Source organism: Petromyzon marinus, unplaced genomic scaffold, assembly GCF_048934315.1.
Source record: "Petromyzon marinus isolate PM22_M1 ecotype Great Lakes invasive population unplaced genomic scaffold, UKy_Petmar_22M1.pri1.0 PM_G_Scaffold_25, whole genome shotgun sequence".
Classification (NCBI taxonomy): Eukaryota; Metazoa; Chordata; class Hyperoartia; order Petromyzontiformes; family Petromyzontidae; genus Petromyzon; species Petromyzon marinus.
The window spans coordinates 1,686,248-1,758,336 of record NW_027422817.1 but is presented as its reverse complement, the minus strand read 5'-3'; the positions used below and the strand labels follow the sequence as shown (position 1 = coordinate 1,758,336).

The 72,089-nt window shown below is 45.8% G+C and overlaps 1 protein-coding gene across 4 annotated transcripts; it reads left to right on the top strand.

The window, feature by feature from the left end:
• The first annotated feature begins 42,890 nt into the window (after positions 1–42,890).
• LOC142913372 (heterogeneous nuclear ribonucleoprotein L-like) lies at positions 42,891–59,416 on the top strand. 4 transcript variants are annotated; one of them, XM_076060904.1, is made up of 13 exons: positions 42,891–43,270; positions 45,122–45,240; positions 47,500–47,737; positions 48,119–48,204; positions 48,336–48,432; positions 49,870–49,939; positions 53,174–53,260; positions 53,741–53,982; positions 54,338–54,459; positions 55,139–55,340; positions 55,912–55,969; positions 56,797–56,892; positions 57,351–59,416. In XM_076060904.1, exons 1-13 carry the CDS (start codon positions 43,016–43,018, stop codon positions 57,404–57,406), a joined length of 1,728 nt encoding a protein of 575 aa, XP_075917019.1. In that variant the 5' UTR covers positions 42,891–43,015; the 3' UTR covers positions 57,407–59,416. The 4 variants fall into 4 exon arrangements, with proteins under 4 accessions (XP_075917019.1, XP_075917021.1, XP_075917022.1 ...); XM_076060906.1 differs by having other exon boundaries at positions 42,892–43,240; XM_076060907.1 differs by lacking the exon at positions 45,122–45,240 and having other exon boundaries at positions 42,893–43,240; positions 47,522–47,737.
• The last annotated feature ends 12,673 nt before the right edge of the window (positions 59,417–72,089 follow it).

The window sequence follows — 72,089 nt, the reverse complement described above, 5'->3', positions numbered from 1 at the left end:
TTGTTCATTTTGGTGACCAGGCTGTTGGTGGGATCTCTTTTTATTTTTGTATAGCTGCCATCGTTGAGTAGTTCTTGAATTTTGTTGTTATATTCTGTTTTGTCCATGATGACAGTGGCATTGCCCTTGTCGGCTGAGAGGACGACAATATCATCCCTCTTTTTTAATTGAGATAATTCAAAACGTTCGTCTTTGCTGATGTTGCTGGGTGGCAACTTAGCGTTTTTGAGGGTTGCAGCGATTTCAGATCTTGCTACGTCTGCAGAGATGTGACTCAAGCCCTTGAGTGCAACGTCGACATGGGCAATAATATCATTAACCGGTAAGTGTCTCGGTGTGACAGCAAAGTTTAGACCTTTAGCTAAAACGGATTTCAGACCATCAGAAATGGAACTGTTACTGCGATTAATTACGACTTTGTTGACGTCTATCTTTTCGGTGTGTGGATCCGATTTTTTGCTGGAGATGTGATTGAATTTGGAAATCAAATTGTCCCTACATTTGGTCGACATAGTGGCAGCCGAAGAGGTAGTCATATTGTCTACATGTTCCCAATCCGATGTAGACATTGTTGCTGTCAATTTTAAGCGTGATTTGTAGAGTGTCTTGTCTAACTGATCGAGTTCGGTGCGTGTAAGTCTGATTTTTTCCGAGAAAAGAGCGAAGCTAGTTCTAGCTAGAATTTGTTTTGCATTGAGAGAAGTTGCAACAGCAGAGGTTAGTGTAAATGCGGTTGGTATTACCTTAGAGTCGCGGCATCTTTTCAGAAAGGTGAGAGACTCGATTAGTTGAGCCTTCTTATCCCGGAGTCTGTTGAATGATCTTAAGGATGTGTGGAATCCCTCCCCGTAGAGGCGGTTAAATTTCGATTTAAAGCTTTCGTGACTGCAATGATTCATCTTCTTTGGTTCTTTTGGTAAAGTCACGTAGAATGAGAATAAAATTATAAATTGATAAAATAAAATAACATAACAATAATATTCTCACGACGTTTCGGCCACAACACAAGCGGCCTTCATCAGGTGAAGGGACGAGACTGTCTGGTAGGACAGCGCTGGAGTGAAAGAGCCACGTTCAGATCACAACCTTTAAGCTGTGTGAGAGGAAACAAAGCGCCTTGACAAAGGAATCAGCATATATATTCTTAGTTTTTTCGGTGAAGTCTCTTCAACGTGACTTTACCGAAAAAACTAAGAATATGAATTACTGCAGTCACGAAAGCTTTAAATCAAAATTAAATTAGCATATAATTTAGCATTGAAATGGCTGAGTGATTAGCTTGTGACGTCACAGAAATAGCTATGTTAAAAGTTAAAGCATACACATCCGCAGAGGCACCCCTTGACAAAGGAATTAGCATAGAATTTAGCATTGAAATAGCTGAGTGATTAGCTTGTAACTGGTCACAGAAATAGCTACGTTGAAGTCAGAGCATACACATTCACCGAGGCACTTAGTACAAATATAACAGGAGAATTTAACATTGAAATAACTAGGCAAATTTAGCATTGAAATAACTGAGTGATTAGCTAGTGACTGGTCACAGAAACGACTATGTGGAAGTCAAGGCCTACACATCTGAGCTATTCACAGTACTATATAGTGAACCAATAAAAAACTAAAATATAAATTACCTTAATGTTATCAATAAACTCTATATTCTCCAATCGGCTAAGCTACCAACAATAAGTCGTTATATATCACAATGCTATATGGCGAAAAAATGGGTGGATTCTTACCCTCAACTTTAGCACCACGGATAGCTACGGGCCCCGTTCAGACGGACGAGTTCATCCATGGTCGGAACAGAGGAGGGGGAGAGAGACAGCTGCGAGGCGCTATTATACCCCATGTTGTAAACCATACGAAAGCTTTAAATCGAAATTTCTTTCGGTAAAGTCACGTAGATAGAAAATTAAATAAAAATAACAATAAAAATAATTTAAAACAATTGTAAATAAAGCAAAAAACCTCACGTCGTTTTGATCGCAACACAAGTGGTCTTTATTTAATTCAATTGTATTATCTGTTATTGTTATTTTCTATCTTCGTAACTTTACCAAATGAAACAAGAATACGTGTGTCAATGTCTATCGGTCAAAGACACTAAACGGAGAGACGCGCAAACTCCAAATATACAGCAGGCGTCAGGGTCGGGATCGAACCCACGACTTCCTGTACACCAGGTGAGGTAGTTAACATCTCACCACGGAGAGAGACACGCAAACTCCAGTTAGCCTCGGCTATGTTCGTTGATCCTCAATTAATTACTTGGTGGAGTGAGAAAGCAATCATGCCGAGCAGATGAAGGTGGCCAGGCGTGATTCTAGACACGCCACGGCCTGTTTATCCAGTGACAGTGTACAGTTTGTGTTTGCAGTAACGTCTATTAACTCTGTTGAACACGGAGGTTATAGCATAATAGTTTACTTTTGTTTTCCTCTGGAACTCTTTATAAGAATGGAAACAGGAAGTTAACACAGCACGCACATGCAGCTGAAATCGGAACTGTTCATCCCAGCATTTAAGGACATGTGAGCCTGCATTCATTGATTTAGTATTGTTTTCAACACCCTTTGCTATGTCAGCTGAATTTAGCTCTCATAAATATTCCTTTTGCAGCCAGACAGCTGCAATTGTGTGCTCGGAGTTTTTGGTGAACATTCATTTTGAAGATGCGAGGGCTTCCAGGCATGTTTATGACCATTTGCCCTCTAATTGTGTGCCATAACAGCCCTGTGATGAATTTGGGAAACGTTTTTACTACATCCTGAATATATGAATAAGTATAGACGTGTAAGTCACATGTGACTATATATTCATTCCTCTGTGCCTCGATACTGACGTGTAGATGGTGTGGATATAATTTTTTTCTGTCTGCAGCTGACGCTTCCTCTGACGCTTCCTCCGCAGAATTGGTCTCATGGAGCAAATGCGCTCAGCGCAGCTCGGTAGGACAAGGCTCCAATGCGACCGGTGTGCATACAGCACAGATCGTACTGGATATTTCACACAGCACGAGAGAACTCACACAGGAGAGAAACCCTTCAAGTGCAGTGTGTGTGGGAAGGCATTTGCACGTTCATTTGCTCTTGTAGAAGACCAGAGAACACACACGGGAGAGAAACCCTTCAAGTGCAGTGTGTGTGGGAAGACGTTTGCACATTCATCTACTCTTGTAATACACCAGAGAACACACACGGGAGAGAAACCCTTCAGGTCCAGTGTGTGTGTGAAGGCGTTTGCACGTTCATCTCTTCTTGTAGAACACCAGAGAACTCACACAGGAGAGAAACCCTTCAAGTGCAGTGTGTGTGGGAAGGGGTTTGCACAGTCATCTACTCTTGTAGCACACCAGAGAACACACACGGGAGAGAAACCCTTCAAGTGCAGTGTGTGTGGAAAGGTGTTTGCATATTCATCTGCTCTTGTGATACACCAGAAAACACACACGGGAGAGAAACCCTTCAAATGCAGTGTGTGCATGAAGGCGTTTGCACGTTCATCTCTTCTTGTAGAACACCAGAGAACTCACACAGGAGAGAAACCCTTCAAGTGCAGTGTGTGTGGGAAGGGGTTTGCACAGTCATCTACTCTTGTAGCACACCAGAGAACACACACGGGAGAGAAACCCTTCAAGTGCAGTGTGTGTGGAAAGGTGTTTGCATATTCATCTGCTCTTGTAATACACCAGAGAACACACACGGGAGAGAAACCCTTCAAGTGCAGTGTGTGCGTGAAGGCGTTTGCACGTTCATCTCTTCTTGTAGAACACCAGAGAACACACACGGGAGAGAAACCCTTCAAGTGCAGTGTTTGTGGAAAGGTGTTTGCATATTCATCTGCTCTTGTAATACACCAGAGAACACACACGGGAGAGAAACCCTTCAAGTGCAGTGTGTGCATGAAGGCGTTTGCACGTTCATCTCTTCTTGTAGAACACCAGAGAACTCACACAGGAGAGAAACCCTTCAAGTGCAGTGTGTGTGGGAAGGGGTTTGCACAGTCATCTACTCTTGTAGCACACAAGAGAACACACACGGGAGAGAAACCCTTCAAGTGCAGTGTGTGTGGAAAGGTGTTTGCACATTCATCTGCTCTTGTAATACACCAGAGAACACACACGGGAGAGAAACCCTTCAAGTGCAGTGTGTGCGTGAAGGCGTTTGCACGTTCATCTCTTCTTGTAGAACACCAGAGAACTCACACAGGAGAGAAACCCTTCAAGTGCAGTGTGTGTGGGAAGGCGTTTGCAGATTCATCACATCTTCAAGTACACCAGAGAACACACACGGGAGAGAAACCCTTCAGGTGCACTCCGTGCGGGATAGCGTTTGCACAGCAACAACATCTTCAAGTACACCAGAAAACACAAAAGCATCAGAAGATCCACAAGGAGTGGAGTCTGAAATCAGCTTGTGAAAGTCAAAGTGCCACAATAAGCCCATCCCTCATGAAGCACGAACCGGAAGAAAATAACAGCTTGGACACTTTTAAAGGTATCGAGGTGAAATATGAAGAGGTGATGGTGAAGAGGGAAGAAGTGAATTTGAAATGTGAAGAAGTGATGGTGAAGAGCGAAGAAGTGAAGGTGAAATGTGAAGATGAAGATTCAACTCCAAAATGGGACCTTCACATCGATGGAGGCAACGTGAAGCAGGAGGAGAATTCTGACTGCGAGGCAGAGTGAGGCAACTTCCAGCAGTTTGTGGAAGTGGAGGTGTGGTTGGACTTCCTAGTCAATCCAAAGTCAAGTGGAGAGCCGGTAGATGTGTAAGCCAGAGACGATGTCGCTCCAATAGATGCACCTTTGTCACAGGCCTTTAATGACAATAATGTGAAGTTGAACACTCAGTCCCTAGGTTAAACCTGCAGAGTAAGAGCGGCCAGTCTTTGTGGACCTGTGGGTTGGGTTGATCTCTAACCAGGAGCGAGAGCCATTAAGCTCCCAAGCATTCACTGTTTTATCAATTGCATTTATATGGTGCTTGCTTAATCGCCCCCACGTGACTTTACCGAAAGAACCAAGGAGTAATGATCCCTGCAGTAACAAACTTCAAATCAAGATTGCCTCAGCAACTCGGAATTTTGTATCCCGTTTCAAACACTCGAAGAGCATCCCCAAGTAGCAGCTGCCCCTGTGTGGCACAAGGTGGTGGCCCTGCACCGGCCTGCATGTGGACAAGAGTCTGTCAGTAGGGGGCGATGGTTGATGTGGCATCTTAGCTGTGTAGTTTGTTGGTCATTTTTCGATTTGAAGCTTTCGTGACTGCAGGGATTCATCTTCTTGGTTCTTTCGGTAAAGTCACGTAGAAGGGAAATAATAAGATAATGAAAATAAAACATAAAATAAAATTCTCACAACGTTTCGGCTGCTTGCGAACGTCGTGAGAATTTTATTTGATTATTTTATTATCTTATTATTTCCCTTCTACGTGACTTTGTAGGTAATGTTTAGAATGTTATCAATTTTGACCGAGACGCCAGCGTGCAAATGGCAATAGTACGTTGTACATACACTGTTAAGCAGACGGCGCATATTTTTTTTAAAACAGCTTCTTGTTAATGCGATGTAACCTGATGCAGTCTATTTCACTGCAGTAATTCAATTTTGTTAATATGCCCGTCAATGATTTAGAATTAATACTTGCGTGATTGTGCGTGTGCATGTAACATTTTGTCTGAGGGTCAAACATTGAATAAGTGATGTTAGGACAAAGTGTGTGTGTGTGTGTTTGGAAGTAACCTGTACAGAGAACTCAGGTGAGACCCGTTGTTCTTGTGATGCAGGTCAAAGGGTACTTTTGTGTTTCACGAAGCGTCTGCCTCTGGAGCAACACATTGTCTTTGAAATAGGTAGCACGCTCGGATCATTCATCAGTTACAAGGCATACCACTTAAAAGTTACACGTATAGGAGGAGGTACATTCTCTACAACACGAATTGTAGTTTTGTCTTACGTGTTGACGTAGATTTTGTCTAACTAGGGCTAGAAATGCCCTTTGCTGATTCATGTCTGGATGTTCGTTATCTATCGGTTGAAGCAAACCCCACTGCTGTTGTTGAGACGCTGTGCACCAATAAGGGTCCAAGCATTTTAGGGCCTTCGGCCAGGAAAGTCACAACATTTGCACACGAAGGACGCATTCACGCAAGCGCCCCGTGCTCCATTTTGAAGTTTTAAAATGAAACATCTTTGAATCGTGTTGTGTTTTGAATTAGATGATTGTTATTTCTTCATTAAAAACTTATTTCATATTACATCCGGAAGACTTCGTTGAGAAGGACATTTCGTGTGAATTTTCTCTCGTCGTTAAGTAGACGATGGCCTTGCCGGGGGTTCGGTTCGATGCGGACTTTCACCTGTTTGGGATTGCGGGATCGAGATAAGGCGACACGGAGCTGCTGGCCGTCTGCAGATCGATTCCAACGTAATCGAACTTCTGTCCCTGCGCCTCCGTCGTTGGTACAGGGGGTGCGTGTCTCCATTGTGGAGTTTCTGGATAGTGTCTGGAATTGCCACAATTTTGACCGTGACACCAACATGCAATGTGCGTTGTGAGTGACACAGTGGTTTGTTTGACATTCGCTGTTAAGCAGACTGCGCATATTTTGGTGAATGTTACTGGGGTAGCCAGATATGCCTGTCGGATTTAAACCTTGAACCTCGGCAACAAATATAGAATGCGCTACCATATTCCTGGTTCTTTCGGTAAAGTCAGGTAGATAGAAAAATAAAAGATACAAATAATAAATTAACATTTTAATAATAAAAATAGTAACAAATAAAAAATAAATTGAAAATAAATTGATGAAAAGATGCCATGTGTCGACTGAGATGACTGGCCAATGCACCACCTGTGCCCCCCACTACACACACAGTGTACACACACAGCGTACACACAGTGTACACAGACACATTGTACACACACAGTGTACACACACACAGTGTACACACACAGTGTACACACACATTGTGTACACACACAGTGTACACACACAGTGTACACACACACAGTATATACACACATTGTGTACACACACAGTGTACACACACACAGTGTACACACACAGTGTACACACACACACAGTGTACACACACAGTGTACACACACACACAGTGTACACACACACAGTATACACACAGTATACACACAGTGTACACACACACTGTACACACACACATTGTGTACACACATACACATTGTGTACACGCAGTGTACACACACATTGTGTACAGACAGTGTACAGTGTATACACACACATAGAGTGTACACACACACACACTGTACACACACATTGTGTACACACACAGTGTACACACAGTGTACACACCCACAGTATATACACACAGTGTACACACAGTGTACACACACAGAGTGTATACACACACAGTGTATACACACAGTGTATACACACAGTGTACACACACACACAGTATACACACACACAGTGTACACACACAGTGTATACACAATAATGTCCACGTTGTTGTTGTTGCTGAGCTCACGCACCCAAGGGAGGGAGCAATGGAAAATTAATCTAAATCAACTTCAACTCCAACCCCGCTCTGTGACGTCACCACTCAGTATTACTTCATCGGCGTGAAACTCCAGGGTGAGGTGTACCTCGCTAGGGACGTCATGTCACCAAGGTATTCACCCCTCACCCGTCCACCGGGCTCTTGAGCGTGACGTCACCTCCGCTTGGGTCACTGCCGATATAGTTCCAGTGGCAATCCTTATTTGGGCAAAGCTACGCCCAGTAACTGGTGGCTCATTAACATAATGTGTTCGTTAAAGCCGTCGCGAGTTTATTGCGACGGGTTCAGCGCCCACGCCCCCATACCTCGACATATGGCCCAGACTCATTAACATAATTTATTCAGTTACAGAGCCGCTCGTGGGAGGGAAGCGACGTCATACTATTTCCTGCTGTCGCCAGGCAACAGGAAGCTGCCATGTGCGCGCTTGCACTGAAATCCGAGGTGAGAAATTCTCATCGTTGTGGTGGTGGTGGTCGTTGTGGTGGTGGTTGTTGTTGTTGTTGTTTACCAAGGTAGAGCCTCGCTCTCGTAGGGATGTCAGTTGAGTAGCAGCGAGCACGGGAATCGATGTCCAGGTTGGAACTTTACAACGCGGGGCCTAGCCACGCGGGGCCTTGCCTCCTGCCCTCGCCTGATTGCGTTCACTTTAATTATCTCGCTTAAGTTTAATTTGTCTTCACCCGGCTCGCCACTTTGTAACTTTGTTTTATTGTAAATATTCACGCAGTTTTTATTTTCTTTTGTTAGCAGGCCAAGCCCGCTTGAGCTGCTATCCCGCTCTTGTTATCAGAAGCGACCTGCCCACAACAACACAAGGTGAGGCTTTGTCAACGTGTGTGAATGTTTTGACTTAAAACTTTGGTGACTGCAGGAATTAATATTCGTGGTTCTTTCGGTAAAGTCAAGTAGATAGAAAATTGAATAAAATAACAATGAAATAAATAAATAACTTCAAATAAAGAAAAACAACTCACGTCGTTTTGATCGCAACACAAGTGGTCTTTATTTAATGTAATTGTATTATCTGTTATTGTTATTTTCTATCTACGTAACTTTACCGAAATCAACAAGAATACGTGTGTCAATGTCAATCGGTCAAAGACGCTCAGCGGAGAGACGCGCAAACTCCAAATATACAGCAGGTGTCAGGGTCGGGATCGAACCCACGACTTCCTGTACACCAGGTGAGGCAGTTAACATCTCACCACGGAGAGAGACACGCAAACTCCAGTTAGCCTCGGCTGTGTTCGTTGATCCTCAATTACTTGGTGGAGTGAGGAAGCATTCATGCCAAGCAGATGAAGGTGGCCAGGCATGATTCTAGACACGCCACCGCCTGTTTACCCAGTGACAGTGTACAGTTTGTGTTTGCAGTAACGTCTATTAACTCTGTTGAACACGGACGTCATAGCACAACAATAGTTTACTTTTGTTTTCCTCTGGAACTCTTTATAAGAATGGAAACTGGAGGTGAACACAGCACACACATTCAGCTGAAGTCGGAACTGTTCATCCCAGCATTTAAGGACATCTGAGCCTGGATTCACACCTCTAAGTTGCGATTGAACATTAATTTATGCATAACACAAATGGTATTGTTTTCAACACCCTTTGCTATGTCAGCTGAATTTAGCTCCCATAAATATTCCTTTTGTAGCCAGACAGCCGAAATTGTGTGCTCGGAGTTTTGGGTGAACATTCATTTTGAAGATACGAGGGCTTCCAGGCACGTTTATGACCATTTGCCCTCTCATTGTGTGCCATAACAGCCCTGTGATGAATTTGGGAAACTTTTTCACTGCATCATGAATATATGAATAAGTATAGACGTGTAAGTCACATGTGACTATATATGCATTCATCTGTGCCTCGATACTGACGTGTAGATGGTGTGGATATTATTTTTTTCTGTCTGCAGCTGACGCTTCCTCTGACGCTTCCTCCGCAGAATTGGTCTGATGGAGCAAATGCACTCAGCGCAGCTCGGTATGACAAGTCAACAATGCGACCAGCGTGCATACAGCACGGATCGGACTGGAAATTTGACACGGCACCAGAGAACTCGCACAGGAGAGAAACCCTTCAAGTGCACTGTGTGTGGGAAGGCGTTTGCACAGTCTCCACATCTTCAAGTACACCAGAGAACACACACGGGAGAGAAACCCTTCAAGTGCACTGTGTGTGGGAAGGCATATGCAAGTGCATCTAATCTTGTAATACACCAGAGAACACACACAGGAGAGAAACCCTTCAGGTGCACTCTGCTGGACGGCGTTTGCACATTCATCAAATCTTCAAGTACACCAGAGAACGCACACGCATCAGAAGATCCACAAGGAGTGCAGTCTGATATCGGCTTGTGAAAGTCAAAGTGCCACCATGAGCCCATCCCTCATGAAACACGAACCGGAAAAAAATCCCAGCTTGGACACTTTTAAAGTTATTGAGGTGAAATATGAAGAGGTGATGGTGAAATGTGAAGAAGTGATGGTGAAGAGTGAAGAAGTGATGGTGAAGAGGGAAGAAGTGAAGGTGAAATGTGAAGATGAAGATTCAACTCCAAAATGGGACCTTCACATCAATGGAGGCAACGTGAAGCAGGAGGAGAATTCTGACTGTGAGGCCGAGCGAGGCAATTCCCAGCAATTCGTGGAAGTGGAGGTGTGGCTGGACTTGCTCCTAGACAATACAAAGTCAAGTGGAGACCCGGTAGATGTGTAAGCCAGAGACGATGTCGCTACAATAGATGCACCTTTGTCACAGGCCTTTAATGAAAAGAACGCGAAGTTGAAGACTCAGTTCTTAGGTTCAACCTGCAGAGTAAGAGCGGCCAGTCTTTGTGGACCTGTGGGTTGGGTTAATCTCTAACCAGGAGCGAGAGCCAATAAGCTCCCAAGCATTCACTATTTTATCAATTGCATTTATATGGTGCTTGCTTAATCGCCTCTACGTGGCTTTACCGAAAGAACCAAGGAGAATGGATCCCTGCAGTCATAAACTTCAAATCAAGATTGCCTCAGCAACTCAGAGTTTTGTATCTCGTTTCAGACACTCGAAGAGCATCCCCAAGTAGCAGCTGCCCCTGTGTGGCACAAGGTGGTGGCCCTGCACCGGCCTGCATGTGGACAAGAGCCTGTCAGTAGGGGGCGTTGGTTGATGTGGCGTCTTAGTTGTGGAGTTTGTTGGTAATGTTTCGATTTAAAGCTTTTGTGACTGCAGGGATTCATCTTCTTGGTTCTTTCGGTAAAGTCACGTAGAAGGGAAACGATAAGATAATAAAAATGAAACAATAAAATAAAATTCTCACGACGTTTCGGCTGCTTGCGAACGTCGTGAGAATTGTATTTGATTATTTTATTTTTATTATCTTATTATTTCCCTTCTACGTGAATTTGTAGGTAATGTTTAGAATGTTATCAAGTTTTGACCGAGATGCCAGCATGCAAATGCAATAGTACGTTGTACATACACTGTTAAGCAGATGGTGCATATTTTTTTTAAAAACAGCTTCTTGTTAATACGATGTAACCTGATGCAGTCTATTTCACTGCAGTAATTCAATTTTGTTAAAATGCCTGTCAATAATTTAGGATGAATACTTGTGTGATTGTGCGTGTGCATGTAACATTTTGTCTGAGGGTCAAACATTGAATAAGTGATGTTAGGACAAAGTGTGTGTGTGTTTGGAAGTAACCTGTACAAAGAACTCAGGTGAGAAACGTTCTTGTGATACAGGTCAAAGGGTACTTTTGTGTTTCACGAAGCGTCGGCCTCTGAAGCAACTCATTGTCTTTGAAATAGGGAGCACGCTCGGATCATTCATCAGTTACAAGGCATACCACTTAAAAGTTACACGTATAGGAGGAGGTACATTCTCTACAACACGAATTGTCTTACGTGTTGACGTAGATTTTGTCTAACTGGGACTAGAAATGCTCCTTGCTGATTGACGTCTGGATGTTCGTACCTATCGGTTGAAGCAAACCCCACTGCTGTTGTTGAGACGCTGTGCACCAATAAGGGTCCAAGCATTTTAGGGCCTTCGGCCAGGAAAGTCACAACGTTTATGGCACACGAAGGACGCATTCACGCAAGTACCCCATGCTCCGTTTTGAAGTTTTAAAATGAAACATCTTTGAATCGTGTTGTGTTTTGAATTAGATTATTGTTATTTCTTCATTAAAAGTTTATTTCATTTTACATCCGGAAGGCTTCATTGAGAAGGACATTTCGAGTGAATGTTCTCTCGTCGTTAAGTAGACGGCCTTGCCGGGGGTTCGGTTCGATGCGGACTTTCGCCTGTTTGGGATTGCGGGATCGAGATAAAGCGACACGGAGCTGCTGGCCGTCTGCAGATCGATTCCAACGTAATCGAACGTCTGTCCCTGCGCCTCCGCCGTTGGTACAGGGGGTGCTGGATAATGTTTGGAATTACCCCAATTTTGACCGTGACACCAACATGCGTTGTGAATGACGCAACGTTATGTTTTACATCCGCCGTTTAGCAGACTGCGCATATTGTGGTGAATGTTACTGGGGTAGCCAGGTGTGCCCGTCCGTCGTTCGCATGCAGGGGGTGCGTGTAGGTTTACAGCGCCCCCTGCGTGAAAACGACGGAAAGGGCAGCGTTCATCACGGATAAAGTTGTGCGCTTTTATTTTAAATGTTATTCTTTTATAAGGTGATGTTGATATCGAAAACTGACACATAACCGGCATGCCATAAATAGGAAATTAACTCTGCTTATTCGAATCAATGTATTCATATATGTCGATAAACTGATTTCAAGCAGATTGTCTCTAACGGCGACTACAGGGACCACGTGATTGTTTAAAAATGTCTTTGATTGTAACTATAATTGCCTACAATTCGTCATGTGAAGCTTATTTAGACTATAATTTATTCACTACCCAAAATGTATTTACTTGAAAACATAGAGCTGATATTTATTCTTGGTTCTTTCGGTAAAGTCACGTAGAAGGGAAACAAAATAACAATTAAATTCTCACGACGTTTCGACTGCAACACAAGCAATCATCATCAGGTGTCACACACTGGCACACACACAGAGACAGGCACACAAAGATACAGGCACACACAGTGTGTACACACACACATAGTGTACACACACAGTGTACACACATAGTGTACACACACACAGTGTAGACAGTGTATACACAGTGTACACACAGTGTATACACATAGTGTGTACACACAGAAACAGTGTGTACACACAGTAATGTCCACGTTGTAGTTCCTGAGCTCACGCACCCAAGGGGTCTCTGTTCAAGAGATGGAGCAATGGAAAATGAATCTAAATCAACTTAAACTCCATTCCCGCTCTGTGACGTCACCACTCAGCATGACCTCATCGCTGTGAAACGCCAGGGGGAGGTGTGCCTCGCTAGGGACGTCATGTCACCAAGGTATTCACCCCACCCCGTCCACCGCGCCACTTGAGCGTGACGTCACCTCTGCTTGGTCACTGGCGATATCTGTTCCGGTACAATCCTAATTTGGGCAAAGCGACGCTCAGTGACTGGCGGCTCATTAACATAATGAGTTCGTGAAAGCCGTCGCGAGTTTATTGCGACGGGTTCAGCACCCACGCCACCATCCCTCTACATATGGCCCAGGCTCATTAACATAATTTATTCAGTTAGCCGCTCGTGGGAGGAGAGTGTCTTGTACCCCGGACTGACGTCATGTCACCTGCTGCTGCCGCGTGACGTCACGAGGTAACAGGAAGCGATCGCTTCGCTCTTGCACTGAAATCCGAGGTGAGAAATTTTCATCGTGTTGGTGGTCGTGGTTGTTGTGGTGGTGGTGGTTGTTGTGGTGGTGGTGGTTGTTGTTGTGGTGGTGGTGGTTGTTGTTGTTGTTTACCAAGGTAGAGCCTCTCTCTCGTAGGGATGTCAGTTGAGTAGCAGCGAGCATGGGAATCGATGTCCAGGTTGGAACTTTACAACGCGGGGCCTAGCCACGCGGGGCCTTGCCTCCTGCCCTCGCCTGATTGCATTCACTTTAATTATCTCGCTTAAGTTTAATTTTGTCTTCACCCGGCTCGCCACTTTGTAACTTAGTTTTATTGTAAATATTCACGCAGTTTTTATTTTTTTCACCAGGCCAAGCCCGCTTGAGCTGCTATACCGCTCTTGTTATCAGGAGCGACCTGCCCACAACAACACAAGGTGAGGCTTTGTCAACGTGTGTGAATGTTTTGACTTAAAACTTTGGTGACTGCAGGAATTAATATTCTTGGTTCTTTCGGTAAAGTCACGTAGATAGAAAATAATAAAAATAAATGAAAGAATTAATGCTGAGCAGATGAAGGTGGTCAGGCATGGTTCTGGACACACCACCACCTGTTTACTCATGGCAGTGTGTGACAGTGTCAAGTTTGTGTTTGAAGTAAAGTCTATTAATTCTGTTGAACACGGAGGTTATATCAAAACAATATTTTAGTTTTGTTTTCCTCTGGAACTCTTTATAAGAATGCAAACAGGAGGTGAACACAGCACACACATTCAGCTGAAGTCGGAACTGTTCATCCCCAGCATTCAAGGACACCTGAGCCTGGATTCACACCTGAGTTGCGATTGAACATTAATTTATGCATTTCTGCATAACACAAATAGTATTGTTTTCAACACCCTTTGCTATGTCAGCCGAATTTAGCTTTCATAAATATTTCTTTTGTAGTCAGCCGAAATTGTGTGCTTAGAGTTTTGGGTTAACATTCATCTTGAAGATATGAAGGCTTCCAGGCATATTAATGACATTTTCCCTCTCATTGCGTGCCATAACAGCCCGTGGAGAGAAACCCTTCAGGTGCACTCTGTACGTGAAGGCGTTTGCACAGTAACCACATCTTAAAGTACACCAGAGAACACACACGGGAGATACACCCTTCAAGTTGCAGTGTGTGCGTGAAGGCATTTGCACGTTCATCAAATCTGATTAATTTGGGAAACTTTTTCACTACATCATGAATATATTAATAAGTATAGACGTGTAAGTCTCGTGTGCATTCCTCTGTGCCTGACGTGTAGATGGTGTGGATATTATTTTTTTCTGTCTGCAGCTGACGCTTCCTCTGCAGATTTGGTCTGATGGAGCAAAGGCACTCAGCACAGCTCGGTACGACAAGTCAACAATGCGACCAGCGTGCATACAGCACGGACCGGACTGGAAATTTGACACGGCACCAGAGAAGTCACACAGGAGAGAAACCCTTCAAATGTACTGTGTGTAACAAGGCATTTCCATGGTCATCAGTTCTTCAGAACCACCATAGAACACACACAGGAGAGAAACCCTTCAGGTGCAGTGTTTGTGGGAAGGCATTTTTATGGCCATCTGCTCTTAAAAAACACCAGAGAACACACACGGAAGAGAACCCCTTCAAGTGCAGTGTTTGTGGGAAGGCATTTTCAGATTCATTTGCTCTTAAAACACACCAGAGAACACACACGGGAGAGAAACCCTTCAAGTGCAGTGTGTGCGGGAAGGCATTTGCACAGTCATCTGATCTTGTAAAACACCAGAGAACACACACGGGAGAGAAACCCTTCAGGTGCACGATGTGCGGGATGGCGTTTACACAGTCATATAATCTTGTAAAACACCAGAGAACACACACGGGAGAGAAACCCTTCAAGTGTACTCTGTGCGGGATGGCGTTTGCACAGTCACCACATCTTATAGTACACCATAGAACACACACGGGAGAGAAACCCTTCAAGTGCAGTGTGTGCGTGAAGGCATTTGCACATTCATCTGCTCTTAAATCACACCAGAGAACACACACAGGAGAGAAACCCTTCAGGTGCAGTGTGTGTGGGAAGACATTTTCAGATTCATCTGCTCTTAAAAAACACCAGAGAACACACACGGGAGAGAAACCCTTCAGGTGCACGATCTGCGGGATGGCGTTTACACAGTCACCACATCTTATAGTACACCATAGAACACACACGGGAGAGAAACCCTTCAAGTGCAGTGTGTGCGTGAAGGCATTTGCACATTCATCTGCTCTTAAATCACACCAGAGAACACACACAGGAGAGAAACCCCTCAGGTGCAGTGTGTGTGGGAAGACATTTTCAGATTCATCTGCTCTTAAAAAACACCAGAGAACACACACGGGAGAGAAACCCTTCCAGTGCAGTGTTTGTGGGAAGGCATTTTCACGGTCATCTCTTAAAAAACACCAGAGAACACACACGTGAGAGAAACCCTTCAAGTGCAGTGTGTGTGGGAAGACATTTTCAGATTCATGTAATCTTGTAATACACCAGAGAACACACACGGGAGAGAAACCCTTCAAGTGCAGTGTGTGCGTGAAGGCGTTTGCACAGTCATCTGATCTTGTAAAACACCAGAGAACACACACAGGAGAGAAACCCTTCAAGTGTACTCTGTGCGGGAAGCCGTTTGCAGATTCATCAAATCTTCAAGTACACCAGAGAACACAAAAGCATCGGAAGATCCACAAGGAGCGGAGTCGGAGTCTGAAATCAGCTTGTGAAAGTCAAAGTGCTGCAATGAGCCCATCCCTCATGAAACAAGAACCGGACGAAAATCCCAGCTTGGACACTTTTAAAGGTATCAAGGTGAAATATGAAGAGGTGATGGTGAAATGTGAAGAAGTGATGAGTGAAGAAGTGAAGGTAAAATCTGAAGATGAAGATTCAACTCCAAAATGGGACCTTCACATCGTGAAGCAGGAGGAGAATTCTGACTGTGAGTCAGAGTGAGGCAACTCCCAGCAGTTTGTGGAAGTGGAGGTGTGGGTGGACTTGCTCCTAGACAATACAAAGTCAAGCGGAGACCCGGTAGATGTGTAAGCCAGAGACGATGTCGCTACAATAGATGCACCTTTGTCACAGGCCTTTAATGACAAGAACGTGAAGTTGAACACTTTGTGGGCCCGTGGGTTGGGTAGATCTCTAACCAGGAGCAAGAGCCAATAAGCTCCCAAGCATTCACTATGTTATAATAATTGCTTTTACATGGTGCTTGCTTAATCGCCTCAGCAACTCGGAGTTTTGTATCTCATCTCACGCTCGAAGAGCATCCCCAAGTAGCAGCTGCCCCTGTGTGGTACAAGGTGGTGTCCCTTGTACCACACAGGGGCAGCTGCTACTGCCCCTGTGTGGTAAGAGCCTGGACAAGAGCCTGTCATCTTCTTTGGTTCTTTCGGTAAAGTCACGTAGAATGAGAATAAAATAATAAAATAAAACAATAAAATTCTCACGACGTTTCGGCCACAACACAAGTGGCCTTCTTCAGGTGAAAGGAACAAACCTGTCGGGACGACAGAGCTACAATCAACGCTGCTAAGATTCTACGTGACTTTACCGAAAGAACCAAAGAAGATGAATCCTTGCAGTCACGAAAGCTTTAAATCGAAAAAAGAGCCTGTCAGTAGGGGGCGATGATTGATGTGTCATCTCACTTGTGTAGTTTGTAGGTAATGTTTAGAATTTGCTACATTTTCACTCAGACGCCAGCATGCAATGGCCTACTCAATAGTATGTTTTACATACACTGTGAAGCAGACTGTGCCACTTTTTTTAAAAGCTTCTTGTTAATACGATGTAACGTGATGCAGGATATTTCACTGCAGTAATCCAATTTTGTTAATATGCCCGTCAATAATTGAGAATGTATACTTGTCTGGTTTTGTGCATACTTGTAACATTTGATCTATATGGGTCAAACATTGAATAAGTGATGTTAGGACAAAGTGTGTGTGTGTTTGAAAGTAACCTGTACAGAGAACTCAGGTGGGACCCGTTGTTCTTGTGATACAGGTCAAACGGTATTTTTGTGTTTCACGAAGCATCTGGAGCAACTCATTGTCTTTGAAATAGGGAACACGCTCGGATCATTCATCAGTTACAAGGCATACCACCTTGAAGTTACACGTAGAAGAGATACATTCTCTACAACACGACTTGTAGTTTTGTCTTACATGTTGACGTAGATTTTGTCTAACTGGGACTAGAAGTGCACCTTGCTGATTGACGTCTGGATGTTCGTAACCATCGGTTGAAGCAAACCCCGCTGCTGTTGTTGAGACGCTGTGCACCAATAATGGTCCAACACATTGACGGCTTTCAGGCCAGGAAAGTCACAACATTTGCACACGAAGGACGCATTCACACAAGTACCCCATGCTCCCTTTTGAAGTTTTAAAATGAAACATCTTTGACTTGTGTTGTGTTTTGAATTAGATGATTTTATTTCTTCATTAAAAGCTTGTATCAATTTACATCTGGAAGACTTAATTGAAAAGGACATTTCGTGTGAATTTTCTCTCGTCATTAAGTAGATGGCCTTGCCGGGGGTTCGGTTCAATGCGGACACAAACAGTGTACACACACAGTGTACACACACAGTGTACACACACACAGTGTACACACAGTGTACACACACAGTTTATACACTGTACACACAATGTACACACACTGTACACACACAGTGTACACACAGTGTACACAGTGTACACACACACTATACACAGTGTACATACACACAGTGTACACACACACAGTGTACACACACAGTGTACATACACACAGTGTACACACACACAGTGACAGTGACACACAGTGACACAGTGTACACACACACAGTGTACACACACAGTGACACACACAGTGTACACAGTGACACAAGAACAACCGCCATTCGCCACTAAGTGGTGGTGACGTCACCACGACGCTTGTGCCAGGCACAGTGACACACAGACACACAGTGACACACACAGTGACACACACAGCGACACACAGTGACACACACAGTGTACACACACAGTGTACACACAATGTACACACACAGTGTACACACACACAGTGTACACACACACAATGTACACACAGTGTACACACAGTGTATACACATAGTGTACACACACACAGTGTACACACACAGTGTACACACACACACAGGGTATACACAGTGTACACACACACAATGTACACACACAGTGTACACACAGTGTATACACATAGTGTACACACACAGTGTACACACACACACAGGGTATACACTACACACAGTGTACACACGGTGTACATACAGTGTATACACCTAGTGTACACACACAGGGTACACACAGTGTATATATATACACACAGTGTACACACACACACAGTGACACACACAGTGTACACACAGTGTATACACATAGTGTACATACACACAGTGTACACACACAGTGACACACACACAGTGACACACAGTGACACACAGTGTATACACATAGTGTACACACACAGAGTGTACACACACACAGTGCACACACAACAATGTCCACGTTGTTGCTGAGCTCACACACCCAAGGGAGGGAGCAATGGAAAATGAATCTAAATCAACTTAAACTCCAACTCTGTGACGTCACCACTCTGCATTACCTCATCGGCGTGAAACGTCAGGGGGAGGTGTACATCGCTAGTGACGTCATGTCACCAAGGTGTTCACCCCTCCCCCGTCCACCGCGCTCTTGAGCGTGACGTCACCTCCGCTCGGGTCGCTGCCAATATGGTTCCAGTGGCAATCCTTATTTGGGCAAAGCTACGCCCAGTGACTGGCGGCTCATTAACATAATGTGTTCGTTAAAGCCGTCGCGAGTTTATTGCAATGGGTTCAGTGCCCACGCCCCCATCCCTCGACATATGGGCAGGCCTCATTAACATAATTTATTCAGTTACAGAGCCGCTTGTGGGAGGGAAGTGACGTCATACTACTTCCTGCTGTCGCGAGGCAACAGGAAGCTGCCATGTGCGCGCTTGCACTGAAATCCGAGGTGAGAAATTCTCATGGTTGTGGTGGTGGTGGTTGTTGTTGTTGTTTACCAAGGTAGAGCCTCTCTCTCGTAGGGATGTCAGTTGAGTAGCAGCGAGCATGGGAATCGATGTCCAGGTTGGAACTTTACAGCGCGGGGCCTTGCCACGCGGGGCCTTGCCTCCTGCCCTCGCCTGATTGCATTCACTTTAATTATCTCGCTTAAATTTAATTTGTCTTCACCCGGCTCGCCACTTTGTAACTTTGCTTTATTGTAAATATTCACGCAGTTTTTATTTTCTTTTGTTACCAGGCCAAGCCCGCTTGAGCTCCTATACCGCTCTTGTTATCAGAAGCGACCTGCCCACAACAACACAAGGTGAGGCTTTGTCATCGTGTGTGAATGTTTTGACTTAAAACTTTGGTGACTGCAGGAATTAATATTCTTGGTTCTTTCGGTAAAGTCACGTAGATAGAAAATAAAATAAAAGATAATAATTTTTCTTTTTTTAAATGAAGCAAAAAACCCCACAACGTTTCTATGGCAACATTAATGTTGAAGATGCGCGGGCTTACAGGAATATTTATGACATTTGCCCTCTCATTGCGTGCCATGACAGTGCTGTTTGCACAGTCACACAAAGTCACTGTAAGATGATTTTCTTGGTCGTGTTTTTGTTTTTTCGCTTGTTGTGGTTGCACCCGATTCAAGAGCCGAATGGCTCACGGGACTATAACCAAAATAAATCAAACTGAAAATCAAAAAACTGAAACCGCGTGATGAATTTTGGGAAAGTTTTTCACTGCATCTCCAAATATATATAAAAGGCAAAGTTGTGATTGTGTGTCTGTTCAAAATGTTTAGCGTACTTCCCAACATACAACAAACTGGAAATTTGCCATGTGGGTACTTTCCAGACTGTACACCGTGCAAACATTATACAAATACACTTTTGGTTTTTATTGGGGGGGGAGGGGAGCTCAATAATGTATAGATTTTTTGCACGGCAAGTGAGCTGTGACGTCAAATCTGTCACGTGACCCTCGCACGTGGAAGAGTAACGCATTGTAGTGTAGCGGTTAGCGTTGTCTGTGTGTGTGTCTGTGTGTGTATCTGTGTGTGTGTGTGTCTGTGTGTGTATCTGTGTGTCTGTGTGTGTGTCTGTGTGTGTGTGTGTCTGTGTGTCTGTGTGTGTGTGGAAGCCTAACGCATTGTAGTGTAGCGGTTAGCGCTACGCCGCGCTATGAACCCGGCGACCCGAGTTCGATTCCCGCTCACGGCCACCACCGGTGACGATTATTTGAACAGCTTCTGGGCCTCCCCTAGGTAGACTCAGCCTAAAACGAGTAACTGTCGTGGTGTGAACATCGCCACGGGGGAGACAAAGGCGGCCGGACGTGGTGGATCCAAGTCCCGGTCGAAGCCGGGTAGTACACCTAGTCATGAATACATGAATGAATATAGACGTGTAAGTCACGTGTGACTGTATATATTCATTCCTCCATGGCTCGATACTGACGTGTAGATGGTGTGGATATTCTTATTTTCTGTCTGCAGCTCACGCTGGTCTGATGGAGCAAATGCACTCAGCACAGCAAGCCGGGACGACAAGTCAACAATGCGACCAGCGTGCATACAGCACGGATCGGACTGGAAATTTGACACAGCACCAGAGAACTCGCACAGGAGAGAAACCCTTCAAGTGCACTGTGTGTGACAAGGCATTTTCAGATTCATCGACTCTTAAAAAACACCAGAGAACACACACGGGAGAGAAACCCTTCAAGTGCACTGTGTGTGGGAAGGCATTTTCAGATTCATGGACTCTTAAAAAACACCAGAGAACACACACGGGAGAGAAACCCTTCAAGTGCACTGTGTGTGGGAAGGCATTTTCACAGTCATCTGCTCTTAAAATTCACCAGAGAACACACACGGGAGAGAAACCCTTCAAGTGCAGTGTGTGTGGGAAGACATTTTCAGATTCATCTGCTCTTAAAACACACCAGAGAACACACACGGGAGAGAAACCCTTCAAATGCAGTGTGTGTGGGAAGGCATTTTCAGATTCATCTCATCTTCAAAGACACCAGAGAACACACACGGGAGAGAAACCCTTCAAGTGCAGTGTGTGTGGGAAGACATTTTCAGATTCATTTGCTCTTAAAACACACCAGAGAACACACACGGGAGAGAAACCCTTCAAGTGCAGTGTGTGTGGAAAGGCATTTTCACAGTCATTTGCTCTTAAAAAACACCAGAGAACACACACGGGAGAGAAACCCTTCAAATGCACTGTGTGTGGGAAGACTTTTTCAGATTCATCTACTCTTAAAACACACCAGAGAACACACACGGGAGAGAAACCCTTCAAGTGCAGTGTGTGTGGGAAGGCATTTCCAGATTCATCTAATAAAACACCAGAGAACACACACGGGAGAGAAACCCTTCAAGTGCAGTATTTGTGGGAAGACATTTTCACGGTCATCTGCTCTTAAAAAACACCAGAGAACACACACGGGAGAGAAACCCTTCAGGTGCAGTGTGTGTCGGAAGACATTTTCAGGTTCATTTGCTCTTAAAACACACCAGAGAACACACATGGGAGAGAAACCCTTCAGATGCAGTGTGTGTGGGAAGACTTTTCAGATTCATCTACTCTTAAAACACACCAGAGAACACACACGGGAGAGAAACCCTTCAAGTGCAGTGTGTGAAGACATTTTCAGATTCATTTGCTCTTAAAACACACCAGAGAACTCACATGGGAGAGAAACCCTTCAAGTGCAGTGTGTGTGTGAAGGCATTTTCACGGTCATCTGCTCTTAAAACACACCAGAGAACACACACGGGAGAGAAACCCTTGTGCAGTGTGTGTGGGAAGACATTTTCTGATTCATCTGCTCTTAAAAAACACCAGAGAACACACACGGGAGAGAAACCCTTCAGGTGCAGTGTGTGTGGGAAGACATTTTTAGATTAATCTACTCTTAAAACACACCAGAGAATACACACGGGAGAGAAACCCTTCAAGTGCAGTGTTTGTGGGAAGACATTTTCACGGTCATCTGCTCTTAAAAAACACCAGAGAACACACACGGGAGAGAAACCCTTCAAGTGCACTGTGTGTGTGAAGGCATTTTCACAGTCATCTGCTCTTAAAACACACCAGAAAACACACACGGGAGAGAAACCCTTCAAGTGCAGTGTGTGTGGGAAGGCATTTTCACAGTCATCTGGTCTTAAATCACACCAGAGAACACACACGGGAGAGAAACCCTTCAAGTGCAGTGTGTGTGGGAAGGCATTTTCAGATTCATCTCATCTTCAAAGACACCAGAGAACACACACGGGAGAGAAACCCTTCAGGTGCAGTGTGTGTGGGAAGACTTTTTCAGGTTCATTTGCTCTTAAAACACACCAGAGAACACACACGGGAGAGAAACCCTTCAAATGCAGTGTGTGTGGGAAGAAATTTTCAGATTCATCGACTCTTAAAACACACCAGAGAACACACACGGGAGAGAAACCCTTCAGGTGCAGTGTGTGTGGGAAGACATTTGCATGGTCATCTGCTCTTAAAACACACCAGAGAACACACACGGGAGAGAAACCCTTCTTGTGCAGTGTGTGTGGGAAGACATTTTCTGATTCATCTGCTCTTAAAAAACACCACAGAACACACACGGGAGAGAAACCCTTCAAGTGCAGTGTGTGTGGGAAGACATTTTCAGATTCATCTGCTCTTAAAACACACCAGAGAACACACACGGGAGAGAAACCCTTCAAATGCAGTGTGTGTGGGAAGGCATTTTCAGATTCATCTCATCTTCAAAGACACCAGAGAACACACACGGGAGAGAAACCCTTCAAGTGCAGTGTGTGTGGGAAGACATTTTCAGATTCATTTGCTCTTAAAACACACCAGAGAACACACACGGGAGAGAAACCCTTCAAGTGCAGTGTGTGTGGAAAGGCATTTTCACAGTTATTTGCTCTTAAAAAACACCAGAGAACACACACGGGAGAGAAACCCTTCAAATGCACTTTGTGTGGGAAGACTTTTTCAGATTCATCTACTCTTAAAACACACCAGAGAACACACACGGGAGTGAAACCCTTCAAGTGCAGTGTGTGTGGGAAGGCATTTCCAGATTCATCTAATAAAACACCAGAGAACACACACGGGAGAGAAACCCTTCAAGTGCAGTATTTGTGGGAAGACATTTTCACGGTCATCTGCTCTTAAAAAACACCAGAGAACACACACGGGAGAGAAACCCTTCAGGTGCAGTGTGTGTCGGAAGACATTTTCAGGTTCATTTGCTCTTAAAACACACCAGAGAACACACATGGGAGAGAAACCCTTCAGATGCAGTGTGTGTGGGAAGACTTTTCAGATTCATCTACTCTTAAAACACACCAGAGAACACACACGGGAGAGAAACCCTTCAAGTGCAGTGTGTGAAGACATTTTCAGATTCATTTGCTCTTAAAACACACCAGAGAACTCACATGGGAGAGAAACCCTTCAAGTGCAGTGTGTGTGTGAAGGCATTTTCACGGTCATCTGCTCTTAAAACACACCAGAGAACACACACGGGAGAGAAACCCTTGTGCAGTGTGTGTGGGAAGACATTTTCTGATTCATCTGCTCTTAAAAAACACCAGAGAACACACACGGGAGAGAAACCCTTCAGGTGCAGTGTGTGTGGGAAGACATTTTTAGATTAATCTACTCTTAAAACACACCAGAGAATACACACGGGAGAGAAACCCTTCAAGTGCAGTGTTTGTGGGAAGACATTTTCACGGTCATCTGCTCTTAAAAAACACCAGAGAACACACACGGGAGAGAAACCCTTCAAGTGCACTGTGTGTGTGAAGGCATTTTCACAGTCATCTGCTCTTAAAACACACCAGAAAACACACACGGGAGAGAAACCCTTCAAGTGCAGTGTGTGTGGGAAGGCATTTTCACAGTCATCTGGTCTTAAATCACACCAGAGAACACACACGGGAGAGAAACCCTTCAAGTGCAGTGTGTGTGGGAAGGCATTTTCAGATTCATCTACTCTTACAAATCACCAGAGAACACACGGGAGAGAAACCCTTCAAGTGCAGTGTGTGTGGGAAGACATTTTCAGATTCATTTGCTCTTAAAACACACCAGAGAACACACACGGGAGAGAAACCCTTCAAGTGCAGTGTGTGTGGGAAGGCATTTTCAGATTCATCTCATCTTCAAAGACACCAGAGAACACACACGGGAGAGAAACCCTTCAGGTGCAGTGTGTGTGGGAAGACTTTTTCAGGTTCATTTGCTCTTAAAACACACCAGAGAACACACACGGGAGAGAAACCCTTCAAATGCAGTGTGTGTGGGAAGAAATTTTCAGATTCATCGACTCTTAAAACACACCAGAGAACACACACGGGAGAGAAACCCTTCAGGTGCAGTGTGTGTGGGAAGACATTTGCATGGTCATCTGCTCTTAAAACACACCAGAGAACACACACGGGAGAGAAACCCTTCTTGTGCAGTGTGTGTGGGAAGACATTTTCTGATTCATCTGCTCTTAAAAAACACCACAGAACACACACGGGAGAGAAACCCTTCAAGTGCAGTGTGTGTGGGAAGACATTTTCAGATTCATCTGCTCTTAAAACACACCAGAGAACACACACGGGAGAGAAACCCTTCAAATGCAGTGTGTGTGGGAAGGCATTTTCAGATTCATCTCATCTTCAAAGACACCAGAGAACACACACGGGAGAGAAACCCTTCAAGTGCAGTGTGTGTGGGAAGACATTTTCAGATTCATTTGCTCTTAAAACACACCAGAGAACACACACGGGAGAGAAACCCTTCAAGTGCAGTGTGTGTGGAAAGGCATTTTCACAGTTATTTGCTCTTAAAAAACACCAGAGAACACACACGGGAGAGAAACCCTTCAAATGCACTTTGTGTGGGAAGACTTTTTCAGATTCATCTACTCTTAAAACACACCAGAGAACACACACGGGAGTGAAACCCTTCAAGTGCAGTGTGTGTGGGAAGGCATTTCCAGATTCATCTAATAAAACACCAGAGAACACACACGGGAGAGAAACCCTTCAAGTGCAGTATTTGTGGGAAGACATTTTCACGGTCATCTGCTCTTAAAAAACACCAGAGAACACACACGGGAGAGAAACCCTTCAGGTGCAGTGTGTGTCGGAAGACATTTTCAGGTTCATTTGCTCTTAAAACACACCAGAGAACACACACGGGAGAGAAACCCTTCAGATGCAGTGTGTGTGGGAAGACTTTTCAGATTCATCTACTCTTAAAACACACCAGAGAACACACACGGGAGAGAAACCCTTCAAGTGCAGTGTGTGAAGACATTTTCAGATTCATTTGCTCTTAAAACACACCAGAGAACTCACATGGGAGAGAAACCCTTCAAGTGCAGTGTGTGTGTGAAGGCATTTTCACGGTCATCTGCTCTTAAAACACACCAGAGAACACACACGGGAGAGAAACCCTTCAGGTGCAGTGTGTGTGGGAAGACATTTTCAGATTCATCTACTCTTAAAACACACCAGAGAACACACACGGGAGAGAAACCCTTCAAGTGCAGTGTGTGTGGGAAGGCATTTTCAGATTCATCTCATCTTCAAAGACACCAGAGAACACACACGGGAGAGAAACCCTTCAGGTGCAGTGTGTGTGGGAAGACTTTTTCAGGTTCATTTGCTCTTAAAACACACCAGAGAACACACACGGGAGAGAAACCCTTCAAATGCAGTGTGTGTGGGAAGAAATTTTCAGATTCATCGACTCTTAAAACACACCAGAGAACACACACGGGAGAGAAACCCTTCAGGTGCAGTGTGTGTGGGAAGACATTTGCATGGTCATCTGCTCTTAAAACACACCAGAGAACACACACGGGAGAGAAACCCTTCAAGTGCAGTGTGTGAAGACATTTTCAGATTCATTTGCTCTTAAAACACACCAGAGAACACACACGGGAGAGAAACCCTTCAAGTGCAGTGTGTGTGTGAAGGCATTTTCACGGTCATCTGCTCTTAAAACACACCAGAGAACACACACGGGAGAGAAACCCTTGTGCAGTGTGTGTGGGAAGACATTTTCTGATTCATCTGCTCTTAAAAAACACCACAGAACACACACGGGAGAGAAACCCTTCAAGTGCACTGTGTGTGTGAAGGCATTTTCACAGTTATCTGCTCTTAAACCACCAGAAAACACACGGGAGAGAAACCCTTCAAGTGCAGTGTGTGCGGGAAGGCATTTGCACATTCATCAAATCTTCAAGTACACCAGAGAACACAGACAGGAGAGAAACCCTTGAGGTGCACTCTGTGTGGGATGATGTTTGCACAGTCATCACATCTTAAAGTACACCAGAGAACACACACGGGAGAGAAACCCTTCAGGTGCACTCTGCGGGAAGGCGTTTGCACATTCATAAAATCTTCAAGTACACCAGAGAACACGGAAGCATCAGAAGATCTGCAAGGAGTGGAATCTGAAATCAGCTTGTGAAAGCCAAAGTGCCACAATAAGCCCATCCCTCATGAAACAAGAACCGGACGAAAATCGCAGCTTGGACACTTTTAAAGGTATCGAGGTGAAATATGAAGAGGTGATGGTGAAGAGGGAAGAAGTGAAGGTGAAATGTGAAGATGAAGATTCAACTCCAAAATGGGACCTTCACATCGATGGAGGCAACGTAAAGCAGGAGGAGAATTCTGACTGTGAGGCAGAGCGAGGCAACTCCCAGCAGTTTGTGGAAGTGGAGGTGTGGGTGGACTTCCGAGACAATCCAAAGTCAAGTGGAGACCCGGTAGATGTGTAAGCCAGAGACGATGTCGCTACAATAGATGCACCTTTGTCACAAGCCTTTAATGACAATGTGAAGTTGAACACTTTGTGGGCCCGTGGGTTGGGTAGATCTCTAACCAGGAGCAAGAGCCAATAAGCTCCCAAGCATTCACTATGTTATAATAATTGCTTTTACACGGTGCTTGCTTAATCGCCTCAGCAACTCGGAGTTTTGTGTCGTACCTCGCCTGAAACACTCAAAGAGCATCCCCAAGTAGCAGCTGCCCCTGTGTGGCACAAGGTGGTGGCCCTGCACCGGCCTGCATGTGGACAAGAGCCTGTCAGTAGGGGGCGATGATTGATGTGTCATCTCAGTTGTGTGGTTTGTAGGTAATGTTTAGAATTTGCTACATTTTCACTCAGACGCCAGCATGCAATGGCCTACTCGTTTTGAATGACAATAGTATGTTTTACATACACGGTGAAGCAGACTGCAACTTTTTAAAAAAGCTTCTTGTAATATGATGTAACGTGATGCAGTATATTTCACTGCAGTAATCCAATTTTGTTAATATGCCTGTCAATAATTTAGAATGCATACTTGTCTGGTTTTGTGCATACTTGTAACATTTGATCTATAAGGGTCAAACATTGATTAAGTGATGTTAGGACAAAGTGTGTGTGTGTGTTTGAAAGTAACCTGTACAGATTACTCAGGTGAGACCCGTTGTTCTTGTGATACAGGTCAAACGGTATTTTTGTGTTTCACGAAGCATCTGGAGCAACTCATTGTGTTTGAAATAGGGAACACGCTCGGATCATTCATCAGTTACAAGGCATACCACCTTGAAGTTACACGTAGAAGAGATACATTCTCTACAACACGACTTGTAGTTTTGTCTTACATGTTGACGTAGATTTTGTCTAACTGGGACTAGAAGTGCTCCTTGCTGATTGACGTCTGGATGTTCGTTACCTATCGGTTGAAGCAAACCCCGCTGCTGTTGTTGAGACGCTGTGCACCAATAATGGTCCAACACATTGACGGCCTTCAGGCCAGGAAAGTCACAACATTTGCACACGAAGGACGCATTCACACAAGTACCCCATGCTCCCTTTTGAAGTTTTAAAATGAAACATCTTTGACTTGTGTTGTGTTTTGAATTAGATGATTTTATTTCTTCATTAAAAGCTTGTATCAATTTACATCTGGAAGACTTAATTGAAAAGGACATTTCGTGTGAATTTTCTCTCGTCATTAAGTAGATGGCCTTGCCGGGGGTTCGGTTCAATGCGGACACAAACAGTGTACACACACAGTGTACACACACACAGTGTACACGCAGTGTACACACACACAGTGTACACACACAGTTTATACACTGTACACACAATGTACACACACTGTACACACACAGTGTACACACAGTGTACACAGTGTACACACACACTGTATACACAGTGTACATACACACTGTACATACACACAGTGTACACACACACAGTGTACACACACAGTGTACATATACACAGTGTACACACACACAGTGACAGTGACACACACAGTGACACAGTGTACACACACACAGTGTACACACACAGTGACACACACAGTGTACACAGTGACACAAGAACAACCGCCATTCGCCACTAAGTGGCGGTGACGTCACCACGACGCTTGTGCCAGGCACAGTGACACACAGACACACACAGTGACACAGTGACACACACAGTGACACACACAGCGACACACAGTGACACACACAGTGTACACACACAGTGTACACACAATGTACACACACAGTGTACACACACACAATGTACACAATGTACACACAGTGTACACACAGTGTATACACATAGTGTACACACACACAGTGTACACACAGTGTACACACACACACAGGGTATACACAGTGTACACACACACAATGTACACACACAATGTACACACACAGTGTACACACAGTGTATACACATAGTGTACACACACAGTGTACACACACAGTGTACACACACACACAGGGTATACACTGTACACACACACAGTGTACACACGGTGTACATACAGTGTATACACCTAGTGTACACACACAGGGTACACACAGTGTATATATATACACACACAGTGTACACACACACAGTGACACACACAGTGTACACACACAGTGTATACACATAGTGTACATACACACAGTGTACACACACAGTGACACACACAGTGACACACAGTGACACACAGTGTATACACATAGTGTACACACACAGAGTGTACACACACACACACAGTGCACACACAACAATGTCCACGTTGTTGCTGAGCTCACACACCCAAGGGAGGGAGCAATGGAAAATGAATCTAAATCAACTTAAACTCCAACTCTGTGACGTCACCACTCTGCATTACCTCATCGGCGTGAAACGTCAGGGGGAGGTGTACATCGCTAGTGACGTCATGTCACCAAGGTGTTCACCCCTCCCCCGTCCACCGCGCTCTTGAGCGTGACGTCACCTCCGCTCGGGTCGCTGCCAATATGGTTCCAGTGGCAATCCTTATTTGGGCAAAGCTACGCCCAGTGACTGGCGGCTCATTAACATAATGTGTTCGTTAAAGCCGTCGCGAGTTTATTGCGATGGGTTCAGTGCCCACGCCCCCATCCCTCGACATATGGGCAGGCCTCATTAACATAATTTATTCAGTTACAGAGCCGCTCGTTGGAGGGAAGTGACGTCATACTACTTCCTGCTGTCGCGAGGCAACAGGAAGCTGCCGTGTGCGCGCTTGCACTGAAATCCGAGGTGAGAAATTCTCATCGTTGTGGTGGTGGTGGTCGTTGTGGTGGTTGTTGTTGTTGTTTACCAAGGTAGAGCCTCGCTCTCTCGTAGGGATGTCAGTTGAGTAGCAGCGAGCATGGGAATCGATGTCCAGGTTGGAACTTTACAACGCGGGGCCTAGCCACGCGGGGCCTTGCCTCCTGCCCTCGCCTGATTGCATTCACTTTAATTATCTCGCTTAAGTTTAATTTGCCTTCACCCGGCTCGCCACTTTGTAACTTTGTTTTATTGTCAATATTCACGCAGTTTTTATTTTTGTTAGCAGGCCAAGCCCGCTTGAGCTGCTATACCGCTCTTGTTATCAGAAGCGACCTGCCCACAACAACACAAGGTGAGGCTTTGTCAACGTGTGTGAATGTTTTGACTTAAAACTTTGGTGACTGCAGGAATTAATATTCTTGGTTCTTTCGGTAAAGTCACGTAGATAGAAAATAAAATTAAAATAACATAATAAATTTTATTTTTTTAAATGAAGCAAAACACCCCACAACGTTTCTATTGCAACATTAATGTTGAAGATGCGAGGGCTTACAGGAATATTTATGACATTTGCCCTCTCATTGCGTGCCATGACAGTGCTGTTTGCACAGTCACACATACTCACTGTAAGATGATTTTCTCGGTCGTGGTTTTGTTTTTTTGCTTGTTGTGGTTGCACCCGATTCAAGAGCCGAATGCCTCACGGGACTATAACCAAAAGAAATCAAACTGAAAATCAAAAAACTGAAACCGCGTGATGAATTTGGGAAGGTTTTTCACTGCATCTCCAAATATATATATAAAAGGCAAAGTTGTGATTGTGTGTTGTCTGTTCAAAATGTTTAGCGTACTTCCCGACATGCAACAAACTGGAAATTTGCCATGTGGGTACTTTCCAGACTGTACACCGTGCAAACATTATACAAATACACTTTTGGTTTTTTTAGGGGGGGGGAGCTCAATAATGTATAGATTTTTTGCACAGCAAGTGAGCTGTGACGTCAAATCTGTCACGTGACCCGCGCATGTGGAAGCGTCACTCATTGTAGTGTAGCGGTTAGCGTTGTCTGTGTGTGTATCTGTGTGTGTGTCTGTGTGTGTCTGTGTGTGTGTCTGTGTGTGTATCTGTGTGTGTGTGGAAGCGTAAAGTATTGTAGTGTATCGGTTAGCGCTACACCGCGCTACGAACCCGGCGACCCGAGTTCGATTCCCGCTCACGGCCACCACCGGCGACGATTATTTGAACCGCTTCTGGGCCTCTCCTAGGTCGAGTCAGCCTCAAACGAGGAACTGCTGTGGTGTGAACATCGCCACTGGGGAGACAAAGGCGGCCGGACGTGGTGGATCCAAGTCCCGGGCGAAGCCAGGTAGTACAGCTAGTCGTGAATACATGAATGAATATAGACGTGTAACTCACGTGTGACTGTTTATATTCATTCCTCCATGGCTCGATACTGACGTGTAGATGGTGTGGATATTCTTATTTTCTGGCTGCAGCTGACGCTGGTCTGATGGAGCAAAGGCCCTCAGCACAGCAGCTCGGTACGACAAGTCAACAATGCGACCAGCGTGCATACAGCACGGATCGGACTGGAAATTTGACACAGCACCAGAGAACTCGCACAGGAGAGAAACCCTTCAAGTGCACTGTGTGTGGGAAGACATTTTCAGATTCATCGACTCTTAAAAAACACCAGAGAACACACACGGGAGAGAAACCCTTCAAGTGCACTGTGTGTGGGAAGGCATTTTCAGATTCATCGACTCTTAAAATACACCAGAGAACACACACGGGAGAGAAACCCTTCAAGTGCAGTATGTGTGTGAAGACGTTTTCAGATTCATTTGCTCTTAAAACACACCAGAGAACACACACAGGAGAGAAACCCTTCAAGTGCACTGTGTGTGCGAAGGCATTTTCACGGTCATCTGCTCTTAAAACACACCAGAGAACACACACGGGAGAGAAATCCTTCTTGTGCAGTGTGTGTGGGAAGACATTTTCTGATTCATCTGCTCTTAAAACACACCAGAGAACACACACGGGAGAGAAACCCTTCAGGTGCAGTGTGTGTGGGAAGACATTTTCAGATTCATCTACTCTTAAAACACACCAGAGAACACACACGGGAGAGAAACCCTTCAAGTGCAGTGTGTGTGGGAAGGCATTTTCACGGTCATCTGCTCTTAAAAAACATCAGAAAACACACACGGGAGAGAAACCCTTCAAGTGCAGTGTGTGTGCGAAGGCATTTTCACGGTCATCTGCTCTTAAAACACACCAGAGAACACACACGGGAGAGAAATCCTTCTTGTGCAGTGTGTGTGGGAAGACATTTTCTGATTCATCTGCTCTTAAAACACACCAGAGAACACACACGGGAGAGAAACCCTTCAGGTGCAGTGTGTGTGGGAAGACATTTTCAGATTCATCTACTCTTAAAACACACCAGAGAACACACACGGGAGAGAAACCCTTCAAGTGCAGTGTGTGTGGGAAGGCATTTTCACGGTCATCTGCTCTTAAAAAACATCAGAAAACACACACGGGAGAGAAACCCTTCAAGTGCAGTGTGTGTGGGAAGGCATTTTCACAGTCATATGGTCTTATATCACACCAGAGAACACACACGGGAGAGGAACCCTTTAAGTGCACTGTGTGTGACAAGGCATTTGCATGGCCATCAGTTCTTGAGACCCACCAGAGAACTCACACAGGAGAGAAACCCTTCAAGTGCAGTGTGTGTGGGAAGGCATTTTCACGGTCATCTGCTCTTAAAATACACCAGAGAACACACACGGGAGAGAAACCCTTCAAGTGCACTGTGTGTGGGAAGGCATTTTCAGATTCATCGACTCTTAAAATACACCAGAGAACACACACGGGAGAGAAACCCTTCAAGTGCAGTATGTGTGTGAAGACGTTTTCAGATTCATTTGCTCTTAAAACACACCAGAGAACACACACAGGAGAGAAACCCTTCATTTGCAGTCTGTGTGGGAAGGCATTTCCAGAATCATCTAATATTAAAAAACACCAGAGAACACACACGGGAGAGAAACCCTTCAAGTGCAGTGTGTGTGGGACAGCATTTTCATGGTCATCTGCTCTTAAAGCACACCAGAGAACACACACGGGAGAGAAACCCTTCAAGTGCACTGTATGTGGGAAGAAATTTTCAGATTTATCTACTCTTAAAAAACACCAGAGAACACACACGGGAGAGAAACCCTTCAAGTGCAGTGTGTGTGTGAAGGCATTTTCACGGTCATCTGCTCTTAAAACACACCAGAGAACACATACAGGAGAGAAACCCTTCTTGTGCAGTGTGTGTGGGAAGACATTTTCTGATTCATCTGCTCTTAAAACACACCAGAGAACACACACGGGAGAGAAACCCTTCAGGTGCACTGTGTGTGGGAAGACATTTTCAGATTCATCTACTCTTATAAAACACCACAGAACACACACGGGAGAGAAACCCTTCAAGTGCAGTGTGTGTGTGAAGGCATTTTCACGGTCATCTGCTCTTAAAACACACCAGAGAACACATACAGGAGAGAAACCCTTCTTGTGCAGTGTGTGTGGGAAGACATTTTCTGATTCATCTGCTCTTAAAACACACCAGAGAACACACACGGGAGAGAAACCCTTCAGGTGCACTGTGTGTGGGAAGACATTTTCAGATTCATTTGCTCTTAAAACACACCAGAGAACACACACAGGAGAGAAACCCTTCATTTGCAGTGTGTGTGGGAAGGCATTTTCACGGTCATCTGCTCTTAAAACACACCAGAGAACACATACAGGAGAGAAATCCTTCTTGTGCAGTGTGTGTGGGAAGACATTTTCTGATTCATCTGCTCTTAAAACACACCAGAGAACACACACGGGAGAGAAACCCTTCAGGTGCACTGTGTGTGGGAAGACATTTTCAGATTCATCTACTCTTATAAAACACCACAGAACACACACGGGAGAGAAACCCTTCAAGTGCAGTGTGTGTGGGAAGGCATTTTCACGGTCATCTGCTCTTAAAAAACACCAGAAAACACACACGGGAGAGAAACCCTTCAAATGCAGTGTGTGTGGGAAGGCATTTTCACAGTCATCTGGTCTTAAATCACACCGGAGAACACACACGGGAGAGAAAGCCTTCAAGTGCAGTGTGTGTGGGAAGGCATTTTCACAGTCATCTGCTCTTAAAAAACACCAGAGTACACACGGGAGAGAAACCCTTTAAGTGCAGTGTGTGTGGGAAGGCATTTGCACATTCATCAAATCTTCAAGTACACCAGAGAACACAGAAGCATCAGAAGATCCACAAGGAGTGGAGTCTGAAATCAGCTTGTGAAAGTCAAAGTGCCGCAATGAGCCCATCCCTCATGAAACATGAACTGGAAAAAAATCCCAGCTTGGACACTTTTAAAGGTATCGAGGTGAAATATGAAGAGGTGAAGGTGAAATGTGAAGAAGTGATGGTGAAGAGCGAAGAAGTGAAGGTGAAATGTGAAGATGAAGATTCAACTCCAAAATGGGACCTTCACATCGATGGAGGCAACGTAAAGCAGGAGGAGAATTCTGACTGAGGCAGAGCGAGGCAACTCCCAGCAGTTTGTGGAAGTGGAGGTGTGGGTGGACTTCCTCCTTGACAATCCAAAGTCAAGTGGAGACCCGGTAGATGTGTAAGCCAGAGACGATGTCGCTACAATAGATGCACCTTTGTCACGGGCCTTTAATGACAAGAACGTGAAGTTGAACACTTTGTGGGCCCATGGGTTGGGTAGATTTGTAACCAGGAGCGAGAGACAATAAGCTCCCAAGCATTCACTATGTTATAACAATTGCATTTACACGGTGCTTGCTTTATCGCCTCAGCAACTCAAAGTTTCGTGTCGTACCTCGTCTGAAACACTCGAAGAGCATCCCCAAGTAGCAGCTGCCCCTGTGTGGTACAAGGTGGTGGCCCTGCACCGGCCTGCATGTGGACAAGAGCCTGTCAGTAGGGGGCGATGATTGATGCGTCATCTCAGTTGTGTTGTTTGTAGGTAATCTTGATTCGAAGCTGTCGTGACTGCAGGAATCCACACTCTTGAGTTATTTCGGTAAAGTCACCACGTGGGTAGAAACATAACAGATCACGGCGTTTAGATCACAACACAAGCAATCGTCATCAGGTGGGACAACCACAGCAATAGAAACTGCTGAAGTAGTAGGCGCCTACTCCAGCAGTTTCTTCTTCTTGCTGCTGTGCTTGTCCCACCTGATGACGATTGCTTGTGTTGCCATCGAAACTCCGTGATCTATTATTTGTAGCGTAATGTTTAGAATTTGATACATTTTGACCCAGACGCCAGCATGCAACGGCCTACTCGTTTTGAATGACGCAACAATAGTACGTTGTACATACACTGTTAAGTAGACGGTGCGTATTTGTAAAATAACTTCTTGTTAATACGATTTAACGTGATGCAGTCAATTTCGCTGCAGTAATTCAATGTTAATATGCCCGTCAATAATTTAGAATTAATACTTGTCTGATTGTGCGCGTAAATGTAACATTTTATCTGAGGGTCAAACATTGAATAAGTGATGTTAGGACAAAGTGTGTGTGTGTGTTTAGGAAGTAACCTGTACAGATAACTCGGGTGAGACCCGTTGTTCTTGTGATACAGGTCAAAGGGTACTTTTGTGTTTCACAAAGCGTCTGCCTCTGGAGCAACTCATTGTCTTTGAAATAGGGAGCACGCTCGGATCATTTATCAGTTACAAGGCATACCACTTAAAAGTTACACGTATAGGAGGAGGTACATTCTCTACAACACGAATTGTAGTTTTGTCTTACGTGTTGACGTAGATTTTGTCTAGCTAGGACTATAAATGCTCCTTGCTGATTGACGTCTGGATGTTCGTACCTATCGGTTGAAGCAAACCCCACTGCTGTTGTTGAGACGCTGTGCACCAATAAGGGTCCAACACATTGACGGCCTTCAGGCCAGGAAAGTCACAACATTTGCACACGAAGGACGCATTCACGCAAGTACCCCATGCTCCGTTTTGAAGTTTTAAAATGAAGCATCTTTGAATTGTGTTGTGTTTTGAATTAGATGATTTTATTTCTTCATTAAAAGCTTGTATCAATTTACATCTGGAAGACTTCGTTGAAAAGGACATTTCGTGTGAATTTTCTCTCAACGTTAAGTGGATGGCCTTGCCGGGGGTTCGGTTCAATGCGGACACAAACAGTGTACACACACACAGTGTATACACACATACAGTGTACACACAGTACACACACACAGTGTATACACACAGTGTACACACACAGTGTACACACACAGTGTATACACACATAGTGTACACATACACAGTGTACACACACAGTGTACACACACACAGTGTACACAAACACAGTGTACACACACACAGTGTATACACACAGTGTACACACACACAGTGTACACACACAGTGTACACACACAGTGTACACAAACAGTGACACAGCGACACACACAGTGACAAAAACAAAGATACAAAGATCCCCCATATAGCCTTAGACTGTAGGGGCAAGTGCTGTTAGCGAGCACCTATGAAGGCCTGAACGGTACACGAGGGGGTGGGTGGCCAGCACCACGCCCGACCGCCTTTGTCTCCCTAGTGGCAATGTTTACACACCGCACCAGGTACTCATTTTAGGCTGAGTCGACCTAGGGGAAGCCCGGGACCGGTTCAGATAATCGTCACTGGTGTTGGCCGTGAGCGGGAATCGAACCCGGGTCGCCAGGTTCATAGCGCAGCGCGCTAACCGCTACACTATCGCTCCCCACACACAGTGACACACAGCGACACACACACAGTGACACACAGTACATCACACAGTGTACACACAGTGACACACAGTACACACACACAGTGTACACACACACAGTGTACACACACAGTGTACACACACACAGTGACACAGTGTACACACACACAGTGTACACAGTGACACAGCGACACACAGTGACACACGTGGTGTCAATAAAGTTACAGACACCACGTGGTGTCAATAAAGTTACAGGAACCGCGTGGTGTCAATAAAATTACAGCGGCCTAGAGGGGCGGACCGCGAAGCCTCGGCGAAAACTTCGTGCCAGTAAAACCCCTCACACCCCCTAGGCAGGGATCCCCTTGACCCCTCACACCCCCTAGGCAGGGATCCCCTTGACCCCTCACACCCCCTAGGCAGGGATCCCCTTGACCCCTCACACCCCCTAGGCAGGGATCCCCTTGACCCCTCACACCCCTAGGCAGGGATCCCCCTATGGGCAGTGTTGAGTCTATGGTGTAGTGCTGAGTCTATGGTGCAGTGTTGAGTCAGTGGGCAGTGTTGAGTCTATGGTGCGGTGTTGAGTCTATGGTGCAGTGTTGAGTCTATGGTGCAGTGCTGAGTCTATGGTGCAGTGCTGAGTCTATGGGCAGTGTTGAGTCTATGGTGCAGTGTTGAGTCAGTGGGCAGTGTTAAGTCTATGGTGCGGTGTTGAGTCTATGGTGCAGTGTTGAGTCTATGGGCAGTGTTGAGTCTATGGTGCAGTGTTGAGTCTATGGTGCAGTGTTGAGTCTATGGTACAGTGCTGAGTCTATGGTGCAGTGCTGAGTCTATGGTGCAGTGTTGAGTCTATGGTGCAGTGCTGAGTCTATGGTGCAGTGCTGAGTCTATGGTACAGTGCTGAGTCTATTGTGCAGTGTTGAGTCTATGGTGCAGTGCTGAGTCTATGGTGCAGTGCTGAGTCTATGGTGTAGTGTTGAGTCTATGGTGCAGTGCTGAGTCTATGGTGCAGTGCTGAGTCTATGGTGCAGTGTTGAGTCTATGGTGCAGTGTTGAGTATATGGGCAGTGTTGAGTCTATGGGCAGTGTTGAGTCTATGGGCAGTGTTGAATCTATGGTGCAGTGTTGAGTCTATGGTGCAGTGTTGAGTCTATGGTGCAGTGTTGAGTCTATGGTGCAGTGTTGAGTCTATGGGCAGTGTTGAGTCTATGGTGCGGTGTTGAGTCTATGGTGCAGTGCTGAGTCTATGGTACAGTGTTGAGTCTATGGTGGTGCAGTGTTGAGTCTATGGTGCAGTGTTGAGTCTATGGGCAGTGTTGAGTCAGTGGGCAAACGTACAAAATCAGCGGGGGATCAAATACTTTTTTCGTCATCTCAGTTGTGTTGTTTGTAGGTAATCTTGATTCGAAGCTGTCGTGACTGCAGGAATCCACACTTGAGTTATTTCGGTAAAGTCACCACGTGGGTAGAAACATAACAGATCACGGCGTTTAGATCACAACACAAGCAATCGTCATCAGGTGGGACAACCACAGCAATAGAAACTGCTGAAGATCCCCCATATAGCCTTAGACTGTAGGGGCAAGTGCTGTTAGCGAGCACCTATGAAGGCCTGAACGGTACACGAGGGGGTGGGTGGCCAGCACCACGCCCGACCGCCTTTGTCTCCCTAGTGGCAATGTTTACACACCGCACCAGGTACTCATTTTAGGCTGAGTCGACCTAGGGGAAGCCCGGGACCGGTTCAGATAATCGTCACTGGTGTTGGCCGTGAGCGGGAATCGAACCCGGGTCGCCAGGTTCATAGCGCAGCGCGCTAACCGCTACACTATCGCTCCCCACACACAGTGACACACAGCGACACACACACAGTGACACACAGTACATCACACAGTGTACACACAGTGACACACAGTACACACACACAGTGTACACACACACAGTGTACACACACAGTGTACACACACACAGTGACACAGTGTACACACACACAGTGTACACAGTGACACAGCGACACACAGTGACACACGTGGTGTCAATAAAGTTACAGACACCACGTGGTGTCAATAAAGTTACAGGAACCGCGTGGTGTCAATAAAGTTACAGCGGCCTAGAGGGGCGGACCGCGAAGCCTCGGCGAAAACTTCGTGCCAGTAAAACCCCTCACACCCCCTAGGCAGGGATCCCCTTGACCCCTCACACCCCCTAGGCAGGGATCCCCTTGACCCCTCACACCCCCTAGGCAGGGATCCCCTTGACCCCTCACACCCCCTAGGCAGGGATCCCCTTGACCCCTCACACCCCTAGGCAGGGATCCCCCTATGGGCAGTGTTGAGTCTATGGTGTGGTGTTGAGTCTATGGTGCAGTGTTGAGTCAGTGGGCAGTGTTGAGTCTATGGTGCGGTGTTGAGTCTATGGTGCAGTGTTGAGTCTATGGTGCAGTGCTGAGTCTATGGTGCAGTGCTGAGTCTATGGGCAGTGTTGAGTCTATGGTGCAGTGTTGAGTCAGTGGGCAGTGTTAAGTCTATGGTGCGGTGTTGAGTCTATGGTGCAGTGTTGAGTCTATGGGCAGTGTTGAGTCTATGGTGCAGTGTTGAGTCTATGGTGCAGTGTTGAGTCTATGGTACAGTGCTGAGTCTATGGTGCAGTGCTGAGTCTATGGTGCAGTGTTGAGTCTATGGTGCAGTGCTGAGTCTATGGTGCAGTGCTGAGTCTATGGTACAGTGCTGAGTCTATTGTGCAGTGTTGAGTCTATGGTGCAGTGCTGAGTCTATGGTGCAGTGCTGAGTCTATGGTGTAGTGTTGAGTCTATGGTGCAGTGCTCAGTCTATGGTGCAGTGCTGAGTCTATGGTGCAGTGTTGAGTCTATGGTGCAGTGTTGAGTCTATGGTGCAGTGCTGAGTCTATGGTGCAGTGCTGAGTCTATGGTACAGTGCTGAGTCTATTGTGCAGTGTTGAGTCTATGGTGCAGTGCTGAGTCTATGGTGCAGTGCTGAGTCTATGGTGTAGTGTTGAGTCTATGGTGCAGTGCTCAGTCTATGGTGCAGTGCTGAGTCTATGGTGCAGTGTTGAGTCTATGGTGCAGTGCTGAGTCTATGGGCAGTGTTGAGTCTATGGGCAGTGTTGAGTCTATGGGCAGTGTTGAATCTATGGTGCAGTGTTGAGTCTATGGTGCAGTGTTGAGTCTATGGTGCAGTGTTGAGTCTATGGTGCAGTGTTGAGTCTATGGGCAGTGTTGAGTCTATGGTGCGGTGTTGAGTCTATGGTGCAGTGCTGAGTCTATGGTACAGTGTTGAGTCTATGGTGGTGCAGTGTTGAGTCTATGGTGCAGTGTTGAGTCTATGGGCAGTGTTGAGTCAGTGGGCAAACGTACAAAATCAGCGGGGGATCAAATACTTTTTTCGTCATCTCAGTTGTGTTGTTTGTAGGTAATCTTGATTCGAAGCTGTCGTGACTGCAGGAATCCACACTCTTGAGTTATTTCGGTAAAGTCACCACGTGGGTAGAAACATAACAGATCACGGCGTTTAGATCACAACACAAGCAATCGTCATCAGGTGGGACAACCACAGCAATAGAAACTGCTGAAGATCCCCCATATAGCCTTAGACTGTAGGGGCAAGTGCTGTTAGCGAGCACCTATGAAGGCCTGAACGGTACACGAGGGGGTGGGTGGCCAGCACCACGCCCGACCGCCTTTTTCTCCCTAGTGGCAATGTTTACACACCGCACCAGGTACTCATTTTAGGCTGAGTCGACCTAGGGGAAGCCCGGGACCGGTTCAGATAATCGTCACTGGTGTTGGCCGTGAGCGGGAATCGAACCCGGGTCGCCAGGTTCATAGCGCAGCGCGCTAACCGCTACACTATCGCTCCCCACACACAGTGACACACAGCGACACACACACAGTGACACACAGTACATCACACAGTGTACACACAGTGACACACAGTACACACACACAGTGTACACACACAGTGTACACACACACAGTGACACAGTGTACACACACACAGTGTACACAGTGACACAGCGACACACAGTGACACACGTGGTGTCAATAAAGTTACAGACACCACGTGGTGTCAATAAAGTTACAGGAACCGCGTGGTGTCAATAAAGTTACAGCGGCCTAGAGGGGCGGACCGCGAAGCCTCGGCGAAAACTTCGTGCCAGTAAAACCCCTCACACCCCCTAGGCAGGGATCCCCTTGACCCCTCACACCCCCTAGGCAGGGATCCCCTTGACCCCTCACACCCCCTAGGCAGGGATCCCCTTGACCCCTCACACCCCCTAGGCAGGGATCCCCTTGACCCCTCACACCCCTAGGCAGGGATCCCCCTATGGGCAGTGTTGAGTCTATGGTGTGGTGTTGAGTCTATGGTGCAGTGTTGAGTCAGTGGGCAGTGTTGAGTCTATGGTGCGGTGTTGAGTCTATGGTGCAGTGTTGAGTCTATGGTGCAGTGCTGAGTCTATGGTGCAGTGCTGAGTCTATGGGCAGTGTTGAGTCTATGGTGCAGTGTTGAGTCAGTAGGCAGTGTTAAGTCTATGGTGCGGTGTTGAGTCTATGGTGCAGTGTTGAGTCTATGGGCAGTGTTGAGTCTATGGTGCAGTGTTGAGTCTATGGTGCAGTGTTGAGTCTATGGTACAGTGCTGAGTCTATGGTGCAGTGCTGAGTCTATGGTGCAGTGTTGAGTCTATGGTGCAGTGCTGAGTCTATGGTGCAGTGCTGAGTCTATGGTACAGTGCTGAGTCTATTGTGCAGTGTTGAGTCTATGGTGCAGTGCTGAGTCTATGGTGCAGTGCTGAGTCTATGGTGTAGTGTTGAGTCTATGGTGCAGTGCTCAGTCTATGGTGCAGTGCTGAGTCTATGGTGCAGTGTTGAGTCTATGGTGCAGTGTTGAGTATATGGGCAGTGTTGAGTCTATGGGCAGTGTTGAGTCTATGGGCAGTGTTGAATCTATGGTGCAGTGTTGAGTCTATGGTGCAGTGTTGAGTCTATGGTGCAGTGTTGAGTCTATGGTGCAGTGTTGAGTCTATGGGCAGTGTTGAGTCTATGGTGCGGTGTTGAGTCTATGGTGCAGTGCTGAGTCTATGGTACAGTGTTGAGTCTATGGTGGTGCAGTGTTGAGTCTATGGTGCAGTGTTGAGTCTATGGGCAGTGTTGAGTCAGTGGGCAAACGTACAAAATCAGCGGGGGATCAAATACTTTTTTCCCTCACTGTAGTAGAGACGATGGGACGAAGGGTGCTAGTTCATGTATTTTTGGTAAGCCGTATAATCTTGGTGGCCTGGCAGCAGAAGGTTTCAACGAGAACTGTTTGGTTTGATCAATTAATGTGGTTGAATCAGAAATGATTTTGGTTTGTATGACGAGGCTGTTGGTGGGATCTCTTTTTATTTTTGTATAGCTACCATCATTGAGTAATTCTTTAATTTTGTTGTTATATTCTATTTTATCCATGATGACAGTGGCATTGACCTTGTCGGCTGAGAGGATGACAATGTCATCCCTCTTTTTTTAATTCATATAATAATCAGATTTCATTATTTTTATTTATTTATTCTTATTTAAATATAATCAAATTTGATTAGTTACATTTTAAACGAAATTTTATTTACTTATTATTTAAAATAATCAAATGTGATTATTTGTGGTTATAAAGAAAGGCTAAATTATTAATTAAATATTTCTGCCTTTATTTATTATGTAAAAGTGATCGAAATAGGTCAATTATTTTATTATTTAATCATTATTATTTGAAAATAATCCAATTTGATTATTTTAACTTATAATGTATATTTCTTTATTATTTAAAACAATCACATTTTATTATTTTAATGTATGTTTTTTATTTATTTAATCTTATTTTAAAAATAATAAAATGTGGTTTTTATTTATTCTTATTTAAAAGTAATAAAATGTGATTATTGGATTTTTTTATTTATTTATAATGCTTTTACAATAATCAAATTTGATTATTTTTATTTATCATTTATTATTATTTATCATTTATTATTATTTATTTAATATTATAAAAATATAATCAAATTTAATTGTAGTCCGAGTCCGACCTAGGGGGAGGCCCACGACTGCTTCAGATCTCCGTCGCCGGCCCCAGTCGGCCGAGAGAGGCGTCACGTGACGAGTGGCTGTGGGGTCACACCAAGCCGCGCGAACATCGCCAGAGGCCACATCGATCCGAGAATCGATGTCACGCGTTGGAATCGCCCCGCCGCCGCCGCCCGCTGCTGCCGCTGACGCTCGGCGATCCGCGCGGGCGTCGTTTTCGAGCGACAGGATCGCGAATCGATTCCCTCCGGCGCTCCACGCCATCACGATGTTGACCACCGCCGCCGCCTCCGCCGCCCGGCACGCGGCCAAGCGCCTGGGAGTCAATGGCGAAGGCAACGACCGCGTCCAGGCGGGCGCGATGGTGAGCGTCAGTGACGAGCGACTTGACGAGGTGTTTTTATAACGAGAAGATGTTTATTTTACTCCTCCTCGCCCAGAGCCTCGTTGTGAGGCCTGGGCCAGAGGCTTCACTCAGGCGACGTGCCACCACCACCACCAGCCGTGTTTATATTATTTAACGTGATTGTTTAGCTTTGTAACTCGCAGATTCCAGTGCCGTTGCGAAGAGCTTCTCGTTGTTGGTGTTGGGGATGGACCACGCGGACCACAGCATCGCTAGGCTCTGCTTACGTTCAGTAAAACGCGTTTTGGTAAACGTGGATTTCGTGTTCGTTAACACTTTGGGCTATTTCCAGTGTAATTTTTTTAGACGGCGTTTTCTCTTCTAAGGGTGTGTATTCTCTTTGCACTGAACTAAAATAATAAAAATATGAAACAATAAAAACATTACTCATTGTTTTTTTCGGTAAAGTCACGTATGTAGAAATACAATTAAATTATATTTAAAAAAACAATCACGACGTTTCGATCACAACGCAAGCGATCTTCATCAGGTGTCAAGAACAAATCACGGAGGTAAATACAGCAAAAGATGAGAGACGAGAATTCAACAAACCTGAAACAACATTATGTGAAGCACATCCAGTCAGGCCAACAACACAGTTAGACACTTCCTGGCGGACCACGAATAAAAACATTGCCTTCCAGGAGAGATTCGTTCATGAGGCTATCCACATATACAAGCACAGAGACAATTTCAACCGAGAAGATGGATTTTGGCTTAGCAATCATTGGAAGGATTTGTTAAACCATTTCGGGTCTTAATTGTTCACGCTTACGGTGGCTTTCAGACCGCATCCATTATTTTCGTCTCCCCCCTCCTCTTTTCAGAACATAGATGGACTCGTCCATCTGAACAAACTCTCAAATCGCTCTCCGTGGTGCTGACGTTAAAAAAACGCCACTTTTATTCAAATTTTCTTGCTGTGGTTTTCACACCTGACGATGATTGCTTCTTGTGTTGCAGTCAAAACGTCGTGAGAATTGTATTGTTTTATATTTTTATTATTTTATTGTTTCCCTTCTACGTGGTGACTTTACCGGAAGAACCAAGAATATTAATCCCTGCAGTCACGAAAGCTTTAAATCAAAAGTTAAAATACTAATTAAGTTAAAATACCGATGTGTTAAATGTCCCACGCGATGGCGTCGTGGGGTAGCTCTTCGACCCTCCCCAATGTGATTAAAAACTTTGCGGAATAATAAAACTTTACAGCATCTACAAAAGCGCACCTGGCGGTGGGGGATGCGAGTTCCAGAGTTTGTAACTCGAGGGCCGTTTAGATTTAAAGTTAAACTCGCGAACGTTCTTAGCGATTACTGAAATGATGGCACTGAGCTATGGCCATTTTTTGCCAAACGGATGCAGATTTAAAAACCCCTTAAATGCAAGTGTCTGCATCTGCTCCGATATCACTTGCCGGCGATGTTAGCCGTGGCTTTATTTTGGTGATTTTGAAAAAGTTTTATGGTTTGGCCATGTTTGTTTTGTTGTAGTACGGAGTTAGACTGATGGCCTTAATCTAAGTTGTCTTGTGGTTGTTGTTGTTGTTTGACTTGCATCCCACTGGGATTTTTGCACACAGCGTTGGTGTACGGTGCTATTTCAAGGATTATTTTGCTGATTTTTCCTGGATTTTCTGTTTGCACAGTCACATAATCACTGTAAGATGTTTTTCTTGTTCATGTTTTTGTTTGTTGCGGTTGCACCCGATTCAAGAGCCGAATGGCTCACAGGGCTATACCAAATAAATGAAACTGAAAACTGTCTTCTCGGTATAGGAGGAAACAACAGCTTTGCACAATAGTCGTGTTGAGTTTGCTTCCTTGCCGACGTGCACAGGACACGTTTGAGGACCCACACAAGCCCCCACCGTCGGCTGTGGTTCACGTGCGGGGACTCTTGGACACAGCCCTCGAGTCGGACCTCGTGGAGGCCGTGCGGCACTTTGGCCTAGTCAGGTGACCAGTCGGTGGTGACCGTTGCCCGCATGGGGAAGGAAGCTGTATTATTGTTATTGTTGTTTACCGAAAACACCAAAGATTAATTCCTGCAGTCACGAAACCTTTGAACCAAGTTTAAACCGCCTCTACGGGGAGGTATAAGGTCTGTATCTTTGTGTCTGTCTTTGTGTTGTCTTGTGTTGTCTGTGTGTTGTCTCTGCTTGTGTATCTGCCTTTGTGTCTGTGCTTGGATTTGTTTCTCTGTGCTGTCTCTGCCTGTGTGTCGGTCTTGGTGCTTCCGAATGTTTGCTGCCGTGCTCCACTTTGCTCTATGCATACCTGATGCTAAAATGTCCCATTGTCTCTCAGCCTTGCCTTCTCATGCTAATATGTCCCATTGTCTCTCAGCCTTGCCTTCTCTGCCTATTTAAGGCGACTTCACTGTGTGCTTGTACCTGTGCTGGTCCGCTCTACTTTAATGTCTATGTGTGTGTGTGCCGTCTGTATCTTAAATTTCATACTTAACTTGCAATTTAGCAATCTTTGAAATAACGTAATCAACCAGGCTTTGCGTTAATTGTGTTTTGACCGACCGTCTGTGTTGCTTTATTTGGTTTCCAAATTCTGCTAAACTCTTGTCTGTTTGGTATGCTTCTCTCTCTGTGTCCCCTATTGTGTCGGTGTTAGTTCCCCCTACTTGGGTGTCTGTGTATACATCTGAGGTTATGTGTCTCCCCTCTCTCGTAAATTTAGCTCTTCTGTACATGATGATGGCTGCTTGTGTTGCAACCGAAACGTCGTACGCTATTATGTTATTTTATTATTTCTTATTTATACGTGACTTTACCGAAAAAAACAAAGATTATTGTTATTATAGTTGTTATTATTATTGGTGTTATTATTGTTGTTATTATTATTATTGTTGTTATTATTGTTGTTATTATTGTTGTTATTGTTATTATTGTTGTGGTGGTGGTGTTTGCGGACATGGAGTGAACGTAGACCTTGGAAATTCGAATATTACCGATTTTCGCTTCGACAACTCAAGAAATTGCATAACACGAAAATACTCGATGGTTCTTAAGCACGGGGTGGGAGATGCCCTTTCTGGGGGCGCAAGACGTGCCAGATTATTTTTAACAAGGTAAATCATCGAAACACATTGAGCACGGGCACGTAAGCACCGCTACTTTGTTCCATCAAACCTCTAAATTAATAAACATTGTACGTTTTAAAAAAAATATTGAGAACCAAAGGGGGGGTGGCAAGGCTGCAGATTAAAGCTCAAGAACCACTTCCGTAAATAAAAAGTCGTGGCCGCGTGTGGCGGCGGACGAGAGGGCGCGGCGTTGCCCACGTCACGGCGTGATCGGCGACGCCGGGCGTGGCTTACTCGGGGCCTTTACAGCCTCAAGTGACCAACCAAAAACCGCTTCATCATCTTTGGGGTTCTTTCGGTAAAGTCACCACGGCGTAGAATGAGAATAAAATAATAAATCGATCAAAATTAAAATAACACGATAAAATTCTCACGACGTTTTGGGCCACAACACAAGTGGCCTTCATCAGGTGAAGGGACGAGACTGCCAAACTGAAATGGGACAGTTTCGTCCCTTCACCTGATGAAGGCCACTTGTGTTGTGGCCGAAACGTCGTGAGAATTGTGTTATTTTATTGTATTAATTTATTATTTTATTCTCATTCTACGTGTTGGTGACTTTACCGAAAGAACCAAAGAAGATTCATCCTTGCAGTCACGAAAGCTTTAAATCGAAACAAAAACCGTTTGTTTTTCAATTTTCCCAAGTCACGAATTCCCTCCGAATTAAAGTGCCGCTGCTGCTTTTGTTGTGCCGTCTGACAAAAGCGGCACACGTTCAAATGTGATTAGTAACCGTGTTAAAAATTAATATCTCGTATTGAAATGGTGCACACACGTACCTTGTTTATGTACGTTTGAAGAGGCTTCGTTTGTCAGGTGATACATCGACAGAAGAAGACTATATTACCCTAAAGATGTATTTTAAATATAATTATATTCTTACAGTACATTCAATTGCAACGTACTACACTGCCAAACTGAAATGGGACGTGGCATCTAACCTGCATCCAACCAGTCTCCACTCCGTTGCATGCATTGAAACATTTCTTGAGATCAAATGAGGTGACTTGGAGCAGACCAACCTCGTGTTTAACATTAACAACAACAGGCACGCGTTTTAAAGTCGGCCACATCTTTGAATAACGGCACTCGTTTGAATCGCTCCCTCCGTGCAGCTACGTGGTGATGATACCCAAGACGCGGCAGGCGCTGGTGGAGTTTGAAGACCCGGAGAGCTCCTGCAGCTGCGTCGACTACTTGTCCAAGGGCTCCGTCTACGTGTGTGGGCAGCCGGCCTACTTTAACTTCTCTACCAGCCAGAAGCTTTGGCGCCCTGGTGTCCCGGGGGACAACGGCAACAGCAACCACGTCCTGCTCTTCACCATCCTCAACCCCATCTACCCCATCACCACGGTGGGCATTGTTACACTTACAGCAGCTGGACATTAATGTGTGAATAGTTTGTCGGGTGTGCCATGCACACACGCGCGTGTTTCATTTATACGAGTGAAATTATGTCCGTTTTGGATTACAGTGAATGGCTTTGCTAAGGAAATTACATTGATCCTTTGGTTCATTTGAGGCAATTGAAGTCGTGTTTTTTGTTTGTGCTTCGAAGTCTACCAATGGCATTGAATAAAAAACAATATATAGACCTAATGTTGATTTTGGAAAGCGTTGATGTCCTGTATGGCTCGATCTTAAAAATTCACTGGAAAAAAAGCTTTTCAAATTTACTTGGTAATGCGTGCAAAATCACCTCGCTGCGTTTGTGTGCTCCATGTGGTCCTGCAGGATGTGCTTTACAACATTTGCAAACCATTTGGGCCTCTGCAACGCATTGTGATCTTCAGGAAGAATGGCCTGCAGGCCTTTGTGGAATATCCTTTCAACGAGATGCATAACCGTAACGATATATCCGCCATTCACGTAATTTTACGTGTTATTTTGGAGATGCTAAATGTATTGTTATTAAAATGAAATGGTCGTGTTTTCCTTAATTTTTGGCCACGTTTGTTTCGGTTGAGAGCGCCGAAAGAGCGAACTCATCTCTGAATGGAGCGGACATCTATTCGGGCTGCTGTACTCTTATAGTGGAGTATGCGAGGGCAAGTACAACCGATATTTTGTACATTCACAAGTGTGTGCACCACAACCTGGTTTTTTTCACCCGCAGACCAAAGATTTCATTTAATATACTGAATTGACCACTTTGGTGAGCAAATAATGCTGAATACACACGGCAATTCATTGCTAGATGAGGGCTTCCGCACTCGATGCCTGTTGTGGGGGTTATTTGACTTGTGTGCGGGGTAAAGGAGTGTAGCATATATTGTGGCAGCATAGAAATACAATGCACCCAATGGATTTTACAGCTGCCCACCACACAGCCCCACAACCTACAACAACCCATTGTGCATGACGGGCATCCTTGCCGTTGTCTAAAGTCAAACTTTTCCCAATTGATATTACCGTGTGAGGGTGGTTCTCATCTGAGCCAGTGCCCTGAGCCAGTTAATGGAAAATTCGCATCCAGTGGGAAGGGTAGAGTTGGTTTTTAATTCGATTTTATTTGGTGACGGGTGATTAACATTCAGCCATAGACCGCTTTGCGAGACCTGCAGAGTACCTGAGGGGAGATGTTACATTGTTAGCAGGAAATAAAATTACAGAACAGTAATAACGAATGCATCATTTTCATAACGGGGTTATGGCACTTCAACATTTTTGAGGTATACGATCAAGGCTAACGCTTTACAGTACACGAGGAACACTGCGAATAAATAATACCGAGTTAGGCAGAGCATGCCAAACTTGTGCAATTAAACAAGTTTCGAATTTAAATAGGCCACCGAGGGATAGCGATTTTTATCTGCAAACACGAAGGGAGCTTGTTCCAACGAAGAGGGATAATCAACACGTGATCTTAAAAAAAAAACTGGTGGCAGAAGGCCACTGTTTTCCCACAACTCCGATAAGCATGCTTTTGCTACGTACGGTGCGAAAGTTTAGCTTATCGTTGACTTCCTACGTGTGGCAGCTCTTATTCATTCATCTCCCAGGAAGTTAAGGGTTGCGTTAAGTACCTCGGCTTCACCGCAAGTTGCGTGCCGTAATTGTCTCGGGGGTAATGACCGCTTAATAATTATTATGCTTGTAAATTTTAAATGGTTCTAAAGTTTCGATTTAAAGCTTTCGTGACTGCAAGGATTCATCTTCTTTGGTTCTTTCGGTAAAGTCACCACGTAGAATGAGAATAAAATAATAAAATAAAACAATCAAATTATCACGACGTTTCGGCCACAACACAAGGTCGGGACGACAGGTTTGTTCCTTTCACCTGAAGAAGGCCACTTGTGTTGTGGCCGAAACGTCGTGAGAATTTTATTGTTTTATTTTATTTTTTTATCCTCATTCTACGTGGAGACTTTACCGAAAGAACCAAAGAAGGTTCTAAAGTTATATAATTTTTTCCCAGCATCTATGCCCTATATGCTGGCCACGAATAATGTTTATCTTTTCCCCCTGCTGTGTCCTCTTTACAGGCGACGCGTCTGAATGTGTTTAAAAATGACTCTGAGACCTGGGACTTCACCAACCCTGGCCTCAAGCAAGGTAAGACCAATATCGAGCATATCAGAGCCGCGCTCTCTCGACAGCTGGTGGTGGTGAGCCCTCGGTGTGTGGGGGGGGGGGGTGACGTTTTTAACGCAAGGGGAGGGGTGTGCACGGCGTGATGAAACAGGCATTGACTATTTCTGTACGCGGCCGGCTTCGCCGTGTTATACTTGAAGATCAGTGGCCAAGTAGAGGGGGAAGTTTGGAGCGTTCTCAAGAGGATAATGCAGCTTCTGCACTTGAGATTTTGGTTGCAGAAAAATGTCACACCTGCAGACACTTGGTTGTCTTGAAGCACATTGGTGTACTGTTTACAATCTACAGAACTTGGTCGTTGTCACAGGAAGTTATTTGAAACGCCATTCCCCTCTTTTGTATCAATCACTGCAATTGTGTAGAGCTGGTCAAGGTTATTTTCGTTTATACCTATCATCTCCATATATATAAAAGGCAAAGTTGTGAATATGTGTGTCTGTTCAAAATGTTTAGCGTACTTCCCGACATGCAACAAACTGGAAATTTGCCATGTGGGTACTTTCCAGACTGTATACCGTGCAAACATTACACAAATACACTTTTGTTTTTGGGGGGGGGGGGAGCTCGATAATGCATTTATTTTTTGCACGGCAAGTGAGCTGTGACGTCAAATCTGTCACGTGACCCGTAGTGTAGCGGTTAGCGCTACGCTGCGCTACGAACCCGGCGACCCAAGTTCGATTCCCGTTCACCGCCACCACCGGTGACGATTATTTTAACCGGTCCTGGGCCTCCCCTAGGTCGACTCAGCCTCAAACGAGTAACTGCTGTGGTGTGTGAACATCGCCACTGGGGAGACAAAGGCGGCCGGGCGTGGTGGATCCAAGTCCCGGGCGAAGCCGGGTAGTAACAGCTAGCGCAACATATAACTAAATAATCTTTGTGTTTTTTTAGCCCATGCTAAGCTTGCGTAGTTTACTCTGGGCAGATTGGTTTTAAACTCGTGCCCGTGTACTTTGTTTTTTCTAGTTTACCCTTCAGAACAATTTGGCAGTATAAGTGAATGTTGTGAAGAACAGGATTCACAAGGAGGCATGTGGCTGCTGGAGTGTTCAATAATCCATTGGATTAATTTTTTTGTTACCATTAAAGCTGTTGCCCTGGTACTGGACATGCGATAGACATTGCCATTAAGTTGGTGGCGTTTTAGATTTTGATCAGCTTTGAAGATTTTCCCAACGTCAAGTGCATGTGGCCCATGGGCGGGTACTCGGTTGTTCGGGGTGTATCAAGGCTGGGCATTTTTACACTACAGTGTAAAACCTTGCATTGCGAGCATAATTCGTTCCGGGAACGTGTTTGTAATCCAAAGCGCTCGTACATCAAAGCACTCGTCTATCAGTTGTGTGATCACGTGACTCACGGCAGTACAAAGTGTGTCTACACGTACACTGCTCGTATTGCAAGACCTCGCTCGTTTATCAAGTTAATATTTATTTACAATTTTAGCTCGTCTTGCAAAACACTTGCAGACCAAGTTACTCGCAATCCAAGGTTTTACTTTTATATTTAGATTTACCAGGGTGTGTGTCTGTTGGATCAGAAGTAGGTGCCAACTTTCACTGGCATATTTGAGGTGGACATTGCACGTTGCGTTTTTATATTTTGTAGGGTTGAGAAACCTTGACTGCATTATGTGGTGTCTGGATACTAAGCGGAGAAGCTTAGAGGATGTCAGAAAAGCCGATATTTACGATTGAAAATATCACTTATTATAAAGTAACCCTTTTAATTTGGTACGATTGAGCCTGAACAGGAAAATGGTATCTTTGTCCCGAGTACATTGTGTGTACGCACAGATATTAGTTTCCGAAGAGGTAAGTCTCGCCACTTTATCAAGGGAGCTTCAGGGACATGGTGCGGTTTGATTTAATCGCCAAATTTCCGTAAACGCTTCGAAGAGTATTTTCCTCACTCCCAACATCAACGCTACAAGGAGCATCTGCGAGCATTGCCGCACACAGAAGCACACGGAGGCAATTTGCAAGCAACACACGAGCAATCAAGCGCCCGGCAGCCAACAGCCACCGACGTGAACGGCGACGACACGAACGGCGACATTGGCGACATCCTCGTCGGCACTTGGGAGGCACCAGGGACCAAGCAACCAACACGCCGCCACCGCTGTGACACGCACGGCCGACCCGCGCACCCCACGCCTGCAGCGCCACGTCACGGAACACTCGGCGCAGCACGCTGCATCCGCTGCACCGCAACTGCCACGTGCCGCTTGGCAGAGGCCATCGGATAACCCGCGTCCAGCCGCAGGCACCGGGGGACACGGCGCTGACAGACCGGCAAAGCACCGGAACCGCCGCGAAGAAGCTGGGAGCGACGAAAGCCCGCATTCACCGCGAACGGGACTTGGAAATAAGCCGAACGGAATGCGTGCCGATGCGTTTGGGGCTTAAAATCGCTCCGTTGGTGAGAATTTACCTCCACGCTCGTACGTTTAGACTGCCTTGCTAAAGTTTTGTTTGCAAACGAGGCTTTTGACATTGCAGATGCCAGACACAACGCATTTCGCATCGGTTTATAAGCGGCGATCTTTTTCATTTTAAAGGTTCGTAAGGCCCCGTCGCCCACTTCAAGCGTCCCAATTTTAAGCCCCAAACCAAAAAGGGTCGCCGGAGAGCGAGAGGTGCAGTGGCACGGACAACGCGGGGGGGTCCGTTTGTGCCGAGTGTGACTGCTGTTGGCGCAGGAAAGAAGGTGCCGGCCTTTCTGTTGCATCCTCCTCGCGATGGGTCGTCAGCCGCCGCCCGACTCTGGGCAACTTTGTGTTCCCGTCGAAGCGTAGACTGGGTAAGAAACGAGCGGGCATCGCAGGCGGCAACCACGGACACTCGCTGACGCCGCACCTCGGAACAATTTGTCGCGTGCATCTGTACACCTCCAATAAATTTTGTTTTTTTCTTCTTCTTGCGATGAGCATTTCTTTACGCGCTGTATTTTGTATGGCACTCGTTATTTATGTTGTGCCGTGTGAAATCTGCATTTTTAAAATACCGCCGATTGTTTTATGGGCAGACGCAGCGCGCCCCCTTGTGGAGTGTGCCCGGAATTTCTTAATGTGTTGGTAGTGTGAATGTTCTGGGTGCAGAATTAATTTTTTGGATTGTCATATTTTGTGCAGCAGTGAGCGCTTATGTTTCCCGTGGGTGAATTTGGTGATCGTTTTTTTGTTGTTTTCAGAGGGCAATGCAGTGATGCCAGCGAAGCAAACGTCTCTCCTTGGCGAACATCCCAAAGCACACGCTTGCGGTGGTGGCGACTGTGGAGGTAATCCCTTTGTTGCGAATGCTGTAATTTCGGTTTCCTTCAGCTTGCTGTCAGATTGAAAGAACCTGCTGCCTGTTGAGAACATTTCTTATTTGGAATTAGTGTTAAGGTGCATCCTAAAAACCTTTTTTTGCGGTTAACAATTGCAACGTACGAGTTGCTTTGTGTTTTAAGAGACGATATTTCCAACAGTTATCAGATGTATTGGGTATTTAAAACAAGCTATGCTGAATAAGAGCTTGGTGGGCCTCAACCTAAAATAAAAACTAGTTTAGTCTTCCCTAGGCAACTGAGTCTTCTGGACCAATGTTTTCCAGTGTCTCCAAGGGGTAGAGTGGTGAATCCTGGGTTGCCTGATCTTATAGGAAAGGGCACACGTGTGTGTAGGATGATGGCTGTGGTAAATCTGTTTTTCAGAGAAGTTTAGAGAGTTTCAGCTGTTCACGATGCGTTTCCCCCTCTTGTGTATTTGCGTCACAGGCCACCAGCAGCCATCGCCACCGGGCGTCGACTACGGATCTGGCGGCGACGGCATGGGCGGTGGGGGAGGAATGGGCATGGGAGGAATGGGCAACCTGGGTGGTACCCAGGGCCAGCACGTGCAGGCCATGATGAACCAGCAGGCCGACAACAAGGTCCTCATTGTGTACGACTTGGACGCCGAACGCTTCAACTGCGACCGCGTGTTTAACATCCTCTGCCTCTTCGGCGACGTGGAGAAGGTGCCTTCGCTGGGTGTTGCGCGCACCTGCTTTGAAATGAGTCCCCGTTTTTTTTCTTCCAAAGGTTCAACCGCGGTGCAATGCGTACGCATGCGTGTGGTGCACGTCGTGCGCTGATCGTGTTATATAAAGTGGGAGATTCACACGACCAAATTTGTTCACCGATTGACAACATACACATTTGGTCATTTTCTTTACAAAAATGTACCCAATGCGAAGTGTTCTTTGTGCATGTTTTCTAATGGCCCCTCGGCCAACACTTCACATTTCAACAATGCGTTACAACGAAACTTGTAGATATTTTCGTGCAAGATTGCGCGATGCTGAACCGTCTTACGGGTTGTTATTTTTGTAGGTTAAGTTCCTGAAGAGCAAGCCGGGAGCCGCCATGGTCGAGATGGGAGATCAGTACGCCGTGCACAGGGCGGTTTTTCACCTCAATATGTCTCAGATCTTTGGAAATAAAATCAACCTCTGGTGAGCCTTTTTGTTCCCGTGTTAAATTGGTAAATGTAACTCGTCATATCCTGTTAATGTAATTGGATACTGCTTTCTCTTTAGGGAAGACACTTTAGTAAATATTTAGTGCAAGTGACGAAATTTTAGGACGGTGAAAAAGAGAGCTGATGAATACCGTGAACGAAACACTTGTCACACAGCTCACGAGGACCCCGATTACTTGCTGTCCAGAGCCTTTATTGAAGTGGCGAACATGAAATTTGGATTCTAGATTTGAAGCTTTACGGGGAGGGCCTTTATTGAAATAGCGAACGTGAAATTTGGATTCTAGATTTGAAGCTCTACGGGGAGGGCTTTCACCTATCTGTTAGAGCTTTCAACAGACAACGGGACAAGAAGTCAAAGCTCATCGAGACGCTGACCTTCCTCAAAAGATGCCGCGACAACAAGCTTAAAGGACGCGACCTGGGCTTGCTGTCTTCACTCCAACGCTGTCCTCTGGACAGTCCGGTCCCTTCACCTGATGAAGGCCACTTGTGTTGTGGCCGAAACGTCGTGATTTTTTGTTATTTTATTTTTTACCCACGTGACTTTACCGAATCGAACCAAAGAGCACATGAAATTTGGAACGTGATAAAATAAAAACTAAAAACAGTTTCTTCGCGCTATTCCCTCCCTTCCGCCCTCGTCTCGGCAGCGTGTCGAGGCAGCGGTCAATTGTGCCGGGCCAGGCGTTCGAGCTGCCGGACGGCACCGACAGCTACAGGGACTACACAGGTTCTCGCAACCACCGCTATGCCGACAGCGAGAAGGCGGCGAAGAACCGCAACCAGCGTCCCACCGCGGTGCTGCACTTCTTCAACGCACCCACGGACATCACGGCCGAGATGTTCGCGCAGGTCCGTGCCCCCGCCGCCCCTTCAGCCTGCTGCCAGCAGCGCAGAAGGGGAGCGCGTTCGGTTTCTTTAAAAGTTTTCCCAGGTGAAGCTTTTATAAATATTCAAGTCCAAAGTTTGCACGTGAAACAATCGTGGGTTTTTAAGATGAGCCTATTGATGTTGTGGAGTTTGTGGTGGCCCATGACACGTTTCCTGTGACGGGACAAATGTTAAATGGTGTAATGTAGTTTCCTTTCAGCGGTTAAAACATAAGATGTATAAATAATGCAGTCGATGTTCCAAAGGGACTTTTTTGTTACAGACTAGACAACACCTCGCGTTAATTTGTCCTGTTTAATACATTACGATTCATATTCATTCGTATTCGAAAGCTTTACATTTCAGTCTTTGGACATTGTTTCTGCAAATGGTTGCATTCCCCCTGAGTCTATGCTTGGTGTTCACACTAATCTGAGCACTTTGAAAGACTGCTCCAAAGCTGGCGAATGTAAATTTAAAAATGGAAAACGGGATTGGTGCACGTTAACTGTTACCAACTATAACGTGAACGCCGCCCGTTCTGTCCCCGCAGCTGTGCGACGAAATGTCGATTGCGAGGCCCCGCTCTTTCAAAGTGTTTTCTGGAAAAAGTAAGTCCCGCAAAGTATGTTTATTATTTATCTTACGTGTCACGGCACAGAATAAATCGTGTACTGTATTCTCCATGCAATCGTCGCTTGATTTACAGCACGACACCAGATGATCTGCAACGTGTGCTATGAGGCCATGCTCAAGAAACCCTGTGAGAAATTCTCTCCCGAGAGCAGTCCTTGCTATTCACTCGCGCCCAAGCTGACTGAAGCGTGTTAGCGTAGCCAAGGCATCGGACTGAAGCCTTCCTGCTGCAGAAATTCACCGACGACTGACACCACCCTTTAAACACGGCTTCTTTAGGTAAAGTCATGTAGAAGGGAAACAACAAAATAATAAATATATACAAACACAGACAATTTCAACCGAGAAGATTGATTCTGGCTTAGCAATCATTGGAAGGATTTGATAAACCATTTCGGGTCTTAATTGATTGTTCACGCTTACGGTGGCTTTCAGACCGCATCCATTATTTTCGTCTCCCCCCTCCTCTTTTCAGAACATAGATGGACTCGTCCATCTGAACAACTGCCAAATCGCTCTCCGTGGTGCTAACGTTAAAAATAACCGCCACTTTTTTAAAATTTTCTTGCTGTGGTTTTCACACCTGATGATGATTGCTTGTGTTGCAGTCGAAACGTCGTGAGAATTTTATTTTATATTTTTATTATTTTATTGTTTCCCTTCTACGTGGTGGTGACTTTACCGAAAGAACCAAGAATATGAATCCCTGCAGTCACGAAAGCTTTAAATCAAAATGGCGAAGGGTGTTGCGTTTTACACGACCCAAATGACTCTATGAGCGACGGTCCGTCCACGTGTCCAGCCGATAGGAGCGTGTCCGGCCTGATGGAGTGGGAGACCAAGAACGATGCCATGGAGGCTCTGGCGTGCATTAACCATCACCCCCTGAAGAACGCAAGTAAGTTGTGGGGTGTTGGCCATTTGTGTTGGTGCGATGACATTGAAGCGGGGCTGCATTATCGGCAAATCTTTGGTCGTACGCTCTGTTGAGCACCTAATGTTCAGATTTGGGGGGGGCGCTTGTTATTACCATAGCACCATCTGTGTACACTGGCTGCCTAGCAGCCTTGGGTGAAATTGCAGGAAGCGAAAGCAGTTGTAGATTGTTATATTATATATTAACAGGTTGTTATTTATGGGCGATTTGGATTTCGTTGTTGTTCTTTGCATATACAGAATGGAATTGAAAGTTGACATAGCCAAGCACTTTCACTTATCACAACTCAACGTTATCTTAGCTCCCTGAACGAGTTTGTTGACATCGACAAAGACCCTCCTAAGAATTGCTTCATTGTTTTAAGTTTTTGTGTGCTCCAGTGAAGACGTCATGTGGCTCCCCTGTTTTTATTTTCTCAGATGTTCCATACCTCTACACCCTCAAACTGTGCTTCTCCACTGCCCAGCCTTCATAGAAGACAACTCAACATGTTTCATGCCGTATTGAACGTCGGTGTCAACATCATTGTCACTTTGTGTACTATTTGTGAATGTCCCATCACTCTTGTTGAAAGTTAACCGTGGGTATAGGTCGAAAGTGCAATTGACGCGTTTACATTTTAGTTGTCATTTTTTGGAGGATTAATTTAGATTTCTATATTGACTGTACCGAAAGATTTTAAAGGTCGCAGTGGAAATGAAGAATGTTGAAATTAAAATAATTATGATTAGTCTCCTTAACCTGCCGAGTTTGTCTGCCGTGTGCATTGCTATTTTGTCCATGAGCCCCAAACCAGATTTCACTTGGCAGTCCTCGGGTGCCGTAACTTTAGCGGCTCCAATTAATTTACAATTTGGGGGGGTTCTCAACTTGCTCATAGCCAAAGTTTTTGCTCCCACCACGAGTGATGCTCCTTTCTTGCTGTAGCCCATGGCACTAATATTGCCCATTTAATTTCATAACGGAGAGCTCTGAAATAAATGCCAAAGAGACCCTTTTGGGGGGGGCTGGTAAAAATATACCCCGACTCATTGAAAATCCCATTGAAAAACATGGGTTGGCATTCTGTACAGTGCGTGTATTTAGCAGGTTAATACGCTTGCAAATATAAACCCCAAGAGAAAATAGAACAGTGTTTGAAAATAAAAGTATGGAGAGATGCATGTTTGACATCGAACTGGAATCGATTGAACATGAGCGTGGAGACATGAAGGAAGTTGGGCATAGGGTAGGTGAGTGACTAGTGTGTGGGTGGCTAGGTGAGTGACTGAGTGACTGAGTGTGTGGGTGGCTAGGTGAGTGACTGAGTGAATGAGTGTGTGGGTGGCTAGGTGAGTGACTGAGTGAATGAGTGACTGAGTGTGTGGGTGGCTAGGTGAGTGACTGAGTGTGTGGGTGGCTAGGTGAGTGAGTGAATGAGTGACTGTGGGTGGCTAGGTGAGTGACTGCGTGAATGAGTGACTGTGTGGGTGGCTAGGTGAGTGACTGTGGGTGGCTAGGTGAGTGACTGAATGAGTGACTAAGTGTCTGTGTGGGTGGCTAAGTGAGTGAATGAGTGAGTGTGTGGGTGGCTAGGTGAGTGACTGAGTGTTGGTGGCTAGGTGAGTGACTGTGTGGGTGGCTAGATGAGTCACTGAGTGAATGAGTGACTGTGTCTGTGGGTGGCTAGGTGAGTGAGTGAATGAGTGTGTGGGTGGCTAAGTGAGTGACTGAGTGAATGAGTGACTGAGTGTGTGGGTGGCTAGGTGAGTGTGTGAATGAGTGTGTGTGGGTGGCTAGGTGAGTGAGTGAATGAGTGACTGAGTGTGTGGGTGGCTAGGTGAGTGAGTGACTGAGTGTGTGGGTGGCTAGGTGAGTGAGTGACTGAGTGTGTGGGTGGCTAGGTGAGTGAATGAGTGACTGTGTGGGTGGCTAGGTGAGTGAGTGACTGTGTGGGTGGCTAGGTGAGTGAATGAGTGACAGTGTCTGTGTGGGTGGGTAGGTGAGTGACTGTGTGTCTGTGTGGGTGGCTAGGTGAGTGTTTGGGTGGCTAGGTGAGTGCGTGAATGAGTGACTGTGTGTGTGCGGCTAGGTGAGTGAGTGACTGAGTGTGTGGGTGGCTAGGTGAGTGACTGTGTGGGTGGCTAGGTGAGTGAATGACTGAGTGTGTGGGTGGCTAGGTGAGTGACTGTGTGGGTGGCTAGGTGAGTGAGTGACTGAGTGTGTGGGTGGCTAGGTGAGTGTGTGTCTGTGTGGGTGGCTTATCAGGGACGGGTCTCGTGTGGCCAGTGGTCGAGACCTGTACCTTGGCTGGGTCAGGTCAGACTAGCCTCCCCTAGGACCCCCTTAGCCGGAGGACCCCGAGACCCTAGCCCAGGAATAGGGCGAGTTAGACCGAAGCCGTACCTCCTCAGCTAGCAGCGGGTGAAGGGGCCGTTACCCCTTCAAGTAGAAGGCTGTATTGTATTGTGTTAAGCACCTTTGTAATAAATAAGCATTGCCTCTACCGATTCGTCTCTACGCTGTCTTAAAGAACCCACTACACATGTACAGGCATAACTCTTACGTCTTTAACCATTGAACTTGTTTTAAATACATATAAAAACTCTAAACATTTATCATGTGTACAGTATCGTAATTAAGGCGGGTACTGATACCCCAATAAAGTGCTCATATTTGGTCAGAGGAAAACCAATGCTCATTCGGTAATGCATCTCCATTGGAAGCATGTTATGATGACCTCCTACAGCGCTGTTTCACGAAGTGTTCCGTTTATCAAGAACGCATCCTGGCTGCCATAAGAGGCACGCATAAAACTGAAGGCCGCCTGGGATCAAACTTACAAAATAAGCGGATGAGAGCAGGTTGGTGCACTTTCGGAAAATGTAACTTGATAATGAAACGCAAGACCCAATCTAGATGTGACTCACTTGCAGCACTCCACTGCCCCTACTCCACACCCCCTCCACTCTCTCCTCCCTGGCTCCTGAACCCCTCTCTTACCTACATAGCCTCTTGTCACAGCAGCCCTTTTGCCCACTTCAGCAATTGTTTTCTTGCTGTGGTTGTCCCACCTCACGGCGGACGCTTGTGTTGCGCCCGAAATGTCGCGGATTTAATTTATTTTATACCTACTACGTGACTTTACCTAAAGGACCAAAGAGCGAGGCCCAATGTTTAGAGAGTTAAAGGGTATGTAAAGCAAGGCCAAAGGCACGTAGAGGCACAACCATAAGATAACATAACAGATTCTCCTGCGGAGGGAGCTGGTAGTAGGAACGTTGGGCTGCTCGGTCAATGGCCAGGGTCAACGGCGGCACCACCACGTGGTGTATTCCGTAAATATGCTCGACTGTGAGGGCGGGCATGAGCCGGCGTGAGTAGGTTACACGTTGAGTTTTATAAGGGCACCACGGGGTGACCAGCCCCTCCCCACCCAGCCCCACCCATCCCCACTCAGCCCCACCCTCCCCTCCCTCCCCTCCCCACCCCGCCACACCCACCCCACTCAGCCCCTCCACCACCCACCGCACCCAGCCCCACCCTCCCCTCCCCACCCTCCCCTCCCCACCCAGCCCCTCCCCACCCTCCCCTCTCCACCCAGCCCCACCCCTCCCATTTGTGGATGCACGACGGACGGACCCAACAATAATCCCCTGTGGGCTGGTGGTGTAATAACCAGGAGGTTCCTACCAGTATTAACTTTATAACCAAGTGTAAGCCCAGAGTCTCGATGTATTTTATTTCAGTGAGCCCTGGGTCAGCACTCATGAAACATCACGAAAGCACAGCAAGTACAAAGCAATTTTAAAAGCAGTTGCAGTAACAGCTAAGAATATATTAGAATACATTTCACAACATTTTACAATTAACATTGCCAAAAAGGTCTAACTAAAATCTGAAAACTCATACTATCTATGCAACAAAACTGAAAAGCGCTCAAATTTATAACATCCAATTATGGAATTAATAGCTTATTAAAAACCAATAAAATCCTAAGGTTGGGGGTTGACTCAGCCTATGAGCCCTCCAGGGACAATACAATTAGTACCACTAAGTAGGGAAGTAAACAGTGGTTGTCCTATGGGTCGACTCACACCCATCATTGAAATGTGACATTTATAAGACTGGTTAAGGGCCGTAAAAACACAACACCATTGCACATTTGAGCAGGAAATCAACTTTGACTTGACAATTATAAAAACTGAGTGGGCCAGGATCATGTTTAGATGTTATACAAATGTGATATAATTCCACGTGTGGAGGAGCGTTGTGAGTGAAGGATTAGCCAACAATTTGTATTTAAGTTTAGGAACCTGGCATATGAATGTTTTAAGTGCTGGTCTCGTGTAAGACCCCTGCCAAACACGCACATCTGCACCTCCACAAATGGTGGAGTCCTCCGGCTCGATTCCTCTATAGGGTTTTTTTTCCTCTGCCAGTTTTCTCCCATTACTCTGCACCTCGTTAGGCTCAAGTGAAGCCTCAATCCGGTACGAACTCAGTCAGAACATGGCATGGCCAATATGAACCCTGATGACGACCGCCGCTTGCGCTGCGATTGAAACGTCGTAGGTTTTATTTTTATTCATTTCCTTTTATTATTATTTCTATTTTACGTGACTTTACCAACAAATTCGTTGTCAATCTACCATGGGCGTTGTGAACTTCCTACGTTGCTTTTTCTCTCTGTAAATAAATACCCCAGGGCTCATGTCTGACACGACCATTACTGACGCCCTCTAGGGACTCTGTTGTAACTGCATGATTGAGTCCAGGGCTTGCCACGAGGTGGCGAGGGCTACCTCTTGTTGTCGAGCTTGTTGCAGCACCGTCGCCATTTCCCCAAACTGCATGGTCAAGCGGATATTGTAGCCTTCGTGACGTGACATGATGGAGGAGCGGATAGCATCGCACACCTGAGACACCTACAGTGGGGGGAGGGGGGGGCGAAAGGGCAATTTTACAAGCAATAATGGAGGGAAATGTTTTCAATTCCTCATATGATCGTGTTTTGTTTTCGTGGAACTGAACACATTTAAAGGAACATTTTGCATCGGTTTGAAACATTCAGGCTGGCCTGCCTCCAATCCACCCTGCGTTTAACCAGGCTGTGTTGTGAGGAACTCACATGTTCTTGAAAGATCTGGACAAAGTCACACCAGTGACTTCCTCAATGAGGCTAGACTGTGTGTAGCTGGGTCACATAGCCCACATGCCCAGCCACCGCATGCCCAATCAGTTTCTGTCTAGCCAGATAGAAGGGACTGAATGGTCATGGTACAAGCTACAGAACACAGGGGCTGCTGTGGTACAGGAGAATATAAAGCTGATTGGACTTGCCAAGGATTGGTACCAGCGTTGTCAAGATCGGCCTCTGTGGAGGAGGCTCATGAACGATGCTACTGGGCAGTTGGAGGCAGTCGCTCTGCAAGCATCAATGTAGGGTGGAGGAGCGACGCTCAAGAGTGGAGCAGTGGGCGGCTAAAACACACAAGTTGGCACAGTGGGGATCACAGGCCGTGCATCTGCCATTTACCTCGGTCAGATAACCCACAATGATCTGGGCCTGTCCAATGACCTCTTGCCTTCGAAACGGGCACCATGGATTCAAAGGCGCAAGCTATTTGGTGACATTACCACCAGTTAGTGGCGGAGCGGTGAATGGCGGCTGTTGTTGTTTTTCTTCAGATTTTTTATTTGATAATTTCTGTACTTTCTTTGTTGCTTACTCTTTTGTCAACCTTGGACTCGGGGGATCGATTTTAAATAATGAGACTATCCTGGTCCCTTGGTTTCTCACCTCGTTAAACATTTATTTGAACTAAACTTGAGGGAAACACACATTGTCACGGTAAGTAAATGCGCAACCGGTGGGCTGTAAGTCAAATGCTCTTGGAGTGTCCCACTGAGTGTTTTTTTTGTTGTTAAAATAGCTGGAGATAAGAGATAAAGCGAGATGACAGCCAAGCTCCCCCAAGAACAGAGATAACGTGCGTGATGTCACGTGGCCTAATAGCCAACGTGAGGAATCCTGCCGTATGGTGAAAGAGTTGTGTCTAGCTCAGACGTGGGCAAAGTGCGGCCCGTTGGGCTTTATAATCCGGCCCGCCGAACTTGTCCAAATATTATTGCTAAATTAAATTTCCCCTTCTCCTGTAATGCCCCCGTTTCCCCATTAGATGGCGCACTTTGACCACGAGTTACGACATGTTTTTGTATTTCACATTCTTAGCTCTTTCGGTAAAATTTTGATTTAAAGCTTTCGTGACTGCAGTAATTCATATTCTTAGCTCTTTCGGTAAAGTCACGTTGAAGGGAAACAATAACATAAAATATATAAAACAGTAAATTAATTAATGCAAACCGACACACCTGATGACGACCGTTTGTGTTATGGTCGAAACGTCGTGAGAACTTTTATTGTTTTATATATATTTTATTATTTTATTGTTTCCCTTCAACGTGGTGACTTTACCGAAAGAGCTAAGAATATGAATTACTGCAGTCACGAAAGCTTTAAATCAAAATTTATGTTTTTGTACCGTTTATGTTCGTGCAACTTGTTAAATTGCCTTGCAAATGAATGCTTTGCTACCTGTTAAAGGCCAAATCCTTTCACGTAATGATTTTTAACACGTCATTTATATTTAGTTCACACAAACACTCCATCCATCTGTTCCTGGCCAGGCCCCTCTGTCAAATTTTAGAACCCACTGTGGCCCGCGAGTCAAAAAATTTGCCCACCCCTGGTCTAGCTAGTAAAAAAACAGAGTTTGTTGCTACGTGGGTTACATGAACGACCACTGGGTATCTGAAGAGCGCACCTCAAGAAAGGTGACTTCTAAGATCTCAACGGAAGTTGCTTACCCAAATGTACAAAAGGGAGATCAGTCATCAGATTTGAGTCAGTTTTTTTTAAGATACAGCATTTCTTTCATATGTAATCATCATTGATGATTTTTGCCAACCGTTTCCTGAAAATTGCCCTTGCACATTTTGGTCTGAAGGCTCCCCGTCAGGTTCAGTGTTACAACTCTGAGGCTTGTTTCATAATCCTTCGCGCAGTTTCAAAGCCAGAATGAGGGCGCCTAAGGACCCAGGCGTTAAGCCCCAGAGGCTCAAGAGAGCCAGACTAAGGCTACCCTGGGTCGTAGTAACATCCTCTCACCTCGAATAATAGTGAATTCTGGAACTCGTTCAACATCTCCAAGTCCCTGGCGCGTTTATCGTTAATCTCCTGCACCAGTGCTTCCAGCTCGTTTGACAGATCGTCAGAGGTGGGCCTGCCCAAGGGGGTTGAGAGCAGGGTCGAGGCTTCCACGGCGGCTGGAGATAATTGGGTGGAAGGGTCATAGTTGGTGTTGGAATCGTACCTGGTGTTGGGATTGTGACAGGTGGGAGAGAAAATGTACGAAACACAATGTGATCGTGAATTTCTGTACGGGGAGAATACGATCCAACTAGGGAGCACAATGTCCAATAGTGCAAAACTGTTGGAAATTATACTCCCTGAGAAGGTAATTATACTTCACAAAATGTATACTCCCTGGTCAGGAATACATCTTTTTTTTGTATTGCCTAACTGTCGTCTATGACTTTCTATGGCCCTGATGACCACGATCGCCATCATAACCATCCCCATCACGTGTACCATCGTCATGAACATCATCGCCATCACGATCACCACCATCATCACGATCACCACCATCACCCTCACGATCACCACCATCACCACGACCCTCACGATCACCACCATCACTACCACCCTCACAATCACCATAAAGATCTCCAACCATCACTACCATCATCATGATCACCACCAACCCCATCACGATAACCACCCTCACAATAACCACCCTCACGATCACCACCATCACTACCACCCTCACAATCACCATAAAGACCTCCAACCATCACTACCATCATCATGATCACCACCAACCCCATCACGATAACCACCCTCACAATAACCACCCTCACGATCACCACCATTACTACCATCCTCACATTCACCATAACGATCCCCAACCATCACTACCATCATCATGATCACCACCTACCCCATCACGATAACCACCCTCACGATCACCACCATTACCACAATCATTACGATCACCACCCATCACTACCACCCTCACAATCACCACCACCAACCCCATCACGATCACCACAGAGCCATCACCGGCTGTCAGAAGCGGCCTTGCTGCTGCTGCCACCACGGCCAAGTTCGTCACCTGACGTGTCCATGGCGAGGCTCTTCCACTGGCGTCCTTCACCCACAAAGACAAACACCGTTACCATCAAGATTCCCTCTCGATGGCGCAGCTGTCAACCCCTCATCAGTTGCCCCTACCTTACTACGGGCCAATTCAGAACTTAATAAAGTATTAAAGCTTTCGTGACTGCATGAAATTACTCATTGGTTTCTTCGGTAAAGTCACGTATGTAGAAATACAATAAAATTATATAAAAAACAATAAACAATCACGACGTTTCGATCACAACGCAAGCGATCTTCATCAGGTGGTATGTGCAATCCAAAGGTTGAACACGAAATGTAACACTTCTGAAATTCGTGGTCCGCCAGGAAGTGTCTAACTGTGTTGTTGGCCTGACTGGATGTGCTTCACGTAATGTTGTTTCAGGTTTGTTGAATTCTCCTTACCTCTTGGTGGACTTGTATATGTATTTATACCGACCGTGTACCTCGTATTTTTTCATTCTGTCTATGCTGCTATGTGCAATCCAAAGGTTGAACACGAAATGTAACACTCTTCTGAAATTCGTGGTCCGCCAGGAAGTGTCTAACTGTGTTGTTGGCCTGACTGGATGTGCTTCACGTAATGTTGTTTCAGGTTTGTTGAATTCTCGTCTCTCATCTTTTTGCTGTATTTACCTCCGTGATTTGTTCTTGACACCTGATGAAGATCGCTTGCGTTGTGATCGAAACGTCGTGATTATTTTTGTTTTAATATAATTTTATTGTATTTCTACACACGTGACTTTACCGACAAAACCAATGAGTAATTCAGAACTTATTGATCACCCCTCGGTGCCCCTTATACATCTCAACGTTCATACTACAAAGTCTCATCACGAGTGAAAAACACAAAACATTATGCTAGTCTCCCAGTGAGAGGTTGAGGAGGGATTTGCTTGACCATACTTCACCACCCTGGTCAATGTGTACTGACCATACTTCACCACTCTGGTCAATGTGTACTGACCATACTTCACCACTCTGATCAATGTGACCTGACCATACTTCACCACGCTGGTCAATGTGACCTGACCATACTTCACCACGCTGGTCAATGTGAACTGACCATACTTCACCACCCTGGTCAATGTGTACTGACCATACTTCACCACGCTGGTCAATGTGTACTGACCATACTTCACCACTCTGGTCAATGTGTACTGACCATACTTCACCACTCTGGTCAATGTGACCTGACCATACTTCACCACCCTGGTCAATGTGTACTGACCATACTTCACCACTCTGGTCAATGTGGACTGACCATACTTCACCACCCTGGTCAATGTGTACTGACCATACTTCACCACGCTGGTCAATGCGACCTGACCATACTTCACCACCCTGGTCAATGTGTACTGACCATACTTCACCACGCTGGTCAATGTGTACTGACCATACTTCACCACGCTGGTCAATGTGACCTGACCATACTTCACCACGCTGGTCAATGTGGACTGACCATACTTCACCACGCTGGTCAATGTGTACTGACCATACTTCACCACCCTGGTCAATGTGTACTGACCATACTTCACCACGCTGGTCAATGTGGACTGACCATACTTCACCACGCTGGTCAATGTGTACTGACCATACTTCACCACCCTGGTCAATGTGGACTGACCATACTTCACCACTCTGGTCAATGTGTACTGACCATACTTCACCACCCTGGTCAATGTGTACTGACCATACTTCACCACGATGGTCAATGCGTGCTGACCATACTTCACCACGCCGGTCAATGTGGACTGACCATACTTCACCACCCTGGTCAATGTGACCTGACCATACTTCACCACGCTGGTCAATGTGTACTGACCATACTTCACCACGCTGGCCAATGTGTACTGACCATACTTCACCACGATGGTCAATGCGTGCTGACCATACTTCACCACGCTGGTCAATGTGTACTGACCATACTTCACCACGCTGGTCAATGTGTACTGACCATACTTCACCACTCTGGTCAATGTGTACTGACCATACTTCACCACCCTGGTCAATGTGTACTGACCATACTTCACCACTCTGGTCAATGTGTACTGACCATACTTCACCACTCTGGTCAATGTGTACTGACCATACTTCACCACGCTGGTCAATGTGCACTGACCATACTTCACCACGCTGGTCAATGTGGACTGACCATACTTCACCACCCTGGTCAATGTGTACTGACCATACTTCACCACCCTGGTCAATGTGTACTGACCATACTTCACCACTCTGGTCAATGTGTACTGACCATACTTCACCACTCTGGTCAATGTGACCTGACCATACTTCACCACGCTGGTCAATGTGTACTGACCATACTTCACCACCCTGGTCAATGTGTACTGACCATACTTCACCACGCTGGTCAATGTGTACTGACCATACTTCACCACGCTGGTCAATGTGTACTGACAATACTTCACCACGCTGGTCAATGTGTACTGACCATACTTCACCACTCTGGTCAATGTGTACTGACCATACTTCACCACTCTGGTCAATGTGTACTGACCATACTTCACCACCCTGGTCAATGTGTACTGACCATACTTCACAACGCTGGTCAATGTGACCTGACCATACTTCACCACCCTGGTCAATGTGACCTGACCATACTTCACCACCCTGGTCAATGTGTACTCACCATACTTCACCACACTGGTCAATGTGAACTGACCATACTTCACCACGCTGGTCAATGTGTACTGACCATACTTCACCACTCTGGTCAATGTGTACTAACCATACTTCACCACGCTGGTCAATGTGTACTGACCATACTTCACCACGCTGGTCAATGTGTACTGACCATACTTCACCACGCTGGTCAATGTGTACTGACCATACTTCACCACGCTGGTCAATGTGGACTGACCATACTTCACCACGCTGGTCAATGTGTACTGACCATACTTCACCACGCTGGTCAATGTGTACTGACCATACTTCGCCACGCTGGTCAATGTGTACTGACCATACTTCACCACTCTGGTCAATGTGTACTGACCATACTTCACCACGCTGGTCAATGTGTACTGACCATACTTCACCACGCTGGTCAATGTGTACTGACCATACTTCACCACGCTGGTCAATGTGGACTGACCATACTTCACCACGCTGGTCAATGTGTACTGACCATACTTCACCACGCTGGTCAATGTGTACTGACCATACTTCGCCACGCTGGTCAATGTGTACTGACCATACTTCACCACTCTGGTCAATGTGTACTGACCATACTTCACCACGCTGGTCAATGTGACCTGACCATACTTCACCACGCTGGTCAATGTGTACTGACCATACTTCACCACGCTGGTCAATGTGACCTGACCATACTTCACCACGCTGGTCAATGTGAACTGACCATACTTCACCACCCTGGTCAATGTGACCTGACCATACTTCACCACGCTGGTCAATGTGTACTGACCATACTTCACCACCCTGGTCAATGTGACCTGACCATACTTCACCACGCTGGTCAATGTGTACTGACCATACTTCACCATGCTGGTCAATGTGTACTGACCATACTTCACCACGCTGGTCAATGTGTACTGACCATACTTCACCACGCTGGTCAATGTGACCTGACCATACTTCACCACGCTGGTCAATGTGGACTGACCATACTTCACCACGCTGGTCAATGTGCACTGACCATACTTCACCACCCTGGTCAATGTGACCTGACCATACTTCACCACGCTGGTCAATGTGGACTGACCATACTTCACCACCCTGGTCAATGTGTACTGACCATACTTCACCACCCTGGTCAATGTGTACTGACCATACTTCACCACTCTGGTCAATGTGTACTGACCATACTTCACCACTCTGGTCAATGTGACCTGACCATACTTCACCACGTTGGTCAATGTGTACTGACCATACTTCACCACCCTGGTCAATGTGTACTGACCATACTTCACCAGGCTGGTCAATGTGTACTGACCATACTTCACCACGCTGGTCAATGTGTACTGACCATACTTCACCACGCTGGTCAATGTGTACTGACCATACTTCACCACTCTGGTCAATGTGTACTGACCATACTTCACCACTCTGGTCAATGTGTACTGACCATACTTCACCACTCTGGTCAATGTGTACTGACCATACTTCACAACGCTGGTCAATGTGACCTGACCATACTTCACCACCCTGGTCAATGTGACCTGACCATACTTCACCACCCTGGTCAATGTGTACTCACCATACTTCACCACACTGGTCAATGTGAACTGACCATACTTCACCACGCTGGTCAATGTGTACTGACCATACTTCACCACTCTGGTCAATGTGTACTGACCATACTTCACCACGCTGGTCAATGTGTACTGACCATACTTCACCACGCTGGTCAATGTGTACTGACCATACTTCACCACGCTGGTCAATGTGTACTGACCATACTTCACCACGCTGGTCAATGTGGACTGACCATACTTCACCACGCTGGTCAATGTGTACTGACCATACTTCACCACGCTGGTCAATGTGTACTGACCATACTTCGCCACGCTGGTCAATGTGTACTGACCATACTTCACCACTCTGGTCAATGTGTACTGACCATACTTCACCACGCTGGTCAATGTGACCTGACCATACTTCACCACGCTGGTCAATGTGTACTGACCATACTTCACCACGCTGGTCAATGTGACCTGACCATACTTCAGCACGCTGGTCAATGTGAACTGACCATACTTCACCACCCTGGTCAATGTGACCTGACCATACTTCACCACGCTGGTCAATGTGTACTGACCATACTTCACCACCCTGGTCAATGTGACCTGACCATACTTCACCACGCTGGTCAATGTGTACTACATACTTCACCACGCTGGTCAATGTGTACTGACCATACTTCACCACGCTGGTCAATGTGTACTGACCATACTTCACCATGCTGGTCAATGTGTACTGACCATACTTCACCACGCTGGTCAATGTGTACTACATACTTCACCACGCTGGTCAATGTGTACTGACCATACTTCACCACGCTGGTCAATGTGTACTGACCATACTTCACCACGCTGGTCAATGTGTACTGACCATACTTCACCACGCTGGTCAATGTGACCTGACCATACTTCACCACGCTGGTCAATGTGGACTGACCATACTTCACCACGCTGGTCAATGTGTACTGACCATACTTCACCACCCTGGTCGATGTGTACTGACCATACTTCACCACCCTGGTCAATGTGTACTGACCATACTTCACCACCCTGGTCAATGTGTACTGACCATACTTCACCAGGCTGGTCAATGTGTACTGACCATACTTCACCACCCTGGTCAATGTGTACTGACCATACTTCACCACTCTGGTCAATGTGTACTGACCATACTTCACCACGCTGGTCAATGTGCACTGACCATACTTCACCACCCTGGTCAATGTGACCTGACCATACTTCACCACGCTGGTCAATGTGGACTGACCATACTTCACCACCCTGGTCAATGTGTACTGACCATACTTCACCACCCTGGTCAATGTGTACTGACCATACTTCACCACTCTGGTCAATGTGTACTGACCATACTTCACCACTCTGGTCAATGTGACCTGACCATACTTCACCACGCTGGTCAATGTGTACTGACCATACTTCACCACCCTGGTCAATGTGTACTGACCATACTTCACCAGGCTGGTCAATGTGTACTGACCATACTTCACCACGCTGGTCAATGTGTACTGACCATACTTCACCACGCTGGTCAATGTGTACTGACCATACTTCACCACTCTGGTCAATGTGTACTGACCATACTTCACCACGCTGGTCAATGTGTACTGACCATACTTCACCACGCTGGTCAATGTGTACTGACCATACTTCACCACGCTGGTCAATGTGTACTGACCATACTTCACCACGCTGGTCAATGTGTACTGACCATACTTCACCACCCTGGTCGATGTGTACTGACCATACTTCACCACCCTGGTCAATGTGTACTGACCATACTTCACCACCCTGGTCAATGTGTACTGACCATACTTCACCACGCTGGTCAATGTGTACTGACCATACTTCACCACCCTGGTCAATGTGTACTGACCATACTTCACCACTCTGGTCAATGTGTACTGACCATACTTCACCACGCTGGTCAATGTGCACTGACCATACTTCACCACCCTGGTCAATGTGACCTGACCATACTTCACCACGCTGGTCAATGTGGACTGACCATACTTCACCACCCTGGTCAATGTGTACTGACCATACTTCACCACTCTGGTCAATGTGTACTGACCATACTTCACCACTCTGGTCAATGTGACCTGACCATACTTCACCACGCTGGTCAATGTGTACTGACCATACTTCACCACCCTGGTCAATGTGTACTGACCATACTTCACCAGGCTGGTCAATGTGTACTGACCATACTTCACCACGCTGGTCAATGTGTACTGACCATACTTCACCACGCTGGTCAATGTGTACTGACCATACTTCACCACTCTGGTCAATGTGTACTGACCATACTTCACCACCCTGGTCAATGTGACCTGACCATACTTCACCACGCTGGTCAATGTGGACTGACCATACTTCACCACGCTGGTCAATGTGTACTGACCATACTTCACCACCCTGGTCAATGTGGACTGACCATACTTCACCACTCTGGTCAATGTGTACTGACCATACTTCACCACCCTGGTCAATGTGTACTGACCATACTTCACCATGCTGGTCAATGTGTACTGACCATACTTCACCACGATGGTCAATGCGTGCTGACCATACTTCACCACGCCGGTCAATGTGGACTGACCATACTTCACCACCCTGGTCAATGTAACCTGACCATACTTCACCACGCTGGTCAATGTGTACTGACCATACTTCACCAC

What these genes read in the sequence shown, in the direction of transcription:
- LOC142913372 (XM_076060904.1), top strand. Translation starts at nt 43,016, where the DNA reads ATGTCACGCGTTGGAATCGCCCCGCCGCCGCCGCCCGCTGCTGCCGCT. An exon ending in GTGACGAGCGACTTGACGAG is followed by an intron (nt 43,271 to 45,121) that starts GTGTTTTTATAA and finishes CGACGTGCACAG; the next exon opens with GACACGTTTGAGGACCCACA. An exon ending in CGGCCGAGATGTTCGCGCAG is followed by an intron (nt 55,341 to 55,911) that starts GTCCGTGCCCCC and finishes CTGTCCCCGCAG; the next exon opens with CTGTGCGACGAAATGTCGAT.